General features: G+C 32.2%; 1 protein-coding gene across 1 annotated transcript; it reads left to right on the top strand.

Annotated features, from left to right (window-relative positions):
- The first annotated feature begins 22,044 nt into the window (after positions 1-22,044).
- On the top strand, positions 22,045-28,576 carry LOC139873592 (putative inactive cadmium/zinc-transporting ATPase HMA3). Its single transcript, XM_071861529.1, has 9 exons — positions 22,045-22,315; positions 23,737-23,994; positions 25,026-25,123; positions 25,226-25,481; positions 25,743-25,880; positions 25,979-26,306; positions 26,401-26,603; positions 26,870-27,072; positions 27,145-28,576. Exons 1-9 carry the CDS (start codon positions 22,123-22,125, stop codon positions 28,438-28,440), a joined length of 2,973 nt encoding a protein of 990 aa, XP_071717630.1. The 5' UTR covers positions 22,045-22,122; the 3' UTR covers positions 28,441-28,576.
- Positions 28,577-72,089: the final 43,513 nt, after the last annotated feature.

Genomic DNA, 72,089 nt, shown 5'->3' on the forward strand with positions numbered 1-72,089 from the left:
GTACGGAATTCCTCTTCATTCATATTCACGGTGTGTCGAGTAGTCGGTGCCATTTCCTTCAAAATAGTTAAATGGAACAAGTTAATCATACAGAATATTAAGAGTAGTTAATAGTATTTCGTAGCATAATATGAACTCATTTATAAAAGCTTTTTCTTCATATTAGCGTTTTATAAGTTTAAATTCGGGTAGTACCTACCCGTTAAGTTCATACTTAGTAGCTAATATACAATTCAACTACTACAATTCTATATGAAAAACTGATTATAATAATATTTCGCGTTCAAACTTTTATACAATATTTTACAAACTTACAATACCGCTTATTTTACATAAAGCATGAAATATAGCACACAATAACTTTGATACAAGATAGTTGTGAAGACAATTCTAGCTAGTACACAAGTCGTTCAGCAAAGGCAATAAAGACACGTAATTCATACGTCCAGAAACAAGTCATGCATTCTGGTTTTACTAGGACTACTTCCCATCCTTGGTCTTGTGCAACATAACCGTTATGGCCGTTGATAAGACAGCGTGTTGTAACGTCATCAAAGGGACGAGGGTTACGTAATGTCCAACAGTCCCGTAATAATCTAAAAACCTCATTTCTTACCCCAATTACCGACTCCGTCACTTGTGGAAACGTTTTGTTTAATAGTTGTAGCCCGATGTTCTTGTTCTCACTTTGGTGAGAAGCGAACATTACTAATCCGTAAGCATAACATACTTCTTTATGTTGCATGTTAGCCGCTTTTTCTAAATCACGAAGTCCAATATTCGGATATATTGAGTCAAAATAATTTCTTAACCCGTTGCGTAAAATAGCATTTGGGTTCCCCGCAATATATGCGTCAAAGTAAACACATCGTAACTTATGGGTTTCCCAATGTGATATCCCCCATCTTTCAAACGAAAGTCTCTTATAAACCAAGACATTCTTGGAACGTTCTTCGAATGTCTTACAAACTGATCTCGCCTTAAATAGTTGTGCCGAAGAATTCTGGCCGACTCTAGACAAGATTTCATCAATCATGTCTCCGGGTAGGTCTCTTAAAATATTGGGTTGTCTATCCATTTTGTGTTTTTAAACTGTAAAATAGACAAGAGTTAGATTCATAAAAAAATACTTATTAATACAAGCAATTTTTACATATATCATAAAGCATAAGAACACTATATTACATATATTACACCACACGAATACAACTATCTTATTCCGACTCGCTCGTTTCTTCTTCTTCGGTTTTGGTTCGTTTTGCCAAGTTTCTAGGGATATATGATGTTCCCCTAATACGAGCCGTCGTTGTCCACATTGGTTTAGAAAAACCTGGTGGTTTAGAGGTTCCCGGGTCATTGTTACAACTTAAGGACTTCGGGGGTTGACGATACATATAAAGTTCATCGGGGTTGGAATTAGATTTCTCTATTTTTATGCCCTTTCCCTTATTATTTTCTTTTGCCTTTTTAAATTCAGTTGGGGTAATTTCTATAACATCATCGGAATTCTCGTCGGAATCCGATTCATCGGAGAATTGGTAATCCTCCCAATATTTTGCTTCCTTGGCGGAAACACCATTGACCATAATTAACTTTGGTCGGTTGGTTGAGGATTTTCTTTTACTTAACCGTTTTATTATTTCCCCCACCGGTTCTATTTCTTCATCCGGTTCCGATTCTTCTTCCGGTTCCGACTCTTCTTCCGGTTCCTCTTCGGGAACTTGTGAATCAGTCCACGAATCATTCCAATTTACATTTGACTCTTCATTATTATTAGGTGAGTCAATGGGACTTGTTCTAGAGGTAGATATCTATCACATAATATCAAACGCGTTAAGAGATTAATATATCACATAATATTCACATGTTAAAAATATATAGTTTTCAACAAAATTTGTTAAGCAATCATTTTTCAAGTAAACACGGTCGAAGTCCAGACTCACTAATGCATCCTAACAAACTCGATAAGACACACTAATGCAAAATTCTGGTTCTCTAAGACCAACGCTCGGATACCAACTGAAATGTCCCGTTCTTATTGATTAAAAACGTTCCATATTAATTGATTTCGTTGCGAGGTTTTGACCTCTATATGAGACGTTTTTCAAAGACTGCATTCATTTTAAAACAAACCATAACCTTTATTTCATCAATAAAGGTTTAAAAAGCTTTACGTAGATTATCAAATAATGATAATCTAAAATATCCTGTTTACACACGACCATTACATAATGGTTTACAATACAAATATGTTACAACAAAATAAGTTTCTTGAATGTAGTTTTTACATAATATCATACAAGCATGGACTCCAAATCTCGTTCTTATTTAAGTATGCGACAGCGGAAGCTCTTAATAATCACCTGAGAATAAACATGCTTAAAACGTCAACAAAAATGTTGGTGAGTTATAGGTTTAACCTATATATATTAAATCGTAACAATAGACCACAAGATTTCATATTTCAATACACATCCCATACATAGAGATAAAAATCATTCATATGGTGAACACCTGGTAACCGACATTAACAAAATGCATATATAAGAATATCCCCATCATTCCGGGACACCCTTCGGATATGATATAAATTTCGAAGTACTAAAGCATCCGGTACTTTGGATGGGGCTTGTTGGGCCCGATAGATCTATCTTTAGGATTCGCGTCAATTAGGGTGTCTGTTCCCTAATTCTTAGATTACCAGACTTAATAAAAAGGGGCATATTCGATTTCGATAATTCAACCATAGAATGTAGTTTCACGTACTTGTGTCTATTTTGTAAATCATTTATAAAACCTGCATGTATTCTCATCCCAAAAATATTAGATTTTAAAAGTGGGACTATAACTCACTTTCACAGATTTTTACTTCGTCGGGAAGTAAGACTTGGCCACTGGTTGATTCACGAACCTATAACAATATATACATATATATCAAAGTATGTTCAAAATATATTTACAACACTTTTAATATATTTTGATGTTTTAAGTTTATTAAGTCAGCTGTCCTCGTTAGTAACCTACAACTAGTTGTCCACAGTTAGATGTACAGAAATAAATCGATAAATATTATCTTGAATCAATCCACGACCCAGTGTATACGTATCTCAGTATTGATCACAACTCAAACTATATATATTTTGGAATCAACCTCAACCCTGTATAGCTAACTCCAACATTCACATATAGAGTGTCTATGGTTGTTCCGAAATATATATAGATGTGTCGACATGATAGGTCGAAACATTGTATACGTGTCTATGGTATCTCAAGATTACATAATATACAATACAAGTTGATTAAGTTATGGTTGGAATAGATTTGTTACCAATTTTCACGTAGCTAAAATGAGAAAAATTATCCAATCTTGTTTTACCCATAACTTCTTCATTTTAAATCCGTTTTGAGTGAATAAAATTGCTATGGTTTCATATTGAACTCTATTTTATGAATCTAAACATAAAAAGTATAGGTTTATAGTCGGAAAAATAAGTTACAAGTCGTTTTTGTAAAGGTAGTCATTTCAGTCGAAAGAACGACGTCTAGATGACCATTTTAGAAAACATACTTCCACTTTGAGTTTAACCATAATTTTTGGATATAGTTTCATGTTCATAATAAAAATCATTTTCTCAAAATAACAACTTTTAAATCAAAGTTTATCATAGTTTTTAATTAACTAACCCAAAACAGCCCGCGGTGTTACTACGACGGCGTAAATCCGGTTTTACGGTGTTTTTCGTGTTTCCAGGTTTTAAATCATTAAGTTAGCATATCATATAGATATAGAACATGTGTTTAGTTGATTTTAAAAGTCAAGTTAGAAGGATTAACTTTTGTTTGCGAACAAGTTTAGAATTAACTAAACTATGTTCTAGTGATTACAAGTTTAAACCTTCGAATAAGATAGCTTTATATGTATGAATCGAATGATGTTATGAACATCATTACTACCTTAAGTTCCTTGGATGAACCTACTGGAAAAGAGAAAAATGGATCTAGCTTCAATGGATCCTTGGATGGCTCAAAGTTCTTGAAGCAAAATCATGACACGAAAACAAGTTCAAGTAAGATCATCACTTGAAATAAGATTGTTATAGTTATAGAAATTGAACCAAAGTTTGAATATGATTATTACCTTGTATTAGAATGATAACCTACTGTAAGAAACAAAGATTTCTTGAGGTTGGATGATCACCTTACAAGATTGGAAGTGAGCTAGCAATCTTGAAAGTATTCTTGATTTTATGAAACTAGAACTTTTGGAATTTATGAAGAACACTTAGAACTTGAAGATAGAACTTGAGAGAGATCAATTAGATGAAGAAAATTGAAGAATGAAAGTGTTTGTAGGTGTTTTTAGTCGTTGGTGTATGGATTAGATATAAAGGATATGTAATTTTGTTTTCATGTAAATAAGTCATGAATGATTACTCATATTTTTGTAATTTTATGAGATATTTCATGCTAGTTGCCAAATGATGGTTCCCACATGTGTTAGGTGACTCACATGGGCTGCTAAGAGCTGATCATTGGAGTGTATATACCAATAGTACATACATCTAAAAGCTGTGTATTGTACGAGTACGAATACGGTTGCATACGAGTAGAATTGTTGATGAAACTGAACGAGGATGTAATTGTAAGCATTTTTGTTAAGTAGAAGTATTTTGATAAGTGTATTGAAGTCTTTCAAAAGTGTATAAATACATATTAAAACACTACATGTATATACATTTTAACTGAGTCGTTAAGTCATCGTTAGTCGTTACATGTAAGTGTTGTTTTGAAACCTTTAGGTTAACGATCTTGTTAAATGTTGTTAACCCAATGTTTATAATATCAAATGAGATTTTAAATTATTATATTATCATGATATTATCATGTATGAATATCTCTTAATATGATATATATACATTAAATGTCTTTACAACGATAATCGTTACATATATGTCTCGTTTAAAAATCATTAAGTTAGTAGTCTTGTTTTTACATATGTAGTTCATTGTTAATATACTTTATGATATGTTTTCTTATCATAGTATCATGTTAACTATATATATATATCCATATATATGTCATCATATAGTTTTTACAAGTTTTAACGTTCGTGAATCACCGATCAACTTGGGTGGTCAATTGTCTATATGAAACATATTTCAATTAATCAAGTCTTAACAAGTTTGATTGCTTAACATGTTGGAAACATTTAATCATGTAAATATCAATCTCAATTAATATATATAAACATGGAAAAGTTCGGGTCACTACACTCAATATACTCTAACTTGTTGTTTAGCTCAATTTCGTCTAATGACACCCACGAAGAATCATCCGCAAGACACTTACGGAGATGGGAAACATGAAATGTGTTATGGATCTCCGCAAGTTCTTCGGGTAATTCCAAACGATATGCAACTTCGCCAACACGAGCTAAAACTTTAAATGGGCCAATAAACCAAGGAGCTAACTTTCCCCGTTTTCGAAACCGAATAATACCTTTCCATGGTGAAACCTTAAGCATCACCATGTCACCTTCTTGGAATTCGATCATTCGCCTACGTTTGTCGGCATACGACTTTTGTCTATCTTGCGCCATTTTCAAATGATCCCGAATCATATCAATCTTGCTATTCATCTCTAAAACCAAATTGGTACTCCCGATTTCTCTTTGACCAATTTCACCCCAACAAATCGGAGTTCGGCACCTCCGCCCATAAAGCATCGCGTATGGTGGCATCCCGATACTAGTATGATAACTATTATTGTACGAGAATTAGACCAAAGGTAAGTGCTCATCCCAGCTACCGCCGAAATCAATAATACACGGCCGTAACGTATCCTCCAAAGTTTGATTTGTACGTTCGGTTTGACCGTCCGTTTGAGGATGATACGCCGTGCTCAATTTCAATTGTGTGCCCATATCTTCATGAAACTTTTCCCAAAACCGAGATGTAAAAAGGGTATCTCGATCCGAAATAATAGATATAGGAACCCCGTGTCTCGCTATTACCTCCTTGATAAACAACTTAGCCAAGGTCTCCGACGATACCGCTTCCCGAATGGGAAGAAACAAAGCACTTTTCGTCAATCGATCAACTATCACCCAAATTGAATCAAATTGGGTTGTCGCCGTCTTTGGTAACTTTGTGATGAAATCCATGGTAATGTGCTCCCATTTCCATTTCGAAATTTCCAACGGTTGTAACTTACCATACGGCTTTTGATGTTCGGCTTTAACTTGGAAACACGTGACACATTGTTCAACATACTTTACAACGTCACGTTTCATGCCCGGCCACCAATACTCTTTCTTCAAATAAAGATACATTTTTGTCGCGCCTGGGTAAATGGAATACTTTGACTTATGTGCTTCATCAAGTAGCACTCGTCGATGGTCACCCATTTTAGGCACCCACACTCTTCCTTGAAAAGATAACAAACCATGCGGACCTAAGGTAATGAACTCCGTTTGTCCCACGATTCGTTCCTCATGCTTATTGTTAACAAAAGCTTCGATTTGAGTCTCGCCAAGCTTTACAAGAAAATCGTTAGTAATAATCATGCGTAACGATCCTACTCGTATCGCCAGATGTTGACTCTTTCGACTTAACGCATCCGCGACCACATTCGCCTTACCCGGATGATAAAGTATTTCACAATCATAGTCTTTCACCACATCCATCCATCTACGTTGGCGATAATTCAAATCTCTTTGATCAAAAAGGTGTTTCAAACTCTTGTGATCCGAATAAATCGTACACTTGACACCATACAAGTATTGGCGCCAAATTTTCAACGCATGAACAACCGCCGCCAACTCGAGATCATGAGTCGGATATCTCGTTTCGTGTTCCTTTAATTTTCGGGAGGCATACGCGATGACTTTACCTCTTTGCATTAGAACACACCCGAGCCCGTTTAGAGAAGCATCACAATAGACCGTCATGTCTTCCACCCCTTCTGGCAATACTAGCACCGAAGCTTGACACAACTTCTCTTTTAACAATTGAAAAGCAATTTCTTGCTCGTTCTCCCAATTAAACCTCGCGTTCTTTCTCGTCAATTTCGTCAATGGAGAAGTGATCTTAGAAAAGTCTTGGATAAACCGACGATAATAACCAGCCAATCCGAGAAAACTTCGAATTTCCGTAGGCGTAGTCGGTCGTCCCCAACTCTTTACCGTCTCAATCTTCCCCGGGTCTACTTGAATACCATTTTCGTTCACAATATGGCCAAGGAATTGAACTTTCCTTAGCCAAAATTCACATTTGGAGAATTTAGCATACAACTTCTCCTTCCGCAACGTCTTTAACACACACCGCAAATGAAGTTCATGATCCTTCATACTCTTCGAATAGACAAGTATGTCGTCAATGAACACAATTACCGACTTGTCCAACATAGGTTGGCACACTCGGTTCATAAGATCCATGAATGCCGCCGGTGCATTCGTAAGACCAAAAGGCATTACCACAAACTCAAAATGCCCATAACGCGTTCGGAAAGCCGTTTTCTCAATATCTTCCTCACGGACCCGCATTTGGTGATAGCCGGACCGTAGGTCAATTTTAGAGAAATATGTTGCACCTTGGAGTTGGTCAAACAAATCGTCAATCCGAGGCAATGGATAACGATTATTTATAGTCACTTTGTTCAACTCCCAATAATCGATGCACATTCGCATACTACCGTCCTTCTTCTTTACGAATAAAACCGGAGCACCCCATGGCGAAGCACTCGGTCGAATGAAACCATTCTCAAGCAACTCTTGGGTTTGATTTAACAACTCTTGCATTTCCACCGGCGCTAAACGATAAGGAGTTTTAGCAATGGGAGTAGCTCCTGGAACCAACTCAATGCGAAATTCAACTTGTCTTTCCGCCGGAACACCCGGTAACTCGTCCGGAAAAACGTCTTCGAATTCACTAACCACCAGAATTTCACGAATGGGCGGTGGCTCATCACGAGTATCAACAACATGGGCAAGAAAAGCCATGCCACCACTAACAAAAAAACGACGTACCCGTGCAAAAGTGCATATCGGCACAAGTCTTCTTCGTTTATCACCGTGAATAATTAACTCTCCCCCACTAGGGGTCTTCACTCGAATATATTTTTCATGGCATGTAATATCGGCTCTATTATGATCGAGCCAGTCCATACCAACCACGATATCAAAATCACCTAAAGTCATCGGGATGAGATCAATTTTAAAGTTTTCGGCACCAAACACAACATTACAATTTTTACACACATCAACCACTAGCACCGTCTTGCCATCCGGTATTTTAACTTCTACCGGACGACTTAACTTAGCTAACGGTTTATTAAGTTTCAGCACAAATTTTGGTGACACAAACGACAAGTTAGTACCACTATCAAAAAGTACCCTTGCCGGATTAGAATTAACCATGAAAGTACCTGAGACAACTTCGTTCGATTGTTTGGCTTCATCATTGGTCATCAAATAATTGCGACCCCTAGCCGTACCCACCGCCTTCTCTAGCCGCTTAACATTATCATTGCGCAACTCGGGATACTCGGGCCTCTTATGCCCTTCTTTACCACAATTGTAACAAGTGAATTTGGATGTAGAAGATGGGTTGGTGCAATCACGAGAGATGTGGCCTTTTGCCCACAATTATAGCAAGTGAGCGCATGACTACCGGAGCCACCCTTCTTCACGCTATTAACACTTTTGGAGCCCTTCTTGTTCTTTTTGTTGGAAAAGTTCGATTGACTCGAATTCTCGAACTTCCTCTTACCAAAAGTAAAACTACTCTTTCTCAACACAAGCGCCTCAAAACCTTTGGCCATATTAAACAACTCATCGAAGCTTTTTACCACGTTGACACTAATCTTCTCTTGATAACTATCATTCAAGATTCGATAGAAATCTTCTTTCAACATTTTATCATTCCCGACATACTCCGGGCAAAATTGAGTCTTAGACAAAAACACGGATTTGAGAGTGTTCAAATCCATCGACCCTTGCCTCAAGGAACGCAACTCGTCCTTAAGCCTTGTAAGATCGGCCAGAGTTCGGTACTCATCGAAAAATTCCGCCTTGAATTCATCCCAAGTGAATTCCATGCATTGTTCTTCACCATAAACTTAGATCTTTGCATCCCACCACAATTTAGCATCGCCCCTCAACATGCTACATCAGTACCTTGTCTTCTTATCGAGAGGACATTCACAAGTACGGAAAGCCCCCTCCATGTCGGAGATCCAACGGGCACTCTTAAGAGGGTCTCGTTCACTTTCAAAGGTGGGAGGTTGAGAATCCTTGAAGTTCTTATAGAAAAAGTCTCATCTTCCCACATTATCTTCATGAAGAACGGCCTTAACTTGATCCTTTACTACATTGACTAGTTGCTCGTCAATCGTATCAAGAAACATTTTCTTAACATCCTCTAGGAACTCCGCCTTTTGACGTTTAAAGATGGCCTCAACTTTGGCCGTGAACTCAACGTCCTCACTCGTACTTCCGTCATTGGTGTCGTGTCCATTTCTCATCTTCATTCTATAAAACGGAAAAGATTAAACAACAAAACGAAAGGACGTAACACATATGTATATACATATACACCACACTACCCCATCTTGCTCAACAATCGTCGTACATCGCTTGTTTGACACGATTTGAACCCGTAACAATGGTAGATAATCATTGTTACGCGAGCACGTCGCATTAACTTGCTAGTACAACGCCTATCTCGCTTGATGATTGCTAACACAACACAAAATAATTAGCGCAAGGTTAGTTCATATAAACTTAAGCACTAATCAACTCCCGGTCCGACCCGTCTCCTACAAGTCCCGCATAAAAAAGCATGCACAATAAAGTCTAAGTCTAGGCACCTATCTCAAGTCGCCTAAATCCCTTAGACCATGCTCTGATACCACTTGTAACGACCCAACCCTCGTTATACCAAAAACACGACCCAAAAAAAATTCTGGACCTGTACATCTGGACGGCGTCCAGTACTGAAGGCCTGGACGGCGTCCAGCCTTTTTGGACGGCGTCTAATTGAACTAACGGGGACTGATCAGTTTTCTTTACACTTGAACGAAAAACCCGCTTCCCGACACTTTCCAACGAAACAAATTATCGCAACATATCAATATAAGTAAAACTAATAGATTTCCAACATCGAAACGAGTTTTACAAAACGGGGCCCACAACGACCGTTTTACGAGTTTCGTACAAATCATGAGTTCGACCACATTAGTTTAATTTCCAAACGACACTATGAGCATGGTGTTTGGGGGTTAAACTACCCAAGTCTAAGTCAAACTCCAAAAGCTATCAAAACCCAAAAGCGTCCCCTAAACAACAAGCGGGATCTCTAATCCAATCGAATGCCCTTACCATTGTCAACGCCAGAGCCTATAAAAAGATAAACAACGAGAGGGTAAGCAAAGCTTAGTAAGTACAATAATTATACATATGCATATATAATCTATCTACTTGCATTCGCCTACGCAATACCATATACGAACTAGCAATTTCGACGACTATGCAAACATTATGCATAAACCAAGATCCGCAATTTACCACAAGCTAGCAACAATGAACGCATATAGTTCATAATTAAATATGCCAATACAAAATTTACTCAACCATGGGTAACCAATCGTACGAAGGAATGGTACTCGCATTTTCCATCGGTGTTCATAACAACCGTTAGTGTACAACATCATAAATCACTAACCCTTGGACAACACATATCCGTTCACAATTTGTTAGGGTACAACGCATATACCACTAGTTTGGACAACGCATATCCATTCATAATTCGTTAGAGTACAACGCATATACAACTAACTTGGACAACGCATATCCATTCATAATCCTTTAGAGTACAATACATATACAACTAACTTGGACAACGCATATCCATTCATACAAATAAACACATAATATAATTACATGTATACTTATCCCACTCACCTTACGCCTTCGGTGGATCGATAACCAAGTTCGCAACTTCAAGGAAACATACCTATTACATTATATACACAAATCAATCATTCATTCAAGTTGGTCAACCAACTCACTCCCCATCCTTAGATCATTTTGACCCGTGGTGCAATTTCGATCCATTTGCACACTTAACCCTAATATTGGGTCAACTTCGCCAAAAACCCTAACTCTAGCCATTTATGGTCTTAATACACATATAATCACAATGTTATCGCATTTTCACCCTAACAAGACAACTTAGGTCCTCAAAGACCTGTTTTACCTATTCGAGGTTTCCACACCCATTCGGGTCACCACATGCCCAAATAACACCCACTTACATACATTTAGGTGTGCTAGTAGTTAACTAACCAATTTAAGACTCATAAACACATTTAGCATTTCAAAACCCTAGGTTAGTCATCCTTTGAGTCTTCGTGACCTAAACTTACCCAAAAATCCCCAAATCACTAACAAATGGGTTTTATACACATCACTAACCCAAACCCTAACCCTTAAACAATTTATAGTAAGGAAATCAAGGTTAAGACTTACCACTACAATCAAAATGTAGCTAGTGAGGAGATGAACAACTTTTGTGACGATCGCTCCAAATCCATATGGACAATACGTCATTCATTGATTTCATTGCGAGGTATTTGACCTCTATATGATACGTTTTGTAAACATTGCATTCTTTTGAAAAGGCACACCATAAATGAATATTTAAATAAAAGGTTTTCAACATCTGATGATTTCTACATATAGACAATCACTGTAAATAATAGTTTACAATAGTACTTCCGTTGACAGTACAGTCAAAATAAGATACATGGTGATGATTTGGTGAATGCAACGTTTCCTTGAAAAATATGCCATGTATGACTCCATGCACATAGCTTGTCTAACATATAAGCAAACAGCGGAAGACTTCTAGAAACCTGAGAATAAACATGCTTCAAGTGTCAACACAAAGGTTGGTGAGTTCATAGTTTTAATATTACACATAATCCGTATATCAATGTGTATTACAAAAGTTCAGTTGTTTTATTCAAAACGTTTATCAATAGGTTTTACATAAAAGGTGGATCAAAAGATTTCAGTTGTTTCATCCGAAACGTTTATCAATCGGTTCTACAAAATTGAGCACCCTGGTAACTAAAATTTAATGCTTAAGAACTCGTCGTAGTATTTTATGTATAATATTAATACTACTAATAATAATAATAAGATTAATAATAATATTAATCTTAATAATAACAATAATAATAATAATAATAATAATAATAATAATAATAATAATAAATACGGAGTAATATATGTGTGTGTGTTTTTTTTTTCTTTCTTTACTCGGCAGAAAATGTTGCAATTTATAGAACCTGGCCTGAAATCTGGAGTCATGCGACTCGCATGGAAATGGCCTTCTGGCCATACGACTCGCATGAGGACCAGGGACAGCTCACATTGTTTTGGCTCCTAGCTTGTCGACATAATATAAAATAAATATAAATATATAAATAATTAATATAATTATTTATATATTATATTTTATTCTTGTGCATAGTAGACTAGATATTTTTGGTCCGTTGCGTCGGGCGTTTCTTCTTGACTCGGGTCCCGGTTCCGGATTTTCAAACGCATTTTCGTACGCTTAGAAAACTAGCATTTTACGTTTTGTAACACGTACACTTGTCAAAATATAGACTTAGATTATCCCTAAATTATACCTCTCAAAATATAACTTATACATTTGAGTGTTTTGGTCATTTACTTCTATAAATCATCGTCTCACTATTTTTTTGAAATACATTTTAAAATAGTGTTTACTGTAGCAAAGTTACTGTAGCAAAGTCATTTTTTACTGTAGCAATTCACTGTAACAAAGTCAATTTCACTGTAGCAAATAGTGATTTTCGAAAACACTGTAGCATTTTGAGTAATGTGGCAATTTGAAAACACTGTAACAAATTAGTGTTTAACTGGTTCATCTTAAACGCTTTAGTTAACTTATCTAAATATCAATCGAATCAATAAACGAATGTTACTATCGTTTACTAAATAACTTGAAATCATATATATTCAAATAGATATATAAACCAATAAGTTTAATGTATGGTATCATGTAATTAAAACTTTGTTACGTTTTCAAGTTATAGTATATATATGTATCTATTTACATATAATGGTTCGCGAATCGTTGAGAACAACCGAAGGGTAATTGAATAGTTCAAAATTTTGAGATTCAACTTCATAGGCTTTGCTTATCGTGTCGAAATCATTAATCATTTAAGATTAAGTTTAAATTTAGTCGAAATTTCCGGGTCATCACAGTACCTACCCGTTAAAGAAATTTCGTCCCGAAATTTGTGTGAGGTCGTCATGGCTAACAATAAAAATGTTTTCATGCCGTATATGTGTAGATAAATAGAGTTTTATCACCGTTAAATAATATGGATAAAACAATCCGATTTTTCGAAGCGTATGAGAGAAGTTATCGTAAAAGAGTGAAATGAAGAATAGAGATTCGTCTTAACTCTTGACGTATTAACGATTGATTTCCATAATTTAAGGAATAGAAAATCTTCATAATCTAAATAAGATTTGATTCTTCGGAATTTAAGGAAATTAAGATTTCTTTTGATTAAATGCGTAATTTGCTTCGATTGCTATGTTTGATATTTCGCTATAAATTGACCTCTTCCGTTTCATTATTTTCATCACTCTTACATCTTCTTCCTCATTTCCTATTTTCAAAAGATTGTAAAAAAATGCTTCATCCAGTTCTGATTCTTGATATACTCCTAACTTTCATATCTGTCATTCTTCTTTTTCATCTACCACCGGAGGAAGTTATTTTCTTCTACCATTACCTTGGGGTTATAGTATTTTTCATTCTCCCGTGTCTTTATATTGCTATACGCATTGATATACACGGTTTGTAATTTCTGGGTAGTTGTTGGGTTTTATATCTTCCCTTATATTTCGATGTCTCTGCTTCTGTCTTTCCATAATTATTGACATCCATAGTTAATACTCTCTCCAATTTACTTATATATACTCTCATTGATATTTTGAAGCTTCATGCTTTTGTTTTATCTTCCCGACTTTAAATCAAGCGAATAATGGTCCAGAATTCGTAGGTATACATTTCAGAATGAACATAGTTAATGTTCTAAGAAGGTAATCGTAATGGCACGATCTTGATTTGTCAAATTACCAGAATATCCGGAAAAGACCAAATCATCAAGAAAATATTTTCTTGATATGTTTAGAGGTTAAATAGAATAAAAGAGTTATGTAACATGGTTCATTATGAGGGTGGGATCTGTGAACCTTTATCACGTTCCATTAGAAACTCAGCATGACTTACTGTAATATAATCACGTTGATCAAGTGTCATTATATTATACTAACTCATGCTTCAGTTCCCAACACTACTTCAAAAACATCCATTTTTCAAAATTTTCAGAAATTAGAAACTAAAATAGTTTCTTTTATGATGTAATACAGATAGCGCGAAGAGATGAATGATTTCAGATAAGAATGCTTATGAAAATATCTTCAGAAATATCGAGGATATTTATAATAAAAGATACGATGATATCTTAGAATTTCTAATATCGAAGAATGATGAAGAAGATTTGTTCGTAACGGATTTTGAGTTAGTAGCAAGGTATTCGTTAATGACTTCAGCAGATACTGAATCATTTGTATTCTTTGAAGGCAGGTTTAGTCTTTGTGATTTATCCACAGCCCTCCTTCATACTTTGCTCAATCCGTTTTCCAGTTTCAAACCTTCTCTTTTTCTCAGCTTTATCACCATACTATTCTTTATCATCAAACTTTTGACTGTTAAGGTCGTTTACAGTTTTTGCTGCTTCATCAGCATTGTTCCAATTTCAGAGAACTAGTTTCATAGTTTGGGGTATTTTTCGAAAACTTCACATTCGAAGTATGTAATTTGAGGAGGTAGACGTTATATGTACACATATAACTGTTGGCGTAGACGTGCTGCAAGATTTCAAAATACTGATTGCAAATTCCCGATAGTTGGAATGGAAACTATTGTTACAAGATGTGGATGAGTATATGATAGGGTTTCAATGTATATATAGTGATTTCCGGAGAGTTTCAAATAGCAGAGTGACGGAGTCGCTGGTACATTTACTGCTAATATGGTGGAACATAAAAGGTTCCCCAGTAACAAAAACGTATATGCCAAAGTTATAAGTCTGAAAGGTCGTCGTTGACTAGTTGAATGGGTGATAATACTGGATACTTTGAAAAGAAATTGCATGGTTATTTTCAGTAATAACAATGCTAAAGGATCTTTCGCATTTTTGAAGTCAAAGTATAGCTTTGAAAGATGTAGAGATCTAAAAATGATGTCACCCGTTAAATCTTGACTTGGATTCTGATCCGTCAATATCAGAATATGTAATTGAATTTGTATGGAAACGATTCTATATCGCTGTGAGCATAGTTAATAATTTTTGAATCAAAGTTGAAGAATGTACAGTGTAACATATTAATTGTGAACTTAAATATTTCCCGAGAATTACCTACCTGTTAAAGATTTCACAAGTAATATTTTGTACAAAAGAATTTTTATTACAGTCTTTATGAAAATATATGTATGTATATTTCTTCAGATGTAATACGGATTTAATGAGTTAATATCATATTAAGCTCATTTGATTTTCAGCTTGACTTAGAAATGATTAATCTCTAAAACATTAAAGATTACATAATCGTCGCAGGATATTTCTCCAAGGAAGTTATGAATTAATACTTCATCGTTTATGGTTATTAGTATTCTTCGGTGCCTACGGTGCGTATGAGGTTGATACTCGTGGGACAGATTGTGAGGTTAAGGTTTACGGTGCGGATGTTGTTGTTGGTGGTACTGGTACTGTTGTTGGTTGTGCTGCTGGTACTGGTGGTGCTACCGGTGCTGCCTGTGATGCCTGCAAATTGTGCATCATATTCTCCAAAGCCACAACTCGAGCACGAAGCTCGTTAACTTCTTCTATTATTCCGGGATGATTGGCGGTTGGTACGAGAGGATGAATAAAGTTTAAAATTCTGGTTATCATATAATCGTTGCGAGATATACTGGAAATGAGGGTGAAGATAGTGTTTCGTACGGGTTCGCCGGTAAGTGCCTCAGGTTCCTCACCAAGAGGTGAATTCGGTTGATGAAAAGGATCGCCTTCCTCTTGTCTCCATTGATTAAGTTGATTACGAACCCATCCCCAATTCATCCAGAATTGGTGATGACTGATTGGTTGATTCATTCCGGTTACACTACTTTCGGAACTCAGGTGGAAATTCATATCGGAATCCGAAGAACTCGAATTACTTGTAGAATTCATCTTATACGGTTAGATAAAGAATTTTCGATGTGAAATGATTTTCGGATATCGGATGATATTCTAATTACATAGAATACCTTTATATAGTACAAAGGTTCCGCAAATTACGGAGAAACTTTCGGAAACTGTCAAGTAAAGGTAACAGTAACAGATATGCTAAGATATTCATTTTGTCTATACACTAGTCATGCAATCCATGCAATAAGGTGTGTCTAGACTACAAATGATAAGTAGGTAATTTTCCACACAAGGAATGATAAGCAGGTAATTTATAACAAAAAAATTATAAGCAACAACTTTTATCATGCAGACATGGTCGAAGTCCAGACTCACTAATGTATCCTAACAATAACCGGTTAGACACACTAATGCAAATTCTGGTTCGCTAAGACCAACGCTCTGATACCAACTGTGACGATCGCTCCAAATCCATATGGACAATACGTCATTCATTGATTTCATTGCGAGGTATTTGACCTCTATATGATACGTTTTGTAAACATTGCATTCTTTTGAAAAGGCACACCATAAATGAATATTTAAATCAAAGGTTTTCAACATCTGATGATTTCTACATATAGACAATCACTGTAAATAATAGTTTACAATAGTACTTCCGTTGACAGTACAGTCAAAATAAGATACATGGTGATGATTTGGTGAATGCAACGTTTCCTTGAAAAATATGCCATGTATGACTCCATGCACATAGCTTGTCTAACATATAAGCAAACAGCGGAAGACTTCTAGAAACCTGAGAATAAACATGCTTCAAGTGTCAACACAAAGGTTGGTGAGTTCATAGTTTTAATATTACACATAATCCGTATATCAATGTGTATTACAAAAGTTCAGTTGTTTTATTTAAAACGTTTATCAATAGGTTTTACATAAAAGGTGGATCACAAGATTTCAGTTGTTTCATCCGAAACGTTTATCAATCGGTTCTACAAAATTGAGCACCCTGGTAACTAAACTTTAATGCTTATATAATTTGTACCCTTTGTATAATCATCTTAATAATACACGCAAACCAACGTGTACGCTTCTCAAATAGCATACGTCCGTTAAATGGCTAGCGCTCTAGCTCGGACGGGGATATCAAGCCCTATGGATCCATATACTACTACTCGCGCCCACCAGTTCTTATAACCGGCAGTTACTAGTTACCAAAGCTAAGGGATTTTCGGTTCAAACTCGGTGTAGAATTAAGTATGTACTTGTATCCATTGCGTTTAAAATAAATTGCATGTATTCTCAGCCCAAAAATATATATTGCAAAAGCAATTAAAAAGGGAGCAATGAAACTCACACATATAAATATTGTATATCGGTTAATAAAGCATTTGCATGTATTCTCAGCCCAAAAATGTAGAGAGTAAAAGGGATCATATGAAACTCACACAAAATCAGTTTTAGTATTTGTATCCATTTAGTAAAACAATTTATAAAACTGCGCATGTATTCTCAGCCCAAAAATATATGTAAAAAGGGATCAAATGAACTCACTGTTTAATATTGATATACAATATTGTAGGAAAGCACGTAGACGCATCGGAGATGATAAACACGAGGTTTGCTTCACAAAAATACCCCCGAACATTACCCATAACCTCCTTGGTAATAACCCATATTTTCCTTAGCTCTAGCTCGCTCGGAAACTCGTTTTGAAAGTGACACGCTCAAGACCTCGTCGTAGTATTTTATGTATAATATTAATACTACTAATAATAATAATAAGATTAATAATAATATTAATCTTAATAATAACAATAATAATAATAATAATAATAATAATAATAATAATAATAATAATAAATACGGAGTAATATATGTGTGTGTGTTTTTTTTTTTCTTTCTTTACTCGGCAGAAAATGTTGCAATTTATAGAACCTGGCCTGAAATCTGGAGTCATGCGACTCGCATGGAAATGGCCTTCTGGCCATACGACTCGCATGAGGACCAGGGACAGCTCACATTGTTTTGGCTCCTAGCTTGTCGACATAATATAAAATAAATATAAATATATAAATAATTAATATAATTATTTATATATTATATTTTATTCTTGTGCATAGTAGACTAGATATTTTTGGTCCGTTGCGTCGGGCGTTTCTTCTTGACTCAGGTCCCGGTTCCGGATTTTCAAACGCATTTTCGTACGCTTAGAAAACTAGCATTTTACGTTTTGTAACACGTACACTTGTCAAAATATAGACTTAGATTATCCCTAAATTATACCTCTCAAAATATAACTTATACATTTGAGTGTTTTGGTCATTTACTTCTATAAATCATCGTCTCACTATTTTTTTGAAATACATTTTAAAATAGTGTTTACTGTAGCAAAGTTACTGTAGCAAAGTCATTTTTTACTGTAGCAATTCACTGTAGCAAAGTCAATTTCACTGTAGCAAATAGTGATTTTCGAAAACACTGTAGCATTTTGAGTAATGTGGCAATTTGAAAACACTGTAACAAATTAGTGTTTAACTGGTTCATCTTAAACGCTTTAGTTAACTTATCTAAATATCAATCGAATCAATAAACGAATGTTACTATCGTTTACTAAATAACTTGAAATCATATATATTCAAATAGATATATAAACCAATAAGTTTAATGTATGGTATCATGTAATTAAAACTTTGTTACGTTTTCAAGTTATAGTATATATATGTATCTATTTACATATAATGGTTCGCGAATCGTTGAGAACAACCGAAGGGTAATTGAATAGTTCAAAATTTTGAGATTCAACTTCATAGGCTTTGCTTATCGTGTCGAAATCATTAATCATTTAAGATTAAGTTTAAATTTAGTCGAAATTTCCGGGTCATCACAACTTTAATGCTCGAGCTCTAACCCGAAACAAGCTTCTTCTACTTCGATTTGAGCTTTCTCACACTTGAATCACTCTCTCTCTCTCTCTAGAATTTAAGTGGAAGAGGTTTGGTGGTTGTAAATGGAGTAAATGAGGCTCCACAAACTGATCTAGGGCCTTAAAGTCGTTCACAATGTGAAATTACCAAACTACCCCTTTTAAATATCCAAAAACACAAAAGCTGGCTCGCCAGTTCAACTGGACGGCGTCCAGAATACTGGACGGCGTCCATCCCTTTACACTGGGACGGCGTCCCACTCTTTTGGACGGCGTTCAAAGCCACTGCAAAAACAGGATCTTACATTATGGATCATGTGACTAGGGTTTTTGACAATAACTTCAGCTGCATGTTTGGAGTCACAGACAATAAGAATGTCCATTCCTCCCAAGTATTTAAGTTGGTAGTTGACCATTCTTTCAGCCTTACATAAGTCATCGAATTGAAACATTAGATCCAAACTATAGATTTCACAGATGATAGAGTTGCCCATAAGATTGTTGTTTTTCACTTTGACTCAAACAGTTCTTCCAGCACTGTATTTCCTGTCTTCTGCAGCTTGCTTGATTGTGGGGCCACGTGGGATCTCTTCCTTTAAGTTATTGATTTCGGATCTAAGATCTTCACGTTTCTTCTTGTTTAACTCGTCTCTTAGGTCATGTATGTGATTACCTTCGCGTTTCCTATTTAATGAATCTCTTAAGTCTTCCATGTTATGATTTTTAACATCACGAGAACGGCGACCATCTCTTTATGTGTTGTTGGGGCTATGTGTGTGGCTGAAATAATGTTGGGCATAATTCGTCTTTCTGCTAACTTCTTTTCTTCTCTCCACAATATCTTTTCTTTCGACAGCCCTAAAGATTTTGATTTGCACCCCTCTGAAAGTGATCTTTTCTAGATCGACAAGAAGCTGGTCGCTACTATTGACGTTACCGAATCTTGCAAATGCGAATTTCTTGCCATTTTTGAGTCTTTTTCCTGCCATGTCTCAAGTCACCGTACGGCTTGAATGTTTGCCATAACTCTGCAACAGTCCATGAATCCGGGAAGTTAAAGAACATGAACGATGATAGATGAGTTCCGAACGATGTTTAGCGTTTTGCTAGTTTCTTATAGTTCATCCGTTAAAAAACATATTTATTCTAAATCAATCACATATGTTTTATTCATGCTCTTGTTATGTTCGCGTGTCTTTGCTTTTAGGTTGTAGGTATTCGTTTCGATTTAGTTTCGTTTTGTTGTATTTTGCTCGGTTATCGTTTGGATTTCGTTAGGTGGGACTTGGTTATAGATAGTTAGTTTCTTTTTAGGTACGAGTCTCATCGGTCTCAAATTTGTATAATTGGTTGAAGACGTTTTGTTTTTGAAAAATGTTTTCGTTTCTATACGAGTTTCTGTTTTTTCGGGTAAATAAAAACATGTTTCGCAGTTAATGTGTGATTAAAGTTGCATTTTCATGGTTATACTAACTTGCACGAAAGGCTAATGTCTTTATTACGTGGTTAATGTGATTTTGGTCTAATAACAGACTAATAACCTTTTTATTTGTTTTTTTTCATCTTTCTTTCCAAATAAAGAAACAGGGATGCTTTTCATTCTAAAGTAAAGCAAACCAATATAATGAAATTATATATTTATATAATCTTTTGAAATCTAAATTAGGCAATTAGCATATACTATGAATCCAACTCGTGCATTGTTCATCTTATTCCGTAACGTCATTGTATACTCCGTAGTTAAAAGGCATTTAGCTAGATGTTTAAAAAGTAATCATTAGTAGCGATATATGTGAGTCGTAATTGTTAGAAAATGGGTATGAATTGACTGTCTGAATTCGTTCTTGAATCGTGTATTCACTTTTTCTATAAAATATTTCGACCCAACGATTGCCTCGGTTGCACGAAATCTTTACAGGGATAAGACAAGAACGCAATCAGTGTTTTTGGCAATGAAATCACTGATCAAATTATCTAAGAGAATGTGTGTTTTATGTTGATATGAAAAAAAAAATGCAGAATGAACAATAATCCGTTCATAAAACTGTTATAGAAAACAGTTAGGAAATGAAAGAGTGTATCCCTTCATTTTTGGCGGGAAAATCAGTTATACCGGAAAAGGTATAACGATTCGCTGAAAGGGTTGGAATGCACTTTATCTAAGTAACGAATAGTGCAATTTCGCTGCCCCTTGGACCCCGCCAGCGTGCTGCCCCTTGGACGCAATTACACGTCAGTTAGTAGTCAACTCTTACGGGCGTGTACTCCATACTCTCCGAACCCGTTGTTAAGTAAAACTAATTAACTCTTGCATTCAAGGAAATCGCAACTAACTAAAATGTATGTTAGATGACACTAAAATCACCAATAGTAATCATCACAAGGTCGATCAACGTTAGTTGTAATCATCACAAGGTCGATTAGTATTTCACAAAAATATTTGTAAATGTATACATATATAAAATACTAATTTCATTTTCTCCAAAAATCACATGTTAATCATGTAATTTTCAACCTATATCTTAATTTAATGAAAACAAAATTTTATAGTTGTCTACTTTTATGTAAAATAAAAAGCAAAACACTACGGTGGAAAACAAGATATGGATGAAGTACTAGTATAATAATGTAAGTATATCTTTTTAACTTTTTTCAGTCAGAAAGATTCGAACCCAACACGATAAATGGGTTTCATACATAGACTCCATTACTACATTGGATCATTATATTCATAATCTAATTATTTTTGTCCATATATTATTTCCTCTCACCACTACAAATTATCACAACCCGTTCTCTCATTCCTCTTCATACTACTCTGTGTTCCCCTGTATAAAACTCTGTTCTTTTCACTTTAAATTTAAATCTTGATTAAATTAACAAGGCGAATAGTGATGAATGAGAATATAACAAAGAAGATGGAGAAAAGCTACTTTGATGTTTTAGGAGTGTGTTGTTCTAGTGAAGTGCCTTTGATTGAAAAGATCCTTAAACCGATTGAAGGTGTTCGTGATGTTTCTGTTATTGTTCCTTCGAGAACCGTTATTGTCGTTCATGATCCACTTCTTGTTTCCCAGCTTCAAATTGGTAAACTAGTTGCTCTTTAATCTAAGTTGTTTTTTTTTTTTTTTTTTTTTTTTTTTTTTTTTTTTTTTAATCAATGTATCATGTTTTATTTATTTATTTAACTACATGATTTTTTTGATAACACATTTTTGTAGTTTTAAGCTCTTCCCATAATCCAAATAATTCGTCTAAAAGGTGTCCTTTTTTTTATATACTCCGTATAATTTATAACGATAATCATCATGTACGCTGTATAGTTTTCAAGTTACCTTGCTAGTACGAACACTAGTTAATTATGTTTTATGTGTCTTTTTTGTAAGGATATTATTTTAAGGTATCTATTGGTATATATGTTTTTAATAATTTAGTTAGTGTTTATTACTCTTTATAATGATGATGATCCTTATTATTATTATTATATTATAATGATGATACATTTAGTAATTGCGAAGGAAACGATATATGAAAATGGAAAATAACAAAGTCCGATGTCAAATACGTTAATCTTTGTCTAAAAATAGTTGGTGAAAGTTTTTTTATATAACTTTAATAACCATACAAGAAAAGTTTACCTTTTTCAACAATTATGTTAAGCTCATAACTAAACTTTTATAAAGATTACCGACAAAGTACATTAAAGTAGATGGAGATTGCATAACGACTTTTAAAATACTAATTATGAAGATTAAGGAGGTCGAAAGCAAGATTTAACGCTTAAGAACCTCTTATCTTTAATCGAAAAATAGATAAAAGTGGTTTATGAAAACTCATTGCATAAACTTTATACATCACATGAAAATGATAGTTAATTGAAAGCTTCACATGTTTATTAAGCACATCAAGCGTATTAGTTTAATTCCTGTTTTTTTTTTTTTTTAATATATTATTCATTTTACCATAACATCGTTAGTTTTAGAACATACATCGTAAGAGGTTGTATATTTGTTTCTATTTTAGATCTATGTATAATATATTTTCAAAATCAAATTTTGGCACGTTGCTAATGGGTCGTGGACCCTAAGTATGGGTAGTTAGTGGACCAATCACACTTGTTTCATTATGTGTCACACTACTAGTAGAAAGTTTTTTTTTACATCAATAATGTCACTCTTAAAATACAAAACAATGAATAAGTTAGTCGTCTGTTTCCAACAAATGAGTGAATGACTGACAAATGATATTGGACGACAAAAAAATATATGTTAAACCATTCAAAATTAAGATATTCTATTAACTATTAACTATGTTGAACGACAAAAAAGTAAATGCTAAATCATTCAAAACTAAAATATATCCATAACTTTTATCAAACAAGTAGATTATTTTAATTGTTATCTAAGTTTATTATTAGTCAGAATCAAATTAGGTTGTTAGACGACGTACATGCGACATATATATTTGGTTAAACTCTACGTTAATATGTGTTTTTGTGTTTGTTATAGTTAAGGCGCTAAATGAAGCGCGATTAGAAGCTAATGTTAGAGTAAAGGGAGAAACAAACTATCGGAACAAATGGCCAAGTCCGTTTGCTGTTGCTTGTGGTGTTCTGCTTTTGTTGTCGTTTTTGAGTTACGTTTATTCGCCGTTCAAGTGGCTAGCACTCGCAGCTGTTGCAGTCGGCATTATTCCAATTGTATTGAAGTCTGTTGCGTCGTTACGCAATTTCAGACTCGACGTAAACACCCTCATGCTCATTGCAGGTACACTTGTAAATCTTTTATATATAAACACACAGTTGCATTGAGTATATTACATATTTGAAATTTAAATGAAATTCATTTTATACATATTTTGGAGGAAATTAGCACTTAATTATTTTTATAAATGTCATCAGTAAACAAAGCAAAACCAAATAGTTGTTATTTTTCTGACATCTCGTTAAAAATCAAGCAAAACCATATAGTTTAGGGTTTAATTGTAGAATAATGAGTGTTAGTTTGTTTTTTAAGATGTTTTTGTCTGAAGATACATATATGTAAAGAAGATGTAGCCTAAAGGTTTTTATTTTGAATAATAAAGACTGTTTGTTTTTATATATGCAAAGTAACTTAATCCTGTTTGCGGCACTTACAAGCATATTTTTATGTCTGCGAATTTGCAGACAGAATAAGACATTATTTTATCTTATGTTTTTAGAAAAACAAACAGTCTGCGGTAAAAACGTCTGCGGGCGCGGAGTCATAAGCAGTGTTGTAAATCTCCTTATTTCTCCCCGAGATCTCTTTAAGATCTCGTTTTTGGAAGGCCACCGAGACGAGATGTCCATCTTCCGAGATTTCTCGGTCAACGGGGTCAAATTCGGTCAAAGCCACGACTTTTCGAAATTTCTCGGTCGTTTCTCAAATTTTCTTTTAAATCTCGTAATTTTCGAATTTTCTCGCTCATTTCCTGGATTTTCTTGTAAAATATTATAAAAATGTATATAAATATGCATAGATTGATTTATTTGTATATATCTATATTATAAAACCTAAAAAGTCAATGTAAGTCAAAATACGAGATCTCCCCGAGATTTTTACGAGGTGCCGAGATCTTCCTAAAAATGTCCAAACGAGATCTCATCCGAAATCTCCAAGCTTAGTCATAAGACATAATAAGATCCTTAGACTGCAAAACAAACACCACCTATTAAATAGGATTAAAATTTAGTATTTAGATGTTTTCTTTTCTATAACCAAGCTTATTATTTGTATTGAAGATTTAGTATTGATAAACCAAACCATATTTGCAGTTGGGGGATCAATTTTTTTAAAAGATTACTGGGAAGCAGGAACAATTGTGTTCTTATTCACTACAGCAGAATGGCTCGAGTCAAGGGCTAGTCACAAGGTTCAATACAGCCTCTATATTTTAATTATAACGTAAAGAGAGACTAATTAAGTATTTAAGAGTACTAATATCTGACAATGATAAGGTAAATTATATTTGCAGGCAACTGCGGTAATGTCATCTTTAATGAACATGGCTCCACAAAAAGCAGTATTGGCCAGCAACGGTGAACAAGTCAACGCTAGTGAAGTCATGGTCAACACTAAGCTTGCAGTTAAGGCGGGAGATTGTATCCCGATTGATGGAATTGTGGTTCAAGGGAAATGTGAGGTTGATGAAAAATCTTTAACTGGAGAGTCGTTTCCTGTATCGAAACAAGTAGATTCCACTGTTTGGGCTGGCACAATAAATCTAAATGGTAGGCATTGACTTTATGAAGTCAAACACTTAAATCTTCATGTTTAAAAATGTTTAATTTTTTGTAGTATCTTCCAGTAATGATTATTACCCACATGATAGTATGTAATGTGGTATAGACTTCCAAATTCTTTTTCAGGATGTGTAGGAGTCTCTGATAATAATTACTGATTTAAAAATGGTTCCTTTGACTATGAAAGTCAAAGTATAAGGATAGTATGTGATTTATATGCTAACTCTTTAATGGACTATATTTCTTCAGGTTACATTAGCATAAACACTACTGTCCTAGCAGAAGATTGTGTAGTCGCACGAATGGCTAAGCTTGTGGAAGAAGCTCAAAACAAAAAATGCAAAACTCAAAGATACATAGACGAATGCGCAAAATACTACACCCCAGGTAAAACCTGCTAATTGTTGCAGCATCACTCTTATTACTAGTGTTAAAATGGGCGGGTCAGTTAATTGCTGACACACCATTTCTTTATGTTCTTGCAGCTGTTGTTGTTGTAGCAGCCTGCTTGGCTGCAGTACCAGCTTCTTTAAAACTTCACAATTTAGACGAATGGTATCACTTGGCGCTAGTAGTTTTAGTAAGCTCGTGTCCTTGTGCACTCATACTGTCGACACCTGTTGCTACCTTCTGTGCGCTAACAAAGGCAGCTACTACCGGACTACTCATCAAAGGAGCGGAATACTTAGAAACATTATCCAAAGTTAAAATCATTGCGTTTGACAAAACGGGGACGATCACTAAAGGAGAGTTCTCAGTTTCAAACTTTCAGTCACTAATAGACGACGTCAGTTTAGACAAATTGTTGTACTGGTAATTTATTGACTCACACTTTAGTCGGTTTTTTTGTTAGTTGATATTGTATATTATTGTTACATGAGAGTGTATTTTGGCTTAAAATTTTTAGGGTTTCGAGTATAGAGAGTAAGTCTAGTCATCCTATGGCTTCAGCGCTTATAGACTATGCGCAGTCTCATTCTGTCACAGCCCAACCAGACAACGTTGAGGAATTTGAAAATTATCCGGGTGAAGGAATTTATGGGAAAATTGAAGGGGAAAATGTGTATGTCGGGAACCAAAAGATCGCGATTAGAGCAGGCTATTCACATGGTTAGTATTTTCCTCATTTGTTTTGTGAGTATTTTCCCAAACCATCCCAAGATAGCCCAGTGGTTAGGCCGGTTAGGCCCTGTATTCCTTTCGAGCGGTTGCAGGTTCAAATAGGGTGGTCAGGGAAGGTTTGGGAGACGTTGACGGACTGTTCCGGATAGTCAGCGTACAGAGTTAAAAACTCGCCTTGCCGGGTAACCCGAACAAGAAAAAACTCATAAAAATATTAAATGTGATATTAATCAGTACTTTTTATGTACATCCAGCTTGGGATAAGGTGCATGTAAACATGGAAGGAAGGTCCACCGGGTACATTTTTGTAGGGACCGCACTTGCCGGAGTTTTTAGTCTCTCTGATTCATGTCGAACGGGTGCAAAAGAAGCGCTTAAAGAACTCAAATCAATGGGTATAAAAACAGCTATGCTAACAGGAGACTGTCAGTCTGCAGCCAATCATGCACAAAATCAGGTAATTTTCGAATGCCAGACATGTCTGTTATTAGTTGTATACATTGTACTTATTTTAGTATTTGTTGTGCAGTTAGGCGAGACGTTAGAGATAGTACACGCAGGACTATTACCACAAGATAAGGCAAAATTTATAACAGATTTTCAAAAAATGGCTCCAACTGCAATGGTTGGAGATGGGATCAATGATGCACCTGCGTTAGCGACTGCAGATATTGGGATTTCGATGGGGATTTCGGGATCAGCGCTTGCAACCGAGACTGGGCAGGTGATTTTGATGTCGAATGATATACGAAAAATCCCGATTGTAGTGAGGATAGCACGAAAAACCCGAAGAAAAATATTTGAAAATATATTTTTGGCTATTATTACCAAGGTTGCTATAATTGCCTTGGCTATTGCGGGCCATCCACTAGTTTGGGCGGCCGTTTTAGCAGATGTTGGAACCTGTTTGATAGTCATTTTAAACAGCATGCTTTTATTAAGAACGACAACCGTTTCAAAAAGTACAAAACACCATTCGGGTTCTTCACATACTCATCGTAAACACTGTCATTCCAAAAAGTCTTCAGATGTTGGTCAAAAGAAAGGCTGTTGTGACCATGAGCATAAGGAACAAGAACCTAAACAGTATGTACAAAGTATAGAGGATAAACATAGTTGTTGTGCTCATGATGGTCATGCACATAAGGTGAATCACGCAAAACATGAGAGGGAAGACACACATGGACATAATTGTGTTCATGATAACCACATACATGAGGTCAAAAATTTGGCGCAAGAATTGAAGCAATGTGGACAAGGAAAAAATATTGCTTTATGTGCTCATGATCATGACCATGACCATGACCATGACCATGAACATGAACATGAACATGAGCATGCACATGTGGTAAATTACATGGTTGAAGACATAAAAGGAACACATAATTGTTGTGGTCATTCTGATAATGAGGTTAATGAGGTCAAGCACAAAGTAGAAGATAAAAAAATCCATGGTGGTTGTGGTCATGAGGATCATCAAGCTTCTGATCGGATCATACAAGTGCTGGATAACAAGAATTCGGATATGGAATCGCATATTAGGAGTCGTAGTTGTGACATAAATATAGTTAATTTGCAAAACAACTGCTGTCATGATCAAATAACTCACAAGAAAAGCCACTCGAGTCATGAAACGCATAGCCATTCGAGCCATGGTCATGTAAAAGAGTACACTAATGAAGAGGAATTAAGGAAAATGGTAAGACGTTGTTGCGAGAACCATGAGTTCGAAAAGATGAATGTAGGTGGTTGTTGCAGGAGCTTCAGAAAGGAAGGTTGTGGACATCAACATTTTGCAGGGTTATCAGAAATAGTTATTGACTAATTGTATAAATTATATTTGAAAATGCCTTTTTTATGTTGGCTTTAGGTACTTTTAGTTTAAAAGGGATAGAAATTGTTCACCCTTTTGTGTACCATGTTAGTTGTTCCTAATATTTGCATAATTGTCTTTTGAATTACAGTATTTCAAAGCAACTGGTAATGAGTTAATGACTAATGAGTATAGTAAGTGAGCATCACATAACTTCTATTTCATAATATCCAAAAAAGGTTAACAGAAACTAAGGATCCTCTTAAGAGGTGACAGATGGGGCTCCAAAGGATCGTGCATAAATAAACAACTACGTTGTACAACATAAGATAGATCCGGTCTCGTAAATGTAAGACACTGAACAAGTATCCTGACCATGACCGTCAGCAACTAAACGAGTTTTGTAGTGACTCAACGTACCAACCCATTAAACTTCGATAGTCGATGAAGGGGGAATAGGAGGGTTCGGTTAGGTCAAGTAACGAAGTGTTCGAAATAGTATATATGACTATGACCGTCAGCAACTAAACGAGTTTTGTAGTGACTCAACGTACCAACCGCATTAACCCCAAAAGGGTGGTTGAGTGGTTGGGGATCTCCTTTGGAGACCCATGTTCAATCCCCACCAACTTAGAGTTTTGTAGTGACTCAACGTACCAACCGCATCAACCCCAAAAAGGTAGTTGAGTGGTTGGGGATCTCCAAAGGAGACCCAAGTTCAATCCCCACCAACTTCACTTTGGGAGAGAGTATATAAAGTTTTGATTGCAGTAGGAAAAATGATGTTTAGCATAGCACTTGGTCGTGCACATAGGAGAAATGGAACCTATATGACCTATAGGCAAACACTTATATACCACACAAAACATTGCTTTTGGGCGATGTGGGATCAACTCCATCTCCCGTGCACCAAATAATCAACTTTGAGATCCGATATTTCATTTATCAGTAATTTGTTTTCGATACATATTAGTCCGTTTTAAAGCCCAATGTCAGGGACTTCAAAACCCATTAAATACTTGTTAATATATATCACTTGCTCATATATTAACTAGCGTCCAAAGTTTGTGAAAAACATATTTTCTAACTAATTTTTCAACCGTTTAAGCATTCGAAAATTCCTCATTGCACCACGTACTCTAATTCAATCAATTTTGAATTTATACTCAAATTCCTCTAACTAATTCTGAATTAATTGCATGTGTAGTCATTTGACCATGAGTATATGGCCTACTTTGCAAGGATTCACAAATACACATTCTGTAACACGTTTTCTTTGAATTCTTCTTGTATGATATCACTAAGACCATTTCCAACCATGATGCCGTCATGGGCATTTCCTCAGCGCCACATCAGCTTTCTCTCTCCTCCTTTCTCACCACTCCCTTCCATAACACTCTCATAACACACCATTGCTAAACATGACATACTTCCTCAAATTTTATTATTATTATTATTATTATTATTATTATTATTATTATTATTATTATTATTATTATTATTATTATTATTATTATTGTTGTTGTTATTATTATTATTATTATTATTATTATTATTATTATTATTATTATTATTATTATTATTATTATTATTATTAACTAACAAATATTATAATTATACATGTACTAATTTTTTTAAACCTGTATTAGAAAACATGAATATGCTTACATTTTCCTATATAAATAAAACATAGAGTTGTAATCCCTTGAATCTAATAATTTGCTTGAGATCCAATGGACCAATCAGAGCGCGACATGTGGCGCAACAATCACATGTGATTGAAAAAAAATTAAAAAAAAAATGTAAATAATTTTTTTTTGAAAAAAAAAATTTTATTCTTTTTTAAAATTTTTTTTTTTACTTTTTTTTAAAAAAATTTATCATTCAAATCCAATCACATGTGATTGTAAAGCCCAATCACATGTGATTGTATAACAGAATCGCATGTGATTCTGCATGTCAAATCCAATCACATGTGATTGGAAAAAAAATTCATAATTTTTTTTCAAAAAAAATTCAAATTTTTTTTTCAAAAAAAAAAAATTTCAACCGGAAAGCGACTTTAATTTGATGATTTGATCAAGTTTGTTAGCGTTTCGTGATCATATCTTCAAAATTTCAGACTTTAATTCGGTAATTTGATCAAAAACTTGGTGTTTAAAGGTTTTAGTACAAATTAACTGAAAATCGTCATTTTAATAAATAAAAAAAAACAATATTCAATCACATGTGATTGAATTTGACGTGCAGAATCACATTTGATTGGATTTTACAATCACAGGTGATTGGCATGCAGAATCACATGTGATTTACTGCATGTTAAATCCAATCACATGTGATTAAAAAAATTGAAAAAAAAATTCGGAAAAAAAAAATTTCGGGAAAAAAAATTTTAATTTTTCGAAATTTTTTTTTTTTTGAAACATTTTTTTTTAACTTTTTTTTCAATCACATGTGATTATCGCGCCACGTGTCGCACTCTGATTGGTCCCTTGAATCTCAACTTAAAATTTGATTTCATTTGAATATTTCTCATAAAACATAACATAAAATTAAACATATCTTTCTAGCTACAGACTATTAATATTTAATAATAATATTAATATTGTTATAATATGAGTACAAAAAGTCATATGGATGATAAATTTTTGTCAACTTTGTATAGCTTGCATAGTAATATTTTACACTATAAATAGGCATGTATGGTAGCCATTTAATGGTGTACCATTTTCTCTTGAAATATCAATATCAATATTTCTTCTCTCTTTGTTCTTATATATTTAAGTAGTTAATAGGCCACTAAAGGTAGTTATAAGCCTACTAAATTATAACACGTTATCAGCACGAAGAGCTTAGTGTAATCAAAGGATATCTCAAACGATCACGAGTCACTAATCAAGGTATGAAATTATTAATAATTTTCAGACTCTAATATATCAAGTTTTGGACTACTAACATTTTGAACTACTAATTTTTATTAAGTTCTTAGTGCATTTGTATTGTTCTTATTATATGGTTGGCTCTGCCACCTAAATTATATATGGTCGACACTGTCACCTAACTATCATTTATGTTTACTAACTTTTATTAACTTCACTAACATTTATATTCATGTTATTTAAGTTATATATGGTCGGTTATACCGTCTGAATTATATTTATGTAATCTAACTTTTATTAACTTCACTAACATTTATATTTATGTTATTTAAATATGGTCGGTTATACCGCCTGAATTATATTTCTGTAATCTAACTTTTATTAACTTGACTAACATATATATTGATGTTATTTAAGTTATATATGGTCGGTTATACCGCCTGAATTATATTTCTGTAATCTAACTCTTATTAACTTCACTAACATTTATATTTATGTTATATAACATTTATGATGATAAGTTCAGAAAATGAGTTACTGGAATTATAGTTTAGGGCAGGTTCAAGCATTAACCTTTGGAGCCCATACAGCAATAACATATTCTTCGTTAGGAGGTTTGGTTTTCTCAAACAAGGGTAGAGAAAAGAGTAACTGCACCAAAAAAAAAAAACAGCAATTATGTTTTGCGATTAAAATACATAGAAAAAGACGATAAGCACATAAATTCACAGCTGTGAACACAAGTTTTCATTTAAGAACATTAATTAAAAAAAAAAAAAAGTCCAACCCATGTTCCATAAAGGGGTTAAGCAAAGCTAAACAATAGGGTGACATTCTAATGTTTGACCGTCAAAAGGTGTGACTGAATAAGACCATATATATTTGATATGTTAAGCCATAATTTGAAAATATGTAAACATAAGAATAATAATAATGATGTTAGTATAAATTGAGACCAACTCTCAACTAGTAATTGATTGTATAAAATGATCGAAAATATTTTTATTATTATATTGGTTTCTTATGTCTTATATACCGACAAAGACATACTAACTAAAAAGACTAAATTAACTAATGCATTAACAACTTTTAACTCTAAAATGTGATCCAACTGTTAGGCACTTAGACTCAACCACTTTAAAATGACCCACATCATTATCATTATACTGTTTTGTACAATTTATGTTTTTCACGCAACTATTTTTCAAACACTAAGGTGCTGTTTTTTTTTTAGATGTTTTTGTCTGAAGATCTGCGGACCATGTCTGTAAATAAGATGTGGCCTGAAGATCTGTATGTTAAAGACTGAAGACTGTTTGTTTTTATGTCTGCTAAATTTTTTTTTTAAATCCTAAATTATTTTATCTTTTGGTTTTTATCTAAAAATTAACATTGTTTAGTTAGAAAGTTGTCACGGACTTATGTTGGGTTGTGACAAAGTACACACAATAATATTAAATTTATCACATGTTTCAAAAACATTTTTCCAATTAATACAGTTCCAACTTATACTTAACTTTATATATTACGGAGTACTTATGTACAATGAATGTAAAAGTCAATTTCTGTAGGAAATAAAAATGACTACGTGGATAGGTTGAAGGCCATAAATACTACTCCCTATTATTTATCTCATATACATCACACCTTATCTTCTTTGTGCTTCTCTTCTACATTTCTTCTACAGTAGTATAAAGAAAAAAAATTACTCATCATATCAAGCCTTTAAAAAGGATATTAGCTTAAAATAATATACGAATCAATACTCGAGCCTCTCAATCATTTTTAGACAAGCTATTTATAAGCATCTCTCCAAGTTTTCGCATATGGGGGCAGGTGGGTGTTTGTTGTCGATAATATGTTACGGGGTAAGTGAATATAGCTACAAAATCGTTTTCATTATACAGATCAATGCTAATGTTAAAACAGCTTCTGAATTTAGAAGCAATATTTTGGAGCTTCTATTTGGAAGACATAAAAAGATCTTATTTTGTCTTATATCTGCAAAAAAAAAAAAAAAGCAAACGGTATGAAACTAAAACGTCTGCCCACCCGCAGACATAAGACATGATAAGGTCTTCAAACTAAAAAACAGACACCACCTAATTGAATGTAGATCGGACGCAAATTGTATTTTCTTAATTCAATTTGAAGAGATAGCTACAGAACACAAGTAGATTGGTAGGTAAGCGAGAAAATCATCAAACACGTTCTACTCAAAACACATATGTAAATAAAATAAAATAAAACTACGAAAAATGACTTTAAAAAGCGCATATTATTAAAAGCGCATATGATAAAAAGCGCAGCGCATATGATTAAAAAGCGCATATAATGAAAAGCGCAGCGCATATGATTAAAAGCGCATATGATGAAAAGTGCATATGATGAAAAGCACAGCACATATGATTAAAAGCGCATATGATAAAAAGCGCAGCGCATATGATCAAAAGTGCATATGATGAAAAGCGCAACGCATATGATTAAAAGCGCAAATGGTGAAAAGGATATATGATGAAAAGCGCATATGGTGATTAATGAAAAACACATATGGTGATTAATGAAAAAGCGCATATGGTGATTAATGAAAAGAATATTGAGAAAGAATCACCAATGTTTTCTTGAAAGAATTCAAGGTTATATATATATGGACCAATTCATCCATCATGTGGACCATTTTGATATTTCATGGTTCTAATAGACGCATCTAGCGGATGGTCTCATGTTTGTGTGTTATCAAGCCGTAATATGGCATTTGCAAAGTTTTTTGCACAAATTATTAATTTGAGAACACATTATTCTGATTACACCATTAAAATGATGAGACTTGATAATGTTGGTGAGTTAACATCTCAAGCATTAAATGATTATTATACGTCTATAAGGATTGTTGTTGAACATCCAGTTGCTTATGTGCATTCAAAAATTGGTTTAGCTGAATCAATAGATAAACCCTTGCAGCTAATAACTAGACAATTGGTAATGAGTACAAAACTCTCAATATTTATATGGGGACATGTAAATTTACATGATGCAACATTAATTCGCATTAAACCAAGTGCAAGTCATAAATATTCTCTCTTACAACTTGATTTTAGCCGAGAGCCAAATATTTCCCACCATTAGAATATTTGATTATGCAGTATATGTTCTAGTTGCATAGCCACAACGCACTAAAATGGTTCCTCAAAGGAGGATGAGGATATATATATATATATATATATATATATATATATATATATATATATATATTGAATATTAAACATCTTCAATTATAAGATATATTGAACTCATGGCGGGTGATGTTTTTACAGCATGTTTTGCTGATTGTCACTTTAATAAAATATTGTTCCCTAGATTAGGGGGAGAAATGAAAAATAAAGAAAAAGATGTTTCATGGTGTAAACATAAATTAATGTATCTTGATCATCGCACAAAAGAATGCGAAAAGAAAGTTCAAAATAATGCATATGCAAGAACTTGCAAATAAATTACCTGATGCATTTACAGATACAAAAAGGAGTGACTAAATCATATATACCAACAGTAAATGCTTAAGCTAGAATTGAAATTCCAAAAGCTGGTAATAATGTAACTCATGAGTCTTCGCCACGCAAGAAACGTGGGAGACCAATTGGTTCCAATGATAAAAATCCTTGAAAAAATAAAATCAGCTGATAATGAGGTAAAAGAAAATGTTCAAGAAGAACCATAAATCAATACTCCTTCTGCAGAGGAGATTGATGATGTCAATACAGAATTTTCAATCAGTTATGTACATTCAAAAATATTATGGAACCGAAATGAAATGAAAAACTTTGATGAGATATTTTCATATAATGTTGTATATGACATCATGAATGATGATGATGATCCAGAACCAAAATCTATCATGGAATGTCAAAATAGACATGATTGGGATCATTGGAAAGGAGCGATACGAGCTAAATTTGAATCGCTCAATAAAAGAAAAGTTTTCGGATCAATAGTTATCACTTTTAAAGATGTGAAACGTATGGGATACAAATGAATTTTAATTCAAAAAGTAAATATGAAAAATGAACTTACAAGGTCAAGTCAGACTTGTAACTCAAGATTTCTCTCAAAGACCAGGAATGGATTATGAGGAAAACTTATCCTCCTGTAATAGATACAATTACTTTTAGATACTTCATCAACGTGGCAGTTTCTTAAAAATGCATCTCATGGATGTTGTTACTACTTATATATATGGACCACTTAATAGTGATATATATATATGAGGATACCTAAAGGGTTTAAGGTATCAACAGCATTTAATGAACCAAGGAAATGTATTCCATTAAATCATAAAGGTCTTTATATGGGATTAAAATAATCGGGTGGCATGTGGTATACCCGATTAAGTGATTACTTGATAAGCAAAGGGTATACAAATAATCTTATTTGAACATGTGTTCTTATTAAGCAAACAATATCCGGATATGTGATTGTAAGTTGTTTATGTCAATGATCATAACATCATATGAACAAATAAAGAGATCTATGAAATCATTCAACTTCTAAAATAAAAATAAAAATTAAATGAAAGATCTTGAAAAAAAAATCAAGTATTGCCTTGGATTGCGAATTGAGAATATGCGTAATGGTCTACTTGTACATCAAATAACTTATACTGAAAAGATTTTAAAACATTTTTAAAGATAAAGCCAATTGGTTGTTAGATCACTCAATATTGACACTGATCCATTTCATCCCCGTGAAGATCATGAAGATATTAACGGATCAGAAGTTCCATATATTAGTGCAATTGGGGCTGTTATGTATCTTACAAATTGTACAAGACCTGGCATTTCTTTTGCAGTTAATTTATTGACAAGGTTCAGCTCAGCCCCTACAAAAAGACATTGGAATGGGATAAACACATATTTTGATACCCTTGAGAAACTGCTGATTTAAAATTATTTTATTCTAACGCTTCAAAACAAGATTTGGTTGATTATGTATATGCAGGTCATTCATCAAATCCTCATAAAGATAAATCTCAAACTCGATATGTATTCCTAAAAGGAGGTACAACAAAATCATGGCGTTCTTAAAACAAACACTTGTTGCAACATCATCAAATCATGACGAGTGATTGCATTATATGAAACTACTCGAAAATGTGTTTGGTTGAGATCAATGACACAAATTATTATTGATTCTTGTGGACTAGAACGCTATAAAAGACCAACAACTATCTTCACCAACAACTATATATGAAGATAATGCAGCTTGCATAATACAAATGAAAGAGGAGTATCAAAAGTGACAGAACAAAATATAAATACTGACGAGGTGCCAAAGCCATCGACGGTCTTAAGGCTCAAAAAAGACTAAAATGGAATAGGAATTGAAACAAGGGTTTGAGCAAACCATGTAGGAGACTGTAGACAAATCACATGTGCTAAACTTGTACATAAAAGATTTAGATGATACAGTTTCAGATGAAAATCTCAGATTCTTCTCATATACTCAAGATCTCGTAAAAGACAACAGATTAAAATGAGATACGTTCAATCAACAACTCTGCTGATCTTTATACCAAAGCACCATCAACCGCTGTTTTCAGAACACACGTTCACAATATTGGCATGAAGCAAGTTCAAAATATGTGACGACTCAACGATGTCTACTTGAGGGGGAGTCAACTCTATACTGCACTCTTTTTCCCTTGACTAAAGTTTTTATCCCACTGGGTTTTTCTTTAGCAAGGTTTTTAATGAGACAGTACTAGTTGCACTATAATAAAATTGATCATCCAAGGGGGAGTATTATAATATGAGTACAAAAAGTCATATGGATGATAAATTGTAGTCAACTTTGTATAGCTTGCATAGTAATATTGTACACTATAAATAGGCATGTATGGTAGCCATTTAATGGTGTACCATTTTCTCTTGAAATATCAATATCAATATTTCTTCTCTCTTTGTTCTTATATATTTAAGTAGTTAATAGGCCACTAAAGGTAGTTATAAGCCTACTGAATTATAACAAATATATAATAATAATACCCACTTCATTAAAGTCAAAAAAGAAAAAGGAAAAAAAAAAATCTTACCCACTCCCTTCTTCCCTTTTCCTCTGTATCATCACCATACCCACTTCCATTAAACTCCATTGAAAGTAATCTTCTATTTTATTTTTAACCTTAACAAAATACAATAAGTAAAGGTAAAGGCCCCATACCAACTTCATTAAACTTCATTAAATTATATATGGTCTCCGTCCTCAATTATGCTTATCTATGAAAATTTTCAGGACGATGGTGACGAGGGCGGTTGAGGGCGGCCGAGGGCGGCACCAATGCCGTCGGCGCCCTTATGTGACATTTTTGATGACATGGTGTATAAGACACCATTGGGAATGGTCTAATGTAAATGTAAACTGTACTTTCACCTATAATAAGGGATGTCAAATTCACCATCCGCTGCAGATGTATTGAATTTGAATCATTTATTATTAATGTGGCATAGTATCTATCTAAGCTAAATGATTATCTAAATTTATCGAAGAGTTAAGAAAAAATTACGCCGATAGTACCTGTGGTTTGTACTAATTTTCCTCACAGCACCTATGGTTTTTTTTTTGCTTGATTAGTACCTGAACTTTGGATCACAATCCTGGGTAGTACCCAACTAAAACTGCCGTCACTTTTTAACTGTTAATGTCTGTCATGTGGCATGCTTGTGAGGGCATTTTGGTCCGTTCAAATTATTTGTTCCATATTATAGCCATTCCAATTCCAATCGATAGTATACTATTAGCCTTCAAAAAAACCAAACGACTATTCCTTTTTTCATGCTTCATAACCACAAACCCTAATAATCAAGCTATGGATTCTAGTTTATATCAGATGCGAGACCAATTAAACTCATTTGATGTCAACAACCTATATGGTAAGATATGTTATTCAACGTTTCTTTTTTTTTTTTTTATAAAACTGATTTTACTGTTTCATTGATTATGATCAATATTTTCATTTTATTATGTTACATGTAGATGTATATCCTGGATTGTTTACAATCAAACTATATCATGGTGGCCATTTTACTCATCCTCCATGTAGGGATTATGTTAATGGAAAGATAAATTATTTTGTCTTAGTTGCAGGTGATACATTTAGTATTAATGAGATAAGAAAAATGGTGTTAGATCTTGGTTATGATTGCAATTCTAAGATGTCTTACCATTTTTGTGTTCCTGATTCAAATTTGGATTTTGGATTAGAACCATTAGAAAGTGAAATTGATGTTAACAATTTAAAGCAACATGTTGGTTTGAATAAGGAAATTAGTGTGTTTATTGTAAAGGAAGAACAAAATCTGAACATGCATTTGAATCATGATCGAGCTAATAATGTGGCAATAGTTGAGGATGATAAGAGTGACAGTTATGTTGAGAATGAATTAAGTAATGAACAAAGTGAGGATGATGATAGTGACTTTTGTGTTCATGAAGATAATCACCTACTAGACTTTGATGTTGATATGAATGACTTCCATTGTAGCATTGACAAATATAGTGAATTCATGGAAAATTCTTCTAAAGTTGTTGAAGTAAGTAACAATGAACAACAGATGGTTGTTATAGAAAGTTTAAATCATGATGATTTTGATAGTGATCATGAGTATGCAGATGACATCGAAGGTGACAGAAAGAAGAAGTTAAAAGAATTAAGGATCCAAGAAAACCAATTGTGTGATGTGTCAAAGACTAATTTGTATTTGGGACAAAAAAAGAAGCTATGGAATGCATCAAGTTGCATGCCATTGAAACCCAAAGGGATATTGTGTTTAAATACAATGATGAGAGAAGGGTTAGAGCAGTTTGTAAAGGGTTAATATCAAATGTTGTGAAAGTGGCTGAAAAAGGTGATCAGATGGTTGGTTCTACTAATGAGAAGGGCAAGAGTGTAGTTGAGGATGACAATACAACATATGAAGAAAAGAAAAGTTGGAGAAACAAAGAGCTTAACAAAGTGGAATGCAAGTGGGTAGTTCATATTTCAAAAAGAAGTGGTTCAGAAACTTGGCAAGTTGTAACATTCAAGGATAAACACGTGTGTTCTTATTCTAGAGATGTTAAGCACTGCACATATAAGTTTCTTGCATCACAGGTGGTTGCACAACTACCCTCAAATCCAAGATTACCTGCAAAGGCTATAAAGGTTCAGGCTGAAAAACAATATGGAATGAATGTACACATGATGAAGGCATACAGAGCATTACAGAAGGCAAGAACAATTGTTAAATGGACCTTTACTTGTATTGTGTGATGTCTAAGAAGAGTTAATTGGGATTATCACTTAAGTGCTCATTTTTTCTAACTAGTTTGACTCAGTTTCCATAGAAAAAAAAAGTTGACAATTTGCCTGCGCAAGGCGCAAGGGCGCAAGATGCCTCTTTGCGACCTTGCTCCTCGGTGGACGCAAGGACGCAAGGTGCATGCATGTCATATTTAATGTTTTATTATAGGCATTTCATCAAACACCTTACGTGCGCCTTATATATATATATATATATATATATATATATATATATATATATATATATATATATATATATATATATATATATATATATATATATTTTGATGGTCTTTCATGGTAATACACCAAACATCATTGTATAGTAATGTTTTGAAACGACCACTCTTTCAAACAAAGTGGGCCTCATGAAATAGCACTTCTATAACCAACACATGTTTGCTCAAAAATATACGGCTTTTTTTTTTGGCAAAATAACGAAAACTTATATAAATACGGAAAACGTTTTCGAAAAGAAAACATCTTCAACAAAAAAAGATACAAGAGAGAACCCGACGAGGCTCGAACCTAGAAAACGTTGATCAAACAGACTATCGATACCGAGCCTCAACTTGATTATACTGAAACGAAACTCAACAAACTAACTAGAGACAAATCACTAAATGAATAATACACTACAATAGAATGATACCTCCGAGCTCAAATTTAATACGGAAATTGAAAGTGAATATCTACTCATAAATTTAATAATATACGCCACTGAGTCACTTACATAAGTTGTCGATTTCCCATGGAAATTGAAAGTGAATATCTACACATAAATTTAATACGGATTGTCTTTCATGGTAAAAATGATGTTTGGTGTATTACCATGAAAGACCATCAATTAAAAAAAATATGTAAGGCGCACGTAAGGTATTTGATGAAATGCCCGTAAGAAAACATTAATTATGACATGCAGGCGAGAGCAAGAGGCACCTTGCGTTCTTGAGTCTATTTCGTAATGTAGTTTCGATTACTTATGTCTATTTCGTAAAACATTTATAAAAATTTCGCATGTATTCTCAGCCCAAAAATATAAAGGGTAAAAAGGCAAATGAAACTCACTATACTGTATTTTGTAGTAAAAATACATATGACGATACTGAACAATGCAGGGTTGGCCTTCGATTCACGAACCTATATCATTTGGATATTTATTAATACACATAATCGTAATCGAATAAATTTATATATATTTACTTTATTAATTATATCATTTTTATCTTAATAATATATGTATGTTTCATATATTCATTTTGTATATGAAAATATTATTTTTTTTTGTTAAGTTATATGTATTAAATATATATAGTTTGTTTGTTAAAATATAGTAATTGTAATAACACTAATATAATATTAATAATGGTAAAAATGATAATAATTATAATACTTAATATTACTAATAAAGATAATAATGTTAATAATTCTATTAATGATAATAATAATGATATCGTAAAAATATTAATTTTACTGTTAATGATAGTTATGATAGTGATTTTATTAATTACATAATAATAATACCTGTGATAATATTATTGCTTAAGTCAATATTAACACTTTTATTGTTTATAAAAACATTTTAATACTAATATTTACGAAAATGATAATAATTTTTAACAATACTAATAATGATAATCATATTAGTAACACATTTGATAATAATAATAATAGTGCTAAAAAATGGCCCTAGTGCTAATATTTATTATAATAAGTTGTATTATTTTGATAATAATCATGATAATAATAATCAATATCGTAGGAATGATAATAATACTAAAATGATAAAATTAATAATAATAATAATAATAATAATAATAATAATAATAATAATACCTAAAATAATACAAAAGATAATATTAATATTAATACTACTTAACAATAATACTAGTAATGATAATAATATTAGTAATATTTACAATAATAATAATGGTTATAATACTTATAACTATGATCATAATAATAATGATAAGTATTATAATTATAATACTAATAATAACAATATTAATAATGGTCATAATAGTAATAATTATAATCATAATAATAACATTAATAATTAATAATAATATACACAACAAATAATAATAATAATAATAATAATAATAATAATAATAATAATAATAATAATAATAATAAATGTATAAGAAGATGTGTATAGCCTTAAGCTTTGTCTAAAAAGAATGCTCCAGACGGGACTCGAACACAAGACCTCACACAAACCCGAATACTCTCCTAACCACTGAACCGTTTCTGTTTTTCCTGATATATCCTCAACCCAATAACTCTTAAACCGTATTTTCCATGTTCTTATATCTTCTTCATCATTTGATATCACTAATCGACCAGGGAACTTTAACTACTAAAATAACGAATTTATGATGTTAATTAGGACTCATAAACAATCATGGAACTCTAGAGTTGTGTTCTTGATAAAAAGCAATATATATATATATATATATATATATATATATATATATATATATATATATATATATATATATATATATATATATATATATATATATATATATATATATATATATATATATATATATATATATATATCTTCATACCTACTGGTCGACGTGAAGATAGAAAAAAAAATTGATTTTGATTTTGAGTATGTTTTGGACAAATGTTACAATACGAAATAAATTTCAAATCATTCCTTAAATCTATTGGAATCGTCAATTTAATCCAAAACAAGGAAACGACTTCGAATTTTGCCAAGACAAATCGTTTGACTTTTTGTATTTGAAACTTTAACTCCATAATTTGGACTCGATATAATGAATTGGAAGCTGAAATTTTGGAGAAAGTTTGCTTACAACATTCCTAGCAAAACTACATTAAATGATTTTTAAATGAGAATCGAATTCGAGGTTTCACTAAAAAGTGATATATTCAGAGTGTCGAGCTGTTTCTTTTTTTTTTTCTGTGTTTGATTCTCAATGGCAGTAGATAAATTATATAGCATGATCAGGTACATGATTTAACAGTTGAAATTCGATCCTAATTGATTTTTGAAATCGACGTTTATTTATTTATGAGACAAGAAGTACGACGAGTTCCATCAGAAGAATATTAAACAGATATATAACAACAAAATCTGTTACATGTCTTTGTTAAAGGTTTTTTTTTTATATTTTTAATATTATTAATTATTAAATTTAATAAATGTATTAATAATAATAATACTAATTAATAACAATTTTATTAATAATACTAAATAATAGTAGAAATACTAATAATAAGAATTTATAATGATATAATGATAATAATATTATTATTAATTATAATGATAATAATATCTATAGAATTCATAAAAATAATATTACTAATAATAATACTAATTATAATAATACTATTTTATTAATGATAATAATAATATTAGTAATAATAGTACTATAACAATATATATATATATATATATATATATATATATATATATATATATATATATATATATATATATATATATATATCAATTTCACATATATAGATTATATATTTAGATAATATTAATAATACCAGTATTGGTATTAATATCGAATATAATAATAGTATTAACAACTATATTTATACATGTATAATATAGATGTATTATACTTTTGTAATATTTAATAATCATATATAATAATTTTTATTGTATATTTATTATTTATACATTTTATATATATAACATTATAATGTAATATATATATATATATATATATATATATATATATATATATATATATATATATATATATATATATAGCTTCATTTTTAATAACAACTTTTATATTGTATATTGTTTTACATAATTAACTCATTTGCTTAAAGTGTACTTTATTTATTTAAAATATTAAATATGCACTTATATTTATAATTATACATATATATATATATATATATATATTTATATAATTATTTACAAACAATTGTCCGTGAATCGTCGGGAATGGTCAAAGGTTAAATGATTCCATGAGATAGTTCAAAATATTTTGAGACTCAACATTTCAGACTTTGCTTATCGTGTCGAAATCATATAAAGATTAAGTTTAAATTTAGTCGAAAATTCCCGGGTCATCACAGTACCTACCCGTTAAAGAAATTCCGTCCCGAAATTTGAAGGTGGTCGTCATGGTTAACAATAAAAATGTTTTCATGACGAATATGAGTTGATAAATAGAGTTTTATTACTAAAGAGTAATATGGATAAAATAAATTGATTATGTGAAGAGTACGAGTGAAGCTATCACAAAAGATTGAAATGAATAAATGCAGTTCGTCTTAACCGGTGACGTAGTCACGGTTGATTTCCGGAATTTAAGGGATTTAGAGGAAATCTTCGTATTAAGATTTGGTTCTTTGATAATTAAGGAAATTAAGATCTTCTTTGCTTAAATGTGATAATCTGTTTCGATTGCTCTGTCGGATATTTCACTATAAATTCACTCCCTTTATTTCCTTTATATTTTGGAGTTCCGTCATTTTTGTTTTCTATTCCCGACTTTAAGTCAAGCGAATAATGGTCCAGAATTTGTAGGTATGGAGTTTCAAATAAACATAACCAATGTTCTATGAGAGAAATTACAATAGTACGCTTTGATTGGTTAAATTACCAGAATTCAAGAGATAAACTAGAACTATTAGGAAGATATATTCTCAATATGTTTGGAGATTAGGTAGAATGTACGAGTAGTGTAACATGGCACATGATGACGTTATAATCTGTGAATCATCACGTCCCATTAGAAACTCAGCATGAGTTACTGTAATATAATCACGTTGATCAAGTGTCATTATATTATACTAACTCATGCATCAATTTCCAACACAACTTCAAAAGCATTCTTATTTTAAACTCGAAGGTTTACAGAATATAGAAACTAAGACAGTTTCCTTTTATGATATATTACAGATAGCACGGAGAGATAATTTATATCGAACGAGAATATTTATGAAGATATCTTCAGAAATATTGAGGATATTAATAATGAAAGATACGATAATATCTTAGAATTTTTGAATCAAATTGTGATGAAGAAATTCATTCACGATGATTTAAAGCGATTAAGGAGCAAAGTATTCGCTAAAGATTTCATCAGAAACAGAATCATCTGTATCTTTTATGTATAAGTTTAGTACTTGTAATTTGTTCAGAGTCTCCTTCATGATTTGCTCAATTCATTTTTCAGTATCAAAATCTTTGAGCTTTTTCAACATTCCGAGTATTGACTCATAGACTGGTTGCTTTTCAGAATGAAAGATCATAATTTTAAGAGGTAAATGTTATATGTATACATATAACTGTTGATGTAGAAACGCTGCGAGATTCGAAATACTGATTGCTGATTCTCAGTAATTGGTATGGCAGTTCTCGTTACCAGATGATGATGAGAATATGATGAGACTTTAATAGATAAATATAGTGATTTATCGGAGGGATTTAAGCTAAAGAGTAACGAGGTTGCTGGTACATCGGCTGGTAATAAGATGGAATATAAAAGGTTCCCTGGTAGCAATAAAAGAGTACACATATATATATCAAGGTTATAATATTGTTGTTTCGAACGAAAAGTCGAAGTTGACTTGCTGAAGCTGTGACAAAATTGGCTACTTTGGAAAGGGATTGTAAAGTTACTTTCGATAATAACAATGCCAAATGAGCTAGCACAGATATGTGTTAAACGTTTACTCAGGTTTCGAGTGTTTTCAGGTGCATAACTATATGCATCAATCTTTTCTTCCGTAGATGAAGTGCGGTTGGTTCATCCTCTCGATTGAGGTGTTTTCAATAATCATGATAGGTTTGAACGCAGATTGTAATTGTCAAGATACAAATGAGGTTTAAAAATGAAATCAAGTGGCAAACTTGAAGAAACGTTTAGTTTCATATGTTATAATTAATATTTTAATTCATTTTAATTGTCCAATGTTATTAGTCCATAGTCGATAGTCCACAGTTAACAGTCTAATAATTCATATATAGTTTAATATATAATATTTGAATTAATTAATACGTATCGTGATCCGTGTACATGTCTCAGACTCGATCACAACTCAAAGTATATATGTTATTATAGAATCAACCTCAACCCTGTATAGCTAACTCCAGCATTACTGCATATAGAGTGTCTATGGTTATTCCAAATAATATATATAGATGCGTCGATATGATATATCAAAACCTTGTATACGTGTCCCGATATTTAAATTGCGTAAAATAAATAACATAAATTAAATGATGATAAATAAAGTGCGTAAAGTAAATAACAGAAATTAAATGACGATAAATAAAATTGCGATAACTAAATTACGATAAATAAACTGCGATAAATAAAATGTAATCAGTTAGCTAGGAACAGTTAGCTAGGATTTTGTTAGCATGGATTCTTAACAAAATTTTTCTCATAGTTAATTTGTTTGTTTCTAACAAATTTTATTTTGTCCAATGTTTTCTTCATTATGCCACTTGTTGGATTCTGATAAATCAAAATCCAAATATGAATTTGAATAAAAATGATTATTCTACGGTGAACGGATACATATATCTGTGGATGTAAGTAGGATAGTAAATGACTGTTGAATCAGATTCTAAGAATGTACAATGTAACTTATTAATGTGAAATCTAAATATTTCTCGGGTATTACCTACCCGTTAAAATATTTTCACCATTAATAGTTTGTACAAAGGAATTTTAATTATAATCTTTATGAAAACATATATACATATATATTTTCTTCAGATGTAATTATGGATTTAATGAGTTAATATGATATTAAACTCATCTGATTTACGGATAGAACTAGAGTAAATAATCTCTAAAACATTAGAGATTACATAATCGCCATGAAGGACGAAGAAAATTGATGTAAAACGATATTTAGAATGATGATTATACTCGAGGTACAGAATGAGGTGTTGAGGCATGGATTGTTGATGGTACTGGTGTTGTTACTGATGGTACTGTTGGTGCCGGTGATGTTGTTGAAGCTGGTAAATTTTGCACCATATTCTCCAAATTGATTACTCGAGCGCGAAGTTCGTTGACTTCTTCTATTATTCCGGGATGATTATCGGTCGGAACGAGCGGATGAATAAGGTTTTGAATTTGAGATAGTATATAATCATGATGAGATACTCTGGAAATGAGAGAGAAAGTGGTGTTACAGACAGGTTCGCCAGTAAGTGCTTCAGGTTCTTCGCCAAGAGGGAAATTCGGTGGGTGGAAAGGATCACCTTCTTCTTGTCTCCAATGATTAAGTAGATCACGAACCCATCAGATGAATTGGGGATGACTGATTGATTGATTCATTCTGGTGACACCTCTTTCAGAGCTTAGGTAAATATCCATGTCGGAATAGCTATCGAAATCTGAGGGACTCGAACTGGTTGAGGGATTTATCTCGTACGATCAGATGAAGGATTTTCGATAAGAAATAGATTATAGGATATAGATTAGTACCCTGCAATACATAATTTACATATGCATATATAATACTAAAGTCCCATAAGTTACGGAGGAATCTACGGAAGCTGTCAGGCAAAGGTAACAATAACAGATACGCTAAGATATGAATTTTGTCTATACACTATTCATGCGGTCAATGCAGTAAACGTGTCTAGACTAAGAATGATAAGCAGGTAATTTCCTAAGGATGATAAGCAGGTAATTTTCGACACGAAATGATAAGCAAAACTTTTGACATGCAGACACGGTCGAAGTCCAGACTCACTAATGCATCTAAACAACTATCAGTTAGACACACTAATGTAAGATCCTGTTTCGCTAAGACCACCGCTCTGATACCAACTTTCATGACCCGTCCTAATCCATCCGTATGAATACATTACATTTGGTTACATCGCGAGGTACTTGACCTCTATATGATACATTTTTCAAACATTGCACTCGTTTTTAAAAGACAAACTTTCATTACATCAAAAGTTAACGGCATGCATACGATTTTCTAATATATCCAACTATAAATGACTTAATAATAATCTTGATGAACTCGACAACTCGAATGCAACGTCTTTTGAAATATGTCATGAGTGACTCCAAGTAATATCTCTAATGAGTAAATGCACAGCGGAAGATTTCTTTCATACCTGAGAATAAACATGCTTTAAAGTGTCAACCAAAAAGTTGGTGAGTTCATTAGTTTATCATAATAATCATTTCTATAATTTTAATAGACCACAAGATTTTTATTTCCATTTCTCAAAAATATACGTCCCATGCATAGAGACAAAAATAATCATTCATATGGATTGAACACCTGGTAACCGACATTAACAAGATGCATGTAAGAATATCCCCATCATTCCGGGACATCCATCGGACATGATATAAAAACTAGAAATACTAAAGCATCCGCTACAACGGATGGGGTTTGTTGGGCCCAATAGATCTATCTTTGTTTACTAATTCTTAGGTTACCAAGCAAAAAGGGGCATATTCGGCTTCGATCATTCAACCATATAATGTAGTTTTGATTACTTGTATCTATTTCGTAAAACATTTATAAAAATTTCGCATGTATTCTCGGCCCAAAAATATAAAGGGTAAAAAGGCAAATGAAACTCACTATACTGTATTTTGTAGTAAAAATACATATGACAATACTAAACAATGCAGGGTTGGCCTTCGATTCACGAACCTATATCATTTGGATATTTATTAATACACATAATCGTAATCGAATAAATTTATATATATTTACTTTATTAATTATATCATTTTTATCTTAATAATATATGTATGTTTCATATATTCATTTTGTATATGAAAATATTATTTTTTTGTTAAGTTATATGTATTAAATATATATAGTTTGTTTGTTAAAATATAGTAATTGTAATAACACTAATATAATATTAATAATGGTAAAAATGATAATAATTATAATACTTAATATTACTAATAAAGGTAATAATGTTAATAATTCTATTAATGATAATAATAATAATGATATTGTTAAAATATTAATTTTACTATTAATGATAGTTATGATAGTGATTTTATTAATTACATAATAATAATACCCGTGATAATATTATTGCTTAAGTCAATATTAACACTTCTATTGTTTATAAAAACATTTTAATACTAATATTTACGAAAATGATAATAATTTTTAATAATACTAATAATGATAATCATATTAGTAACACATTTGATGATAATAATAATAATAATAATAATGCTAAAAAATGGCCCTAGTGCTAATATTTATTATAATAAGTTGTATTATTTTGATAATAATAATAATAATAATAATAATCAATATCGTAGGATTGATAATAATACTAAAATGATAAAATTAATAATAATAATAATAATACCTAAAATAATACAAATGATAATATTAATATTGATACTACTTAACAATAATACTAGTAATGATAATAATATTAGTAATATTTACAATAATAATAATGGATATAATACTTATAACTATGATCATAATAGTAATAATGATAAGTATTATATTACTAATAATAACAATATTAATAATGGTCATAATAGTAATAATTATAATCATAATAATAACATTAATATTTAATAATAATATACACTAATAATAATAATAATAATAATAATAATAATAATAATAATAATAATAATAATAATAATAATAATAATAATAATAATAAATGTATAAGAAGATGTGTATACCCTTAAGCTTTGTCTAAAAAGAATGCTCCAGACGGGACTCGAACACAAGACCTCACACAAACCCGAATACTCTCCTAACCACTGAACCGTTTCTATTTTTCCTGATATATCCTCAACCCAATAACTCTTAAACCGTATTTTCCATGTTCTTATATCTTCTTCATCATTTGATATCACTAATCGACCAGGGAACCTTAACTACTAAAATAACAAATTTATGATGTTAATTAGGACTCGTAAACAATCATGGAACTCTAGAGTTGTGTTCTTAATAAAAAGCAAAAAAAAAATATATATATGTATATCTTCATACCTGCTGGTCGACGTGAAGATAGAAAAAAAAATTTGATTTTGATTTTGAGTATGTTTTGGACAAATGTTACAACACGAAATAAATTTCAAATCATTCCTTAAATCTATTGGAATCGTCAATTTAACCCAAAACAAGGAAACGACTTCGAATTTTGCCAAGACAAATCGTTTGACTTTTTGTATTTGAAACTTTGACTCCATAATTTGGACTCGATATAATGAATTGGAAGCTGAAATTTTGGAGAAAGTTTGCTTACAACATTCCTAGCTAAACTACATTAAATGATTTTTAAATGAGAATCGAATTCGAGGTTTCACCAAAAAGTGATATATTCAGAGTGTCGAGCTGTTTCTTTTTTTTTTCTGTGTTTGATTCTCAATGGCAGTAGATAAATTATATAGCATGATCAGGTACATGATTTAACAGTTGAAATTCGATCCTAATTGATTTTTGAAATCGATGTTTATTTATTTATGAGACAAGAAGTACGACGAGTTCCATCAGAAGAATATTAAACAGATATATAACAACAAAATCTGTTACATGTCTTTGTTAAAGTTTTTTTTTATATTATTAATTATTAAATTTAATAAATGTATTAATAATAATAATACTAATTAATAAAAATTTTATTAATAATACTAAATAATAGTAGAAATACTAATAATAAGAATTTATAATGATATAATGATAATAATATTATTATTAATTATAATGATAATAATATCTATAGAATTCATAAAAATAATATTACTAATAATAATACTAATTGTAATAATACTATTTTATTAATGATAATAATAATATTAGTAATAATAGTACTATAACAATATATATATATATATATATATATATATATATATATATATATATATATATATATATATATATATATATATATATATATATTGTTATAGTACTATTATTACTAATATTATTATTATCATTAATAAAATAGTATTATTACAATTAGTATTATTATTAGTAATATTATTTTTATGAATTCTATAGATATTATTATCATTATAATTAATAATAATATTATTAATTATAGATTATATATTTATATATATATATATATATATATATATATATATATATATATATATATATATATATATATATATATATATATATATATATATATATATATATATATATATATATATATATATATATATATCAATTTCACATATATAGATTATATATTTAGATAGTATTAATAATACCAGTATTGGTATTAATATCGAAGATAATAATAGTATTAACAACTATATTTATACATGTATAATATAGATGTATTATACTTTTGTAATATTTAATAATCATATATAATAATTTTTATTTTATATTTATTATTTATACATTTTATATATATAACATTATAATGTAAATTTTATATATATATATATATATATATATATATATATATATATATATATATATATATATATATATATATATATATATATATATATATATAGCTTCATTTTTAATAACAACTTTTATATTGTATATTGTTTTACATAATTAACTCATTTGCTTAAAGTGTACTTTATTTATTTAAAATATTAAATATGCACTTATATTTATAATTATACATATATATATATATATATTTATATAATTATTTACAAACAATTTTCCGTGAATCGTCGGGAATGGTCAAAGGTTAAATGATTCCATGAGATAGTTCAAAATATTTTGAGACTCAACATTTCAGACTTTGCTTATCGTGTCGAAATCATATAAAGATTAAGTTTAAATTTAGTCGGAAATTCCTGGGTCGTCACAATATTATTTATAATCTGACGTAAATAGTGTTTATATAATATGATTGTGAATTTGCCGTTATTTGTAGATTCAATTGGGTTAATTTCGAGCAAATTATTACTTCTATAATATCTTGACATTATAAAACATGTTTACATGAGCTTCACATAAGTTTGTTGTATAAACCACTTTTGTTCAAGGTTATTTTTGTGTATCAAACTGTCATGATGATTTAGCACATGTAAAGATGATTTATATTTATATAATGCACATGTGCAAAGCTATATAGAATTGCTAATATGTAGAAATTGGCCTAATTCAAAGCAAAATTGTTTTATAATGTGAAGCTAAAATTGTTTTATAATGTGAAGCTATTATTATCTATTTGCGGATATCGTTTTGCACAGAGTAGATTAAATGAAATTTCAGCCTCGAGCACTCAACCGATCATGAGCTCCGCGTAATGTTACTACCATAACAGTTGTACGACTGTCGAATGTGGTTTTTATTCATGTTGAGAAACTTGATAAGTTCGCTACGGTGAACTTTAAACGTTGGTAGTAAAAGATGTTCTTTTAGTTGACTGATGTTTCGCGAGGTGTATATGAAATAGCTTATATTTTACTAGGAATAACTATTAAATACGATACAATTTTACACAAGATATTTATTTATTTATAGAATGGATATACTTAAACCTTGCTACAACACTTATAGGCAGTGTACCTAATACAGTAGTGTAGTTTTTAGTAAGTCCGGTTCGTTCCACAGGGAAAATCTTTAAACAAAGCTTAACGCTATATTTTATTTTATAAAAATACAAATATATATATGTAATATTATTATTATAAAGGGGAGTTTTACCGTTTAATGACCGGTTTGTCGATTTTTAAAACTTTAGTTGCAGTTAAAACCTAATGTAAAATATTAAATAAATAAAAGACTTAATTTAAAGCGTAAAGTAAATAACGATAATGAAATTGCGATAAATAAAAGTGCGATAAAATAAAATTGCGATAATTAAAAAGTACGATAATTAAAAGTGCGATTAAATACAATAACAATAAATAAAAGTGTGATAATTAAAAGTTCAATTAAATATGAAATAAAGGAAATTAAATATGAAATAAAGGAATTATGCTTATTTAAACTTCCGTAATCATGATGTTTGACGTGTTGATTTTAGTTTTATGCACATGGGTTAATTGTCCTTTGTCCTGGATTATTTAATATGTCCGTCTGGTTTTTGTCCATAACAGTCCATCAGACATAAATATAAAGTGTGAGTGTCCTCGTCAAATTATTCTTATACCCGAAGTCAAATATTCCAACTAATTGGGGACTTAAACTGTAACAAGGTTTTAATATTTTGTTTAATAATTACACCAGGATATCGACTGCGTGTAACCCAAGGTTTTAATACTTTGTTATCAATTATGCCAAGTGTCCTTGTACATAATTTTACCCCTGTTTTAATAATTCCATAGACTATTAATCCATTCCCGTGTCCGGTTAAATGAACGATTATTCGTACATATAAATACCCCGCCCATCGTGTCCGATCGAGTGTATATGGTTATTTATAGGGACGTCCAATTGTAAATCTTTATATTAAAATTAACAAACTATCATTTAGTTAAACAAATATAAAGCCCATTAATAGCCCATAGTCTAATTTCCACAAGTGTCGTTCTTTTGTCCAAACCCCAATTATGGTACAAAGCCCAATTACCCAATTTTAGTATTTAGCCCAACATCATGATTACTTTATTTTAAATAAGCATAATAATAACTTAGCTACGAGACATTAAATTAAAAAGGTTGAACATAACTTACAATGATTAAAAATAGCGTAGCATTACACGGACAGAATTTCGACTTACACCCTTACAACATTCACTAACATACCCTTATTATTAGAATTAAAATTAAAATTAAAATTAAAATTAATATATATATATATATATATATATATATATATATATATATATATATACCTTGATGATAGAGAGATTGATATATGATAAATGATGCACCAAACACTCGATTTTATAGGCCTGTGGGCTGGAAAAGATGCTCATGCGATCGCATGGAGTTTCTTCCTCTAGGCCATGCGATCGCATGGCCTCTATTTACAGCTCACATGAGCTTGTTTTCTTATGCCGACGGTTTTTAAATTTATATAATATATATATATTAATTTTAAGAATTAATTATATATTATATTATATTCATGTGCATAGTTGACTTGTAATTTTTAGTCCGTTGCGTCGAACGTTGAGAGTTGACTCTGGTCCCGGTTCCGGATTTTCGAACGTCCTTGCGTACAATTTAATATCTTGTACTTTGCGTTTTGAATCTTGTACTCTTGTAATTTTGAGACGTTTCTCATCAATAATTGGAACCTCTTTGATTGTATTTTGTACTTTTGAGCTTTTTGGTCGTTTGCGTCTTCAATTCGTCGAATCTGTCTTTTGTCTTCACCTTATTATTTAAACGAATATCACTTGTAAATAGAACAATTGCAACTAAAAGCTTGTCTTTCTTGAGGAATAATGCTATGAAATATATGTTTATTTTTAGCATTATCAAATATTACCACACTTGAGCGTTGCTTGTCCTCAAGCAATATAGTCTTGAAATATACTAGAATCACTTCTTTATTCTTCACACTTTGTACATCAGTGATTTCTTTACGGCGGTATAAACAATGGTAGTAACGTTGTGGTTTACAGTCCCACATGACTATAAAAATTTAGATCTTTTAAGGAAATTGGATCTTTATGAAAACATTTGATCTTTTGAAAATTAAATCTAGCTTTTACCCTAGATAAGTTTTCCGGAATAACCCTTCACCGGTGTTTGCAAATTCTTTTTTGTGGGTTTGGTGGGTTTCAGATTTGAAAATTTTAGCTCAAAACTTGTGGTTTTGTGTCACCCACTTGCTAACCTTGTATTGGGAAAGCAACACGTCCAGTATACTTGTTCCGTATATTACCTTTCGATAAACTACCGTCCGGTTGTAAAGGAAAGCGTTGAACAAGCAACTGTTAAGGCAATGTCCCCTGACATGCTTTTAATTATGGTCTATAACGTGTCGGACATAATTACTATCCTTTGTAGGAGCAATAGTAAAGCTCACCCTTATAATTTTTTGGTCTGGCACAAGGTCCTGTCTTTGACCATGCTATGCAACCACCGTTCTTACGGTTGACACCCGATTTGGTTCAGGTGACCTAATGAATTCCAGGTGAATTCCTAGGATTTTACGTTCAATGGTAATGAACGCATTGAAAATAGGTTTTCAGAAAACAAATCGGTTTGTAATTTTGATCAAAATATTTTCTCGTTCAAGCTCGAGTTTAGATATCATCGAATTCCATGAGTTTGTAATTCTCAATCTTTAAGGTCAATCTCTAGGATTGAGTAATATCAGTCTTAAAAGCTGATTTTTGATCTTTAAGGAGATTATCCTTTCTGGGGATCTGATTCATTAGTCTTATCCAGCTAATTTGCACGGCGTCCTCCCCGTTTTACAAGACAGATCCTCTCATGGTTAGGATAAGTCTGACCACTTGGCGACCCTGTTTGATGCTGAGGTCCGTGGATTTCCTGCTAATTTTAGAGATGACTTTTCTAGATTTTTCGTCAACCTACAGCTGGTCTGGACAACAACTTCATGACCTAAATCAAGAAGCGCGTTTCTTTTTCGGAAGACTTTACTTCCTTTTAATGATGGAATTGATTCATCGTGTAGATCCGTCTTTCTTTTAAATATATTATAATAAATCGGGTAAAACTGTTTAGTTTAGTCCAAAGCAAAAGTATCTTCAATTATTTGTTACAGAAATATGTGACATATGTTTAAAATAACTTGGTAAATTTTCCCACACTTGGCTTTTTATTTTCCTTTTTATTGTCCTCTATTCCATTTTTAAATGAATTCTAACATTTTGGTTTGTTTCTCAATTTATGTCCTTTCCAAGGTAACAATAATTTCGGTGTTAACACCTAGTTTTATCGTTCATAAATATGTATAAACATGATTTTGAATTCATTTAATTGAAAATTTTGAAAAATTTTACTAGAATTGGGTAGTCAGTATATAAGACTAGGGCTGTTCTTTATTATCAGAGAGCACTAGATTCTAATACAACTACTGCTTTACTAGTATTTCTAATGGTAACCAAGTGTATAAATCAAAAATTTTAAAAATCCGAAAGAATTTAACCCCTTCCCACACTTAAGATCTTGCAATGCCCTCATTTGCAAGAAATCAGTAACAATTTAAATTATTGAGGGTGATTAGCGTAGAAAAATGATTAAATGTTACCAAAGTTTCCAAACATATTGGTGTTTGTTTGCTGAATGATAAATGGTTCACATCATTTGTTCATTCCATCTTGTTGTTACATTACATTTGTTTTTTCGTTTTCTCGTCAAAATTAGTAGCTTTTGCTGAACTTAATACCAGTATTTGAAAATGCGCTGTTTTACCCTGTTTTGTACAATTGACAATATACATACATACAAATATAAACATGCATGGCAATTTGAAATGGGACTTAATATCCCACTTTCAAATCCTAAATGTGAAATATTAGTACACAATAATAATAAAAATGATAAAAATTACATAAATATATCCAATAACATAAGTTTAAACATGAATAATTAAAAAGATAAAAACATAAAAATCATAAAAATAACCAAATGGAACTAAATCAGTCTGGATATGGGTTCCAGTTCATCTCATCAGGTGGGTTCCATTGTTGGTTATAGGTGTTCTGATAGGCTTGGTTATAGTCATACCGGTTAAAGGGTGGTCGGAAGTCGGGGCTGTGTGGCGGAAAATGAGCAGGTCTAGTAGGCACATAATTATTTGGTACCTGATATGATAGCTGGCTCATGATTTGGTGCTGATGAACTAACCAGCTATCGTGTTGGCGTCGCCTATAATCCTCGTATACTCGCTCGGATTTCCACTGCTCATACATACTATGTCTGGCCGCGTTCGTCATTAATTCCTCATCTATACGAACGTGGACGTCAAGAATAGCATCTTGAATGACATCCCTAATGTCTTTCGCCTCCTCCATTTCTTCGTCTGAACCCCTTTCTACCTGTGGATGATTACCTTCATAGGGCAATGCCTGGTTGCGTCTACTCTTCAATACCTTAGCACCCACATAAACCCGCAATCCTATGGTCTCATCATGTTCTCTACAAAGCTGTAATGGACCCCCTTAGTTCCTATCAACACCTAAATACTCTCCAATGAGAGTAACAAAAATACCTCCTCCTATTATACTCCCGTCCTGCATTCCTTCTACCATTTTAGATAAATAAAAACCAACACAGTAAGGGATATTAACAAAGCTTCTAGGATCCCGAATACACTTTAGGTAGAATAAATCATGTAAGGTCATTTTCTCCTTATTGTGACCTCTCTGTGTAATCGAGTTAGCTAAAAATCTATGAATCACACGAAGCTCGGCTTTGTTAATATGTAAGTAGGAGTGTTTTCCTCCTAATGTAAAAACATTATAGTTTGACATACGCCTCCAAACGGCGTCAGCGTCAAAGTTCCTATCTACCCTTTCACCGCGATAAATCAAACTCATACAATCGGGTAGTTACAATTCACTAGGAGCGTAAATCTGTAATGCCCTGGCCATGTCCATCATGGATATTCTGTACATCCTACCGCCAAGGATAAATCTAAGAAAACTTCTATCATCTAACCTATCTACATCTACATTTAACGCTATAGTACTCATCAACTCAACACACCATTCCTTATATACAGGTCTACGAATGGTGAAAAGACGTTCCCAATCTGTAAAAGAAGAACTACCATACCTTTGAATCATTTGCTGTCTAACACGGTCAGCTAGATGGACCGTTTCCAAAGAATTCCAATCAATTACCCTTGGCACCTCTACCTCTTTTGTTACCAATCTAAATTTATTACTTTGATATGCTGGGTAATCTCTCCATCGTCTGTCGAATCTCAAATTAGGATGCAATGTGTGTTCCGGTATCGTTGGGTATTCTACAGGCGGATGCGGGGGAAATACTGTGAATTCATTAGGTAACTGTAGCGGATCATAATAAGGTACGTGCTGTTCAGGCTGATGTTGTGGTTCCTGTTGTGGTTGTTGTTTAGGTTCATATTGCATTTCTGGTTATAGTTCTGGAGCTGGAGCAGGCTGTCTAGATGATGATGCTCCTGAACCTCCAGTATCGGCTTTCTGCAAAACACATTAAACACAAAATTTGTGCATCCAAATATGCATTAGTGTTAGCAAAATAACAATTTAAAACAATCACAATAACATGTTAAATCAAAATTTAACTTATACACATTTTCACAATTTTTCACAATTCTACACTTTTCCAAATAAGCACATATGAAAATGTAGACAAAGTTCATAAGCATTTAACTCAAATAACATGTCAAAATAGTCATTACTAATAATTAAACAAGTCTCAAATAGAAAATATATCAAATTAATCAAGTTCATGAATTTTGGATTTAAAAAGTCCACTTTAATCTCCAAAAATCATGTTTAGGATCAATGTTTGGATCATTTAGCTACCTAAACATGTTACACTACTCAATTTAGCAATAATTCATGACAAAAATCGGCCATAACCTGTTTATATCAAAAAGCCCCAAATTGCTCAAGAACACAAACCCTAGATTTCTAAAATTTTTGAAGTTTTTGTCTTCAAATCATGTTAAATAGCATCAATCTAGGTTATACATGCATAAAATACTAACAATTTATCACTAATTACACTAGAAATTAGCAAAATTGCATTAGGTAAAATATTGGTAATTATCACAAAAACTAGAAAATTTATGAGTTTAGGGGTGTAATTTTTACCTTTTTGCTGAAGAATGAGAATCTAGGTATGATTAGAGCGAAAAATTTGATGAATTACGGTGAAAAAATGGCGAAATTTGGTGAAGATTTGAGAGTGTTTCGTTTATGTGTGTGTTTTTGTGGATGAAGAACAGCTCGCTGGCTGCTTTGTATCAGGCCTGTTTTCCAGCTCCATGCGATCGCATGGAGTTGGAGTGCAATACCCATGCGATCGCATGGGGGTCCGGGAACAGTGTTTTTAGCTTTTTTTTTTAATATAAAACCTTATACTTTATAAAAATAAAATTAATTAAATTCTAAAAATTTTGTTTTCCTTTAGGAGCGAGGGTGTTTCGGATCGTTGTCCTAGTCCGTCCCTCGACAAAATTTTAAAATTTGCCACTTTTTAAACACGGTTTTAAAAGTAAAGATTTTTGAGTTTTTTAAATGTTTTTGGCATACTTTAATTCAATAAGATTAAAAATAATGATAATAAAAGTTCTCGTCCCTCCCTCGGGTAAAGCAATTTTGGTTCAACGACCTAATCTTCAACTCACGACGAATTTTAAAAATCATATTTTTAACTTAGCGAAATAAAGTAAATTTTTGTTTTTAAATTCACACCAAACTTAAATTTAAAATGCATAAAATTAAAAATTCATATTAAAAATTCACACCAAACTTAAATTATATTTTTGTTTTTATACATACAAACTTATATTAAAAATATTAATTTTTCAAATATTTACAATTTTAAAGAAGTTTACAATATTAATTTAATATTTATATATTAATTTTAAAAACATGGTAAAAATAAAATTAAAAATCTTTTTGGCTTTTATCCCACTTTAATCAATCAAATATTATCAAAATATACGCCCCTCTTTTTGGTAATGTAATTTCGGTTACATAACCTAATTTAACTCATGACGAATTTTTGAAATATTTTAGGTTGATTGATTAAAGATATTTATACCTTAAGAATAAACGGTAAATTTCGCAGTGATGTAATAAATTTTTGTATGATATCAATAATTTCGGTCGTAAGACCTAATTTTATCGAATACCAATTTAATACTTTATAGCAAACAAATTAGCGTTTATTATCAAAAGGTTAAAAATAAAAATAAAAATAAAAACTGTACATACTTACATGTGAAATAAAATTCTTAATGATATGCTCTAGCCCACTCATAAGATAGTCGGACTAATTGGTTCTTCATGGCTACATAGGCGTAACCTCGAGCATTTAACGTTTTTTCTTCTAAACATATGAATGCATAAAGTAACAAATTCGGTGTTTGAATAGGTTTGATTATTTGAACATTTACCTTCGTGTGACCATTTTCCGCATTTGTGACATCTTTCAAGGTGTCGTGCTCTTCTTTTCGCTGCGGATTTTGATTTTCCTTTACCAAATTGTAACTTATTATCTTCGCATCTGGATTCTTTTCTTACTCCGTCCAATTTTTCTCTGATTACTGATACCAGTTCACTCGGAAGTGTGTCATTATTATGTTTAGTAATCAAAGCGTGTAGCATTAGACCATGGTTTAGTTCACAGGAAGTCTTCATTTCGTAAAACCCTAAAAAAAAAAAATTCAGAATGGGGGGAGAAGACTAGTTCTTTAGGGTCTGCTAGGGAAAGACCATTCGGGTTCCATTTTCGAGAACTACGTGAAAACAGAAAATTTAACTCTAACAGAAATACATATTATCCTTTAAAGACTTGATTCTCCCCACACTTAGTTAGCTGTGGTATCGAAATTGTGATTAACTTCGTTGTCGACTTCCATCGGACTATCTATGTAATGTTTAACTCTGTGACCATTAACTTTAAATTCAATTTCATTTGAATTTATTAATTCTACTGTTCCGTATGGGAAAACTCTTTTGACTATGAATGGTCCAGACCATCTTGATTTCAATTTTCCAGGAAATAGCTTGAATCTTGAATTGAAAAGAAGAACTCTGTCTCCTTCTTTAAATTCTTTTGAACTTCTGATTCTTTTATCATGTCATTTCTTCGTTCTTTCTTTATAGATTAACGAATTTTCGTATGCTTCTTGTCTTAATTCTTCTAATTCGTTTAGTTGACTTAATCGTAGACGTCCAGCTTCATGTAAATCAAGATTACATGTCTTCAAAGCCCAAAATGCTTTGTGTTCAATTTCTACTGGAAGATGACATGCTTTTTCGTAAACGAGTCTAAAAGGTGTGGTTTCAATTGGAGTTTTGTAGGCTGTTCTAAAAGCCCAGAGTGCATCCTCCAATTTAATGGACCATTCCTTTGGATTTGATCCTACGGTTTTCTCTAGAATACGTTTTAAAGCTCGGTTGGTATTTTCAACTTGTCCACTTGTTTGTGGATGATATGCGGTGGAGATTTTATGAGTTACTCCATATCTTTTAAGAACTTTCTCAAGTTGATTATTACAGAAATGAGTACCCCGATCACTTATTAAAGTTTTCGGTGTTCCAAACCTTGCAAAAAGACGTTTTAAAAAGTTGACTACAACTCGTGCATCGTTAGTTGGGAGAGTTTGTGCTTCCGCCCATTTTGATACATAATCAATGGCTACGAGAATGTAGAGATTATTATGAGATTTTGGAAATGGACCCATAAAGTCAATACCCCAAACGTCAAATACTTCACATACTTGAATGACATTTTGTGGCATTTCATCACGTTGACTTATTTTTCCGGCCCTTTGACAAGCATCACAGGATTTACAAAGAAGGTGTGCGTCTTTGTAAATTGTAGGCCAATAGAATCCAACATCATAAACTTTTCTTGTTGTTAGTTGAGGCCCATAATGCCCTCCTGTTGGTCCTGTGTGACAATGGTTTAAGATTTTACTAGCTTCATCTCCGAATAAACATCGGCGTATTATTCCATCAGGACAACTTTTAAACAAATGTAGATCTTCCCAGAAATAGTGTTTTATGTCACAAAAGAATTTCTTTCATTTTTGGTACGATAATCCTTTTTCAAGGAATCCACATACTAAGTAGTTTGCATAGTCTGCAAACCATGGAATTTTATTATAATCTATCTTCAATAGATATTCATCAGGAAAGTTGTCTTGTATGGCCGATTCATTTAGAACTTCTAATTCAGGATTTTCAAGACGAGAAAGATGATCGGCAGCGAGATTTTCTGCTCCCTTTTTATCTCGGATTTCAATATCAAACTCTTGTAATAGTAAGATCCAACGGATTAATTGTGGTTTGGCATCTTGTTTCAAAAATAGGTATCTAAGAGCAGAATGGTCAGTATAGACCACCGTTTTTGCTAGAACGAGATATGAATGAAATTTGTCAAAAGCAAAAACAATAGCAAGGAGTTCTTTTTCAGTAGTTGTATAATTTTTTTGTGCTCCTTGTAACGTCTTACTAGCGTAATAAATAGGTTGAAATCGTTTTTCAATCCTTTGTCCTAAAACGGCTCCCATTGCAAAATCACTTGCATCGCACATTAGTTCAAATGGTAGATTCCAATTTGGAGTTATCATAATCGGCCTATTAGTGAGTTTCTCTTTAAGAATCTTAAAAGATTTGATGCATTCATCTGAAAAGATGAATGGAGCATCTTTTTCTAGGAGTTTATTCATAGGAGTGACAATTTTAGAGAAATCTTTTATGAAACGTTGGTAAAAACCGGCATGCCCTAGAAAACTCCTAACTCCTCTAATATTGATGGGATGTGGAAGTTTAGCAATTACATCTACTTTAGCTCTATCCACTTCAATTCCTTCCTTTGAGATTTTATGACCAAGAACGATGCCTTCTTTAACCATGAAAAGGCATTTCTCCCAATTAAGTACTAGATTTGATTGTTCGCATCTAATAAGCATTCGTTCCAGATTAACTAGACATGATTCAAATGTATCACCGAAGACTGAAAAATCATCCATGAAAACTTCCATGCATTCTTCTATTATGTCGTGAAAAATCGCCATCATGCACCTTTGAAAGGTTGCAGGGGCGTTGCAAAGTCCAAATGGCATGCGTTTGTAAGCAAAAGTACCATAAGGGCACGTGAATGTGGTTTTCTCTTGTTCTTCAGGTGCTATTGGAATTTAAAAATATCCGGAAAAACCATCAAGAAAACAATAGTAACTGTTTCTGGCTAATCTTTCCAACAATTGATCAATGAAAGGTAAGGGAAAGTGATCTTTTCTGGTGGCGTCATTTAATTTTCTATAATCAATACACACACGCCATCTTGTTACAGTCCTAGTAGGAATAAGCTCATTTTTCTCATTTGTAATGACAGTCATGCCACCCTTCTTAGGCACGCATTGAACTGGGCTTACCCATGGACTATCAGAAATTGGATAAATTAAACCTGCATCATGCAGTTTAATAATTTCTTTCTTAACAACATCTTGCATATTAGGATTTAGTCTTCGTTGGCGTTGCACATACGTTTTATGACCTTCTTCCATAAGGATTTTATGTGTGCAATACGAAGGACTTATTCCTTTAATATCATGAATTTTCCATGCAAGAGCTGGTTTATGAGCTTTCAACACAGAAATGAGTTGAGATTTTTCATTTTCAGTAAGAGAAGACAATATTATTACAGGTAATTCAGATTCACCATGTAAATAAGCGTATTCCAAATGGTTTGGAAGTGGATTTAACTCTAATGTCGGAGGTTCTTCTATCGATGATTTATATCGATATCTGTCTTCTTCTTTTAGCATTTGAATTTCTTCTATTGTTGGTTCATATCCATTAGCCATTAGTGTAGCTAACATTTCAGTTTCATCAATTGGTTCAGTACCTTCTCCTAAAGAACATTCTCCTGTTCCTTGTAATTCTGGAAATTCTTCTAACAATTCTGCATGTGATTCTATAGTTTGAATATATTAACATGTATCATCTGCAGATTGTGGTTGTTGCATTGCTCTATCAACTGAAAAGGTAACACTCTCGTCCTCTATACTTAGGGTCAATTTCTTACCAAACACGTCTATCATTGCTTTAGCCGTATTTAAGAATGGTCTTCCTAATATGAGAGGAACTTGAGAATCTTCTTCCATGTCCAGAACAACAAAATCTACTGGAAATACTAAAGTACCAACTTTAACTAGCATGTTCTCCATTATCCCTCTAGGATATTTTATTGATCGATCAGCTAGTTGTATGCTTATTCTTGTTGGTTTCAATTCTCCAAGGTCTAGTTTAGTGTATAGTGAATACGGCATTAAATTTATACTAGCACCTAAGTCTGCCAATGCTTCTATTGAACTAAGACTACCCAGAAAATATGGAATTGTGAAACTTCCTGGATCAGATAGTTTTTCTGGTATCTTATTCAACAGCACTGCTGAACAATTAGCATTCATAGTAACAGCCGAGAGTTCTTCCATTTTCTTTCTATTTGTGATCAGATCTTTCAGAAATTTAGCATATCTAGGCATTCCTGAAATCACATCAATAAAAGGAAGATTTACATTTATCTATTTAAACATATCCAAGAATTTGGATTGCTCGGCTTCAAGTTTCTCTTTTTTCATTTTACTCGGGTAAGGAAGTGGTGGTTGGTATGGTTTAACATAAGGTTTAGCTTTAACTGTGTTATCTTCATTAACCTTTTCCACTACCGGTTCTTTTTCCTTATCTTGTTCAGGTTGTGGTTCTTGTGGAGTAGGAATAGCTTCATCAGAAGCTACAGGTATTTCAGGTGGTTTAAGTGTAATACCACTTCTTGTGGTAAGGGCTTTAGCTGTTTCATTCCGGGGGTTAGCATTTGTATCACTAGGTAGACTTCCCAGTTTTCTTTCACCTATTAACCTTGCTAGGTTACTAACTTCTTGTTCCAAATTTTGAATAGAAGCTTGTTGATTTCTAAATGCTTGAGCATTTTGTTCATTGATTTGTTTCTGAGATGTGAAAAACTGCGTTTGAGTTTCAACTAGCTTCGTCATCATATCTTCTAAATTCGGCTTTTTATCATCGGTTTGTGGTGGTTTGTTTTGAAAATTAGGTCTTTGCTGATTGTAAGTAATATTGGATACTTGTTGATTACTAGGACCTTGTTGGTTGTTGTATGGAATATTTCGGTTATAATTCTGGTTTTGATTGTAAATTGGTCTTGGCGGTTGATAATTATTCTGATAATTATTTCCAGGCCTTTGGTTTATGTATGAAATATTCTCTCTTTGTTCCATTGTTAGTTCAATACTGAGACAATCTTTTGTCAAATGTGGTCCTCCACACTGCTCACAACTAATTCGTATTGAGTGAATATCCTTAGTCTTCTTTTCCATTCGTCTCTCGACAGCATCTATCTTTGCGGAAATAGAATCTAAGTCATGGCTAGTGGTGCCACTCATGTGAGTGGGAAGCAGTGTTATCAATAATTTTGTAAGCATCAGTTTCTGTTTTCTTCATAATAGAACCACCAGCTGCTATGTCTATGTCTTTCCTTGTAGTGATGTCGCATCCTTGGTAGAATATTTGTACTATTTGACAGGTGTCTAAACCATGTTGCGGACATCCTCTCAATAACTTTCCAAATCTTGTGCATGCCTCATATAGAGTTTCATTTGGTTTTTGTGTGAACGTAACAATTTCTCCTTGAAGTCTTACGGCTTTAGATGCCGGAAAGAATTGTTTAAGAAATTTTTCAACTAAAACGTCCCATGTATCAATCGCCCCTTCAGGTAACGATTCTAACCAATCTTTGGCTTCTCCCTTTAAAGTCCAGGGAAATAACATGAGATATATCTGTTCATCCTCAACTTCTCGGATTTTAAATAGTGTGCAGATCCTATTAAAGGTACGAAGATGTTCATTTGGATCTTCCTTCAGCGCACCACTAAATTGGCATTGATTAGTTACCATGTGTAGAATTTGTCCTTTGATTTCATAATCTGGCGCATTAATGTCTGGATGAGTAATTGATTGACTTTGGCCAGTGCGTTTAGCTCTCATTAGGTCTTCCATACTTAGAGGTTCCAGATTTTCCATGATTGAATTTGTTGAATCTGAATCACTAGAGGATTCTGATTTAATGGTTCGTTCCTCGACAATCTCTGTTTGAATGATTGGTGGTTCCGGAGGAAAAATTAATGGTTCAGGATCTATGAATTGTCCCTGAATATTCTCCGGATTCTCAATTGTGAGGTCTGGTTCAAAAAATGGATTATCGGAAATTTGAATTGGAGTACTTGGTCGACTGGATGATGATTCTAAAGGAAAATCAATGACTACCATATTTGCTAGATGTCTTGATCGAGTTACAGGTGGTGAAAGTACAAAAGGTGGTGAACGTTTTGCTCGGTGCATTCACTGAATATCCTATTAGTTTTTAAAAGGAAAGAAAAATTATATAAGTTATCCAATTAATAGACTTTTCTGATTTTGCCCACGTTTCGAATAGCCAAAAGATGCAGCAGAGGGGCGGGATTCGTTTGGTCTCAATATAATTGAGTACTGTTTGGCTCCAATAACCCGGTCCACGTACAAATCCAACTATTACTACGAACCAGAAAATTTTGATGTCTATCAATTTAACCACTTAAAATAAATTTTCGTAATTTTAAGAAATTTAGAGAAGAAGTAGAAAAATTCTTTGTCCTAAAACTAGAATGGCGAGAAATAAGAAAGAAAAAGAGCGCGTCGAAAAAGGTCGAAAAAGAAAAGGGTTGAAAAATAAAAGGCGTCGAAAAATAAGAAAGAAAAAGAGTGACTTATGAAACTTTAAAACACTCGACTAACCCAACCTTATTATTATTACTAACTTAAAATTGAAATTGCAAATTGAGATTACTAATTGGAGTGATAATTGATACATAGGTAAAAGGCGTCGAAAAATAAAAATAAGAAAGTAGCGCGTTGAAACTTAAAAAGGTACTAAAACTTAAAAATGGCGTCGCAAAATATTGAACCACCTAAATCTTAGTCTAAAGAAAAAGCACTTAAGGGATTTTACGGCAAAGCCTAAAAATCTAGAAGTAAAAATAACTATGGCAAAAACTATATCTTAAAACTAAAAACGAGCGAAAAATACAAAAATTACGCTAAAACGAATAAAAAGGGACAAAATATAAAAATATACTAAAAGTTGTAAAAAGTACAATTTTTATAAAAATATTATTTTTATATTATTTATTTTATAATACTATTAATTTTATAATTTAATAAAACTAATTAAACTTTAAAATACAAAATAAATAATAAAACTAAACTAATTATTATAAAAATATAACCCTAATTAGGGTTAAAGTATAATAATAATAAATTTTACCCCGTAATTAATGCAGTACTAGGTCAAATGTGGCGTGTCAGCAGGGCTCATGCGATCGCATGAGTCCTAAGTTATCCAGCCATGCGATCGCATGGGCTAGGGTTTCGGGCCAGACACTGGACTGCTACAGTACTGGACTCGAGTGTTTTTTTTTCTGTTTTGATTTTCTGTTTTAAATAAATACGAAATATTTAAATAAAACTTATATTTTTTAACACTAAAATAAAAATAAAGAAACTTTATAAAACTTTTAACAAACTCTTAAAAATATATAAATTTTTGTTTTTCTTTTTATATTTTCTAATTTTTAAAATGTATTTTTACAAAAGCGTATTTTTTTATAAAAGTAACTAAAAATAAAAATCTTTTTTTTTCTAGCGTTGCGCTTCCGGCTTTTAAGCTAGATTTTATTCCCCGGCAGCGGCGCCAAAAATACTTGATGTTTTTCGAGGTGTATATGAAATAGCTTATATTTTACTAGGTAAAACTATTAAATACGATACAATTTTACACAAGATATTTATTTATTTATAGAATGGATATACTTAAACCTTGCTACAATACTTATAGGCAGTGTACCTAATCGTACAGTAGTGTAGTTTTTAGTAAGTCCGGTTCATTCCATAGGGAAAATCTTTAAACAAAGCTTAACGCTATATTTTATTTTATAAAAATACAAATATATATATATATATATGTAATATTATTATTATAAAGGGGGTTTTTACCATTTAATGACCGGTTTGTCGATTTTTAAAACTTTAGTTGCAGTTAAAACCTAATGTAAAATATTAAATAAATAAAAGACTTAATTTAAAACGTAAAGTAAATAACGATAATGAAATTGCGATAAATAAAAGTGCGATAAAATAAAATTGCGATAATTAAAAAGTACGATAATTAAAAGTGCAATTAAATACAATAACAATAAATAAAAGTGCGATAATTAAAAGTGCAATTAAATATGAAATAAAGGAAATTAAATATGAAATAAAGGAATTATGCTTATTTAAACTTCCGTAATCATGATGTTTGACGTGTTGATTTTAGTTTTATGCCCATGGGTTAATTGTCCTTTGTCCTGGATTATTCAATATGTCCATTTGGTTTTTGTCCATAACAGTCCATCGGTCATAAAATTAAAGTGCGAGTGTCCTCGTCAAATTATCCTTATTTCCGAAGTCAAATATTCCAACTAATTGGGGACTTACTGTAACAAGGTCTTAATACTTTGTTTAATAATTACACCAGGATATCGACTGCGTGTAACCCAAGGTTTTAATACTTTGTTAACAATTATGCCAAGTGTCCTTGTACATAATTTCACCCCTGTTTTAATAAGTCTATTAACTATTAATCCATTCCCGTGTCCGGTTAAATGAACGATTATTCGTACATATAAATACCCCGCCCATCGTGTCCGATCGAGTGTATATGGTTATTTATAGGGATGTCCAATTGTAAATCTTTATATTAAAATTAACAAACTATCATGTAGTTAAACATATATAAAGCCCATTAATAGCCCATAGTCTAATTTCCACAAGTGTCGTTCTTTTGTCCAAACTCCAATTATGGTACAAAGCCCAATTACCTAATTTTAGTGTTTAGCCCAACATCATGATTACTTTATTTTAAATAAGCATAATAATAACTTAGCTACGAGACATTAAATTAAAAAGGTTGAACATAACTTACAATGATTAAAAATAGCGTAGAGTTACACGGACAGAATTTTGACTTACACCCTTACAACATTCGCTAACATACCCTTATTATTAGAATTAAAATTAAAATTAAAATTAAAATTAAAATATAAATATATAAATATATATATATATATATATATATATATATATATATATATATATATATATATATATATATATATATATATATATATATATACGTTGATGATAGAGAGATTGATATATGATAAATGATGCACCAAACACTCGATTTTATAGGCCTGTGGGCTGGAAAAGATGCTCATGCGATCGCATGGAGTTTCTTCCTCCAGGCCATGCGATCGCATGGCCTCTAGTTACAGCTCACATGAGCTTGTTTTCTTATGCCGACGGTTTTTAAATATAATATAATATATATATTAATTTTAAGAATTAATTATATATTATATTATATTCATGTGCATAGTTGACTTGTAATTTTTAGTCCGTTGCTTCGAGCGTTGAGAGTTGACTCTGGTCCCGGTTCTGGATTTTCGAACGTCCTTGCGTACAATTTAATATCTTGTACTTTGCGTTTTGAATCTTGTACTCTTGTAATTTTGAGACGTTTCTCATCAATAATTGGAATCTCTTTTATTATATTTTGTACTTTTGAGCTTTTTGGTCGTTTGCGTTTTCAATTCGTCGAATCTATCTTTTGTCTTCACCTTTTATTATTTAAACGAATATCACTTGTAAATAGAACAATTGCAACTAAAAGCTTGTCTTTCTTGAGGAATAATGCTATGAAATATATGTTTATTATTAGCATTATCATTGACCACGTTGAACCTTGCGAGGTTCTTGACTGAGCCATGCGAGGTTCTTGACTGAACCTTGTGAAGTTCTTGGCTGAACCTTGCGAGGTTCTTGGCTGAACCTTGCGAGGTTCTTAACTGAACCTTGCGAGGTTCTTGGTTAAAACCACTTTTCAAGTTGCTGAAGGGGAACATGATGCGGTTCTTACTCAGGCTGAAAGACCTGAGAAGTTCACTTGTGTGAAATTTAAGCGTTGGTAGGAAAAGATGTTCTTTTATCCAACCACGTTGAACTTTGCGAGGTTCTTAACTGAAGCCGCAATTTTGGTAGTAAAAGATATTCTTTTGCATGACTATTGAACCTTGCGAGGTTCTTAACTGAGACCGCTCCCCAACATGCTGAAGGGGAAATGGATGCTCAAATTGGGAGTGCGGTTCATACTTGGAATCATTCATATTTCTTATGCTGCAACTATGTCTTGAATGACATAATTGATTCGTTCTATAACGTGTATTCGAACAACATCTGGAACGTTTTCGGATTGCTTTCGAACGGTTTTCAGAATGTCTCCAAATAGTATTCGAGACTGGTTTTGGACTATCATGGGACATTATTATGACAGTTTTAGACTGTTGTTGGACTGGTTTTAAACCTATTTGGTTTAACCATTTGTGTTAAACGAATTCGTTTATTCATTTGTATTAAATGGATTAGTTCATCTGTTTGTATTAAACGGATTAGTTTATTCGTTTGTGTTAAATAGTTTAGTTTAACAGTTTGTGTTAAACAATACGGTTTACCCGTTTAGGTTGAAACCTGCTTGGTTTACCTAGTTGGTTGAAACCTGATTGGTTTAACCTAGTTGAGTTGAAACATGTTCGGTTTAACTCAGTGTGTTCACAAAAAAATGAAACAATTAGTTGGGTTGAAAACCCAAATTAGTTCAGTTCACGTGGTTTTTGCTGACTGAAATTTTCTATTTTACTAAAACAGTTTATTTTAGTTTATATTTCAGAGTGATGGTCATGGAAATTGACCTCTGGATAGGAACTCACATTGATTAATGTGTTGTATGTTCCTGAGATTTGTAAGAATCTTGTATTCGGGTGGTTGTTGAATAAGTTTGGAGTTAAGCCAAATTAACGAGATCATCTTCGGTTGAATGAATAACCGAACCCCTTGATATGGTCCACATTGATGTATGTGATTTGAAATCCATTCCAACAAGGAATGGTAACAAGTACTTCATTACGTTTATCAATGATAGCACGAAGTATTGTTATGTTAACTTGTTGAAAAGTAAAAATGAAGCAATTGAGAATTTTATTGCTTATAAAAATGAAGTTGAGAATCAACTTCAACGGAATTTCAAGGTTAGTCGTAGTGATAGAGGTGGTGAATATGTCGCATTTTTGCCGAATTTTGTTCACAAAATGGCTTTAGACATGTATTCACTACTCCTTACTCACGTCAATCGAATGAGACTATTGAACGAAATAATAGAACCTTGAAAGAAATGGTGATTTACATGTTAGTGTGTTCTGATGTAAATCAGAACATGTGGGGGGATGTCATTCTATCGGCAAACTATCTTTTAAATAAGATACCCTAGAGGAATCGGGATGAAACCCTAAACGATTCATGGTGAAAAAGAAACCATTCCATGAATACCTTAAAGTGTAAGGGTGCCTAGCAAAGGTAGGTGTTCCACTACCTAAGGCACAAAAGATATGATCAAAGACTGTTGAGTGCATATTTATCAGATATGCAGAACACAATAGTGCTTATCACTTCCTTGTGCATGAATCCAAGGTTTCGGATATACACTAAGGTTCGATAATAGAATTGAGAAACTCTTTATTCTTTGAAAATGTATTTCCATACATTACAAATGAATGTGAAAGTTCGTCTATGATAGACGAGAAGGTGTTCATGGTGAGACTCCTAATGAGCTAGTTCAAGTGGAACTGGTAGATAAAGGAACTTCCTAAAAAAGGATCTCAATGGAGAGATGCCGTCAAATATTTATTTTGCGATAATAAATTGAATTATTTGATATCGACGCGAGGAATTTCTAAGGAAAATTCTATTTATAGAGAATTAAAGGAACTTCCTCGATAAATGGCATACACATTATGCTTATAGAGGAACTAATACTGAATGTATGAAAAGATATACATGATATTTTAAACCCTCTTAAATGGTATATTTAAGGCGGTGTTTAAGTATATGAAGTCGATTTTGTCATGATACAAGGAATATGGTATGACTTTTCTTGTGAGAAAAGCTATGGAGAATATGAATGATGTGTCATTTATTTTAATGCTTTGAACATAAAGTCCATGGAGTACTAGACTTGGACTTGTTAATGATGATCATCTGCAGAGATCAATTAACAACTAATATTTCACTATGTTGAATTTATTTAAAGATAAAATTGCTTTCATTCAGTAATAGAAGCATTTGGTATATTTTGAAAACCAGATTTGTAAACATCATTGATGATGTGAATTATTCCATTTTGTGTGGAAGATGATATTGAAGATAATTATAAATATAAAGATGACAATCTTTATTATATCATTATCTTGAGATCTGAATTACCTAATCAGTATTCAGATATAAATATAATTTGAGTGCGAAACTTTTGTTAAGTTTTCTAAATTCGACGTCTCTAGGTCAAACTTAGAAAATGACTAAGAATTGCACAAATCTGCTAAAATATGGATCACAAAAGATGTAAATCTTATGTGTGGGCATTTGAACATTTCATTGATTAGAATCATATTATATATATGATTATGATATCAAGTTGCAAGACATGTGGGGGAAGCTTTGAATGATAAGCGGTAACCCTAGTTGGTTGTGTAAAATGATCAACACGATAGCTTGAAAATGTGGGGTGTCTTGCATTTTGATATCAAGAACATGATAAATGATAATGCGTTCTAATGTATCTAATGAGTTGTACTTGATCCAACTTAGCATATGCTGTAAGCAAGCTAAATAGATACACGAATAATCTAAGTACATCTCATTAGAGTTGTATGATTAGGTTACTTCGGTACTCGG

The sequence above is a fragment of the Rutidosis leptorrhynchoides genome, chromosome 10 (genome assembly GCF_046630445.1).
Source record: "Rutidosis leptorrhynchoides isolate AG116_Rl617_1_P2 chromosome 10, CSIRO_AGI_Rlap_v1, whole genome shotgun sequence".
NCBI lineage: Eukaryota > Viridiplantae > Streptophyta > Magnoliopsida > Asterales > Asteraceae > Rutidosis > Rutidosis leptorrhynchoides.

Coding starts and splice junctions, on each gene's coding strand:
- LOC139873592 (XM_071861529.1), top strand. CDS start 22,123: ATGAATGAGAATATAACAAAGAAGATGGAGAAAAGCTACTTTGATGTT. Junction 23,995..25,025: donor CACCCTCATGCTCATTGCAG/GTACACTTGTAA, acceptor CCATATTTGCAG/TTGGGGGATCAATTTTTTTA. Junction 25,482..25,742: donor TGGCACAATAAATCTAAATG/GTAGGCATTGAC, acceptor ATATTTCTTCAG/GTTACATTAGCATAAACACT.